Genomic DNA, 66,896 nt, shown 5'->3' with positions numbered 1-66,896 from the left:
ACTAACCAAACTAACAAGCTCTCACAACTAGCTACACTAAAGAGCTTGACAACTAGTTTGCGGTAATGTAAAGAGAGTAAGCAAGATAGTTATACTACCGTATCGAGAAAGGAGTCAATCAATCACAAGAATGAATACCAATGAAGACCAATCAACTCCGAATCAAATGATGACCTAATGATTTTTTACCGAGGTTCACTTGCTTATCGGCAAGCTAGTCCTCGTTGTGGCGATTCACTCACTTAGAGGTTCACGCGCTAATTGTCATCACATGCCAAACCCTTAATAGGGTGCCGCACAAGCACAACCAACACAAGATGAGGATCACACAAGCCACGAGCAATCCACTAGAGTACCTTTTGGCTCTCCACCGGGGAAAGGTCAAGAACCCCTCACAATCACCACGATCGAAGCCAGAGACAATCACCACCCTCCGCTTATAGATGATCCTCACTGCTCCAAGTCGTCTAGGTGGCGGCAACCACCAAAAGTAACAAGTGAATCCCATAGCGAAACACGAACACCAAGTCCCTCTAGATGCAAACACTCAGCAATGCACTTGGATTCACTCCCAATCTCACAAAGATGATGAATCAATGATGAAGATCAATGGGAGGGCTTTGGCTAAGCTCACAAGGTTGCTATGTCAATACAAATGGCCAAAAGAGTGAGCTTGAGCTAGCCATGGGGCTTAAATAGAGAGCCCCCATGAATAGAGCCATTGGGCTCCTCTCTGCACTGAACACTGGCCGACTAGATGCATCGGTCATATTGACCAGATGCTGGACCTCAGTGTCCGATTATGTGATGCATGCCATGTGTCTCCTCTCTTCAAATATTGAGCGCTCGATCCCAACGGTCAAGTGATGACCGGACGCGCTTCTTCGAAGTGATCGGACACTGGACCTTAGTGTCCGGTCATTTCTAGTAAGCATCTAGAAGTGAGAAATTGTGACCAGATGCGTCTGGTCATGCTCGACCAGACTCACCCAGCATCTGATCACTCAGTGTCTTCCTTGTGCACTACCACGTTAGCAGGACCAGACGCAACCCTCTAGCATCTGATCACTAAGTGACCCAGCGTCCGGTCAGAGACCGATGCCAGCGTCTTTGCAGCTTCGACTGACTAGACGCGCTAGTCCAACCGAGACCAGCATCCGATCACTTACAGTGACCTCCGTCTTTTCTATATAGGGCGCCAGTGGTACCATTGGACTGTCCACACTCTATGGGCGGACACTCTACCGGTGAAGTTCCTAACCCTTGCTCAAATGTGCCAACTACCAAGTGTATCACCTTGTGCACATGTGTTAGCATATTTTCACAAACATTTTCAAAGGTGTTAGCACTCTACTAGATCCTAAATGCATATACAATGAGTTAGAGCATCTAGTGGCACTTTGATAACCGCATTTCGATACGAGTTTCACCCTTCTTAATAGTACGGCTATCGATACTAAATGTGATCACACTCACTAAGTGTCTTGATCACTAAAACAAAATGGCTCCTACCATTTATATCTTTGCGTTGAGCCTTTTATTTTTCTCTTTCTTCTTTTCAAGCCCAAGCACTTGATCATCACCATAGCATCACCATCATCATGTCATGATCTTCATTTGCTTCACCACTTGGAATGTGCTACCTATATTATGATCACTTGATAAACTAGGTTAGCACTTAGGGTTTCATCAATTCACCAAAACCAAACTAGCGCTTTCAATGGGCCATCTTTCTCAACACCAAACCTAGAGTAGGTAGGAGCAACCACCAAGGCTAGCAAACCCTGAGGTGCGACGGCAGGCAACGCATAGCTATCGATACATCTATGCTAGGACTACGCTGCCCCAGCTATACATCACTATGTTCTCCCATGACTGGCATAGTATGTGTTGGTATTTATTAACACAAATAGAATATGAAGGATTCCGCAAGCGCACAGAATACCATTATAGCATTTTACCGAGAGTATTCTAGGTATTGTTATTTATATTTTAGCACAGGGAAACAATAGAGTAAAGATTTTTTGGATAACAAAGGAATGTATACTAATCAACATACCAGCATAGCGAAAGCAAGGGGTAAAGGTAATGATAAGAATTAAGTATAATGACACTTAGGGGATAGGTCACTAAGATGATGTAAACTAGTCAACTTGGGAGAACAACGGGTGAGGTAGATTCATATAATATTATTATTACAGGATCGAAGTATATATACACCCAACTATAGCTAAAACTAACTCTACTCTTGTGCACTTCGTGATGCCGCTTAGACGGTAGAGCATCTGAAAGCTCTAGTTTGGATTTGGTGAATTGATGAAACCCTAAGTGCTAACCTAGTTTATCAAATGATCATGAGATAGGTAGCACACTTCAAGAAGAGAGGCTAATGAAGATCATAGCATGACAATGGTGATGGCATGGCGATGATCAAGGGCTTAAACTTGAAAAGAAGAAAGAGAAAAACAAAAAGCTCAAGGCAACGGTATAACTTGTAGGAGCTATTTTGTTTTAGTGATCAAGATACTTAGAGAGTGTGATCATATTTAGGTTTGATAGCCATACTATTAAGAGGGGTGAAACTTATGTCAAAATACAGTTATCAAAGTGCCACTAGATGCTCTAACTCATTGCATATGCATTTAGGATCTAGTGGAGAACTAACACCCTTGAAAATGTTTGTGAAAATATGCTAACACGTGTGCACAAGGTGATACACTTGGTGGTTAGCACATTTGAGCAAGGGTGAAGAGAATCGAGGAGATGCCAGCGTCGGTCAAGTGACCGGACGCTGGATCCAAAAGCATCGGACGCTGACTGCCTATGTCCGGTCGCGCTGACTGGCGGTACAGTGGCTAGGGTTTACCACCGGACGCTGGGCTATGTCCGGTCAAGGTGGACCGGACGCGTCCGGTCAAGGAAAACCGGTTTTTGACCCTTACTGTACTCGACCGGATGCTGAGGCTCCAGCGTCCGGTCAGTTTTGCCGGAGCGTCCGGTCAGCTTCATAGCTGTTGAAAACTGACGAACAGCATTTGAAGCTGGTGACATGTGGCATCCGTTAGTGGACCGAACGCTGAGTCCAGGGTCCGGTCAGTTGGACCAGAGCGTCCGGTCAGAGCGCAGTGTGCCCAGTGAAAGGGTACAACGGCTCTATTTTGTGGGGGCTTCTATTTAAGCCCATGGCCGGCTGTGGCTCACATTTTTTGCCATTTTCATTGACATAGCAACCTTGTGAGCCTAGCCAAAGTCCTCCCACTCATCTCCATTATTGATTCATCATCATAGTGAGATTGGGAGTGATCCAAGTGCATTGCTTGAGTGTTTGCATCTAGAGGAACTTGGTGTTCGCGTTTCGCTACGGATTTCACTTGTTACTCTTGGTGGTTGCCGCCACCTAGATGGCTTGGAGCAGCGAGGATCGTTGAGCGAGGGGTGGTGATTGTCTCCGGCTCCGATCGTGGTGATTGTGAGGGGTTCTTGACCTTGTCCCCGGCGGAGAGCCAAAAGGTACTCTAGTGAATTGCTCGTGGCTTATGTGATCCTCATCTTATGTTGGTTGTGCGGCACCCTATTGAGGGTTTGGTGTGTGAAGCCAATTAGCGCGTGAACCTCCAAGTGAGTGAATCGCCACAACGAGTAGTTGCTTGCCGACAAGCAAGTGAACCTCGGTAAAAATCATTGTGTTCATCCTTTGATTCTGAGGTGATTGGTCTCCATTGTTATTCATCCTTGTGATTGATTGGTTCACTTCTCTACACGGCAGTATAACTATCTTGATCACTCTCTTTACATTATCGCAAACTAGTTGACAAGCTCTTTAGTGTAACTAGTTGTGAGAGCTTGCTTGCTTGGTTGGTGTGGCTCTTTAGTTAGTCTTTGAGAGCACACTAACATAGAGTAGTGTCATACCTCTTGTGTGAATCGACTCTATCTAAACTAGAATTGTGGTAGGTGGCTTGCATTTTGAGTAGGCTAGCGCAACACTTACTTCGCCTCATAATTGTCTAACCTTTTGTTAAGTGTTGTTGTAGAAATTTTTATTAGGCTATTCACCCCCCTCTAGCCATTAGGACCTTTCAAGTGGTATCATAGCCAAGGTCACCGTTATTTGAGGCTTAACAACCTTCGGTGTTAAAATGGCTCAAATCAACAACACCAAGAAGCCACCCCAATTTGATGGCTCCAACCATTCCTATTGGAAGGCTAAGATGACAACTTATATCAAGTCAATCAATAGGAAGGTTTGGAAGATGGTAGAAATAAAAATTGAGATTGGAGATCTGAAGAATCCCACCGTGGCCAAAGAAGTACTTCTACAAAACAATGACATTGCTGTAAGTGCTATTCATGATGCAATAGATGAAAGAACATTTGAGCAAATCAAGAATATTGAGATGGCTCATGAAGCTTGGAAGAAATTGAAAGAATCATTTGAGGGCACTCAAGCCATGAAGGGTGCAAAGGCTTACATTCTCAAAGAAAAGTTTGCAAGCTTCAAGATGAAGGAAGATGAGAGTGTGCCGGACATGTTCCATCGGATGGAAGTGATTGTCAATGATCTTAAGGCACTTGGTGAGAAGATAGAAGACAAGGACTTCTCCAATAAGTTCTTGAGATGTTTGCCCGCAAGATTTGGCATGTTAGTCACCTTACTAGTGAGGACCGGTTTGAACACAATGACACCAAATCAAATCTTGGGAGATATCATGACCGATGATGCTTATAGAGATGATGATGAGAAGGAAGAAAAGAGGGAGAAGAAAGATGACAAGAAGGATGACAAGAAGAAAAGCATGGTGTTCAAAGCCGCATCATCCAAGGGCAAAGCAAAGCAAAAAACATCAAGTGAAGAAGATGAATCTTGGGATGATGATGATAATGATGAGAGGATGGCTCTATTTGTCAAGAGATTTGACAAGTTCATGGCGAAGAAGGGCTATCGTGATAGAAGAAAGAAGTCTTCATTCAAGAACAAAGAAGAGTCAAGAAGGTGCTTTAAGTGTGGAAGCAAAGATCATCTTGTTGCTCAATGCCCATACAATAGTGACAATGATGATGACAATAAGAAGAACAAGAAGAAGGACAAGAAGGAAAAGAAAGAGAAGAAGGATAAGATGGCCTTCAAAAAGAAGAAGGGTGGTTCATATGTAGTCACTTGGGATGGTGATGCTTCCTCAAGTGATGATGATGATGATAGTGATGATAACAAGACCACCAAGAAGAAGGTTCTTGCAAGCATTGCCATTAATGAGAAGCCTTCTCTCTTTGAATCTTCATCATGCTTCATGGCTAAGGCCACTAAGGTATAATCTTGTGATGATGAAAGTGATGAAGAACATGATGATGAAAATGAAAATGATAGTGATAGTGATAATGATGAACCTACTAAAGATGAATTATTTGACATGCTAGAAGATGCTAAATAACACTTTAACATTAAGAGAAGGAAATGCAAGAGCTTGAATAAGGAGGTAAAAGCCCTTAAGTAAGCCCTTGATGAGCTCAAAGCAACTCATGAGAAGCTAGAGGAAGCCCATGGGAAGCTTGGCAAGGCTCACAAAAAGCTTGAAAAGGCTCATTCCACTTTGCTTAATGAACAAGATAAAAAGAAGCATGTTGAAACTTATGATGTAGGTGTAACTTGTGATTTAATTGATACATCACTATCTATGCCTATCATTGTTGCTACTACTAACTCTTCTTGTAGCACTTCCACTTCTACCTCATCTAGTAGTGATGGTCTCTCTCATGATGCCTCACTAGTGGTTGACAATGAGAACCTTAAGAAGGAGGTCACTAAGCTCATTCACAGCCTAGCTAAGGCTTATAGTGGTGAGAACCGCTTGCTTATGTGCTTGGGTAGCCAAAGAGCTCTCTACAAAGAGGGATTAGGCTATACCCCCAAGAAAGTCAAAGCGGCCTTTGCTCCTCACAAGACTAGTTTTATGAAGAACAATGGTCGGTTTTGCACTAGTTGCAAGCAAGTTGGTCATAAAGAGCAAGAATGTAAAAACAAGAGCAAAAATGCTAATGTATCCTCTATTAAGTTTAATTCATGCTATATGCTTACTAAGGGTACAAATGGTGTGAAGGCTAAGTTCATTGGTAAACCATGGATGGGCTCAAAGAAGAAAGCTATTTGGGTACCAAAGAGCCTAGTGACTAACCTTTAAGGACCTAAGTAAGTTTGGGTACCTAAAAAGAATTGATCTCCTTTTGTAGATAAATTACAAAGCCGGAGGAAGGCATTGGGTTCTTGATAGTGGGTGCACTCAACACATGACTGGTGATGCAAGAATGTTCAACTCAATCAACACCAATGTCAATGATGGTTATGATAGTATCACATTTGGTGACAATGGTAAAGGCAAGGTCAAAGGGCTTGGTAAGATTGCAATATCCAATGACTTGAGCATATCCAATGTATTGATAGTAGAGAGCTTGGACTTCAATTTGCTATCCGTGGCTCAATTATGTGATCTTGGATTCAAATGCATATTTGGAATAGATGATGTAGAAATCATAAGTGTAGATGGCTCTAACTTGATCTTCAAAGGCTTTAGATATGAGAATCTATACTTGGTTGATTTCAATGCTAGTGAAGCTAGATTATCTACATGCTTGTTCACTAAGTCTAGCATGGGTTGGTTATGGCATAGAAGGCTTGGTCATATTGGAATGAAACAATTGAATAGATTGATTAAGCATGACTTAGTTAAAGGCTTAAAAGATATTGTGTTTGAAAAGGATAAGCTTTGTAGCTCTTGTCAAGCCGGCAAACAAGTTGGAAACACCCATCCTAAGAAAAGCATGATGAGCACTAGTAAAGTATTTGAGTTATTGCACATGGATTTGTTTGGGCCAACACAATACACTAGTATCGGTGGAAACAAATATGGATTTGTGATAGTGGATGACTACACTAGATACACATGGGTATTCTTTCTAGTGGACAAAAGTGATGTATTTGCAACATTCAAATCATTTGTCAAAGGCATTTACAATGAGTTTGAAACAACCATCAAGAGAGTTAGAAGTAACAATGGTAGTGAGTTCAAGAATACTAGAATTGATGAGTTATGTGATGAATTTGGAATTAGACATCAATTCTCGGCCAAATACACTCCTCAATCAAATGGCCTTGTTGAGAGGAAGAATAGAACACTCATTGATATGGCAAAGTCTATGCTTAGTGAGTACAATGTGAGTCAATCCTTTTGGGCCGAAGCTATCAACATAGCTTGTTATTGTAGCAACTGCCTCTATTGTCACCGATTGAAAGAGAAGACACTATATGAGCTCTTGAATGGTAGAAAGCCCAACATTGCATATTTTCGGGTCTTTGGTTGCAAATGCTATGTCTTGAAGAAAGGCACAAGATTGGATAAGTTTGACAAGAAAAGTGATGAAGGATTCCTACTTAGTTATTCCACTACAAGCAAAGCATATAGAGTTTGGAATTTGGATAGTGGTACTCTTGAGGAAGTTTATGATGTTGAATTTGATGAAACCAAGGGTTCACAAGTAGAGAATGATAACTTGGAAGATGTTAGAGGCATTCAACTTTCAAATGCCATAAAGAACATGGATATTGGTGAATTGAGGCCTAGGCAAGTGAATGATGATGAAGATGATCAAGTGCAAGTGCTCTCTAACTCAAATGTGCAAGATGATACAAATCAAGTTGGTGCAAGTGAATCTCATGATATTGATCAAGATCAAGTGGCTAGTACATCATCTCAACCCAATGATCAAGCAAATGCAAGCAATCAAGTTCTAATACTCCAACCAACAAATATTGTAAAAGATCATCCTTTGGACACTATAATTGGAGATATTTCAAGAGGTGTACAAATAAGATCAAGATTGGTATCATTTTGCGAACACTTCTCATTTGTGTCATCTATTGAACCAAAGAAGATAGATGAAGCTTTGATGGATGTTGATTGGGTGAATGCTATGCATGAAGAATTGAATAACTTCATAAGAAATCAAGTATGGGAATTGGTAGAAAGACCAAAGGGACACAATGTGATTGGAATCAAATGGGTCTTTAGAAACAAGCAAGATCAAGATGGGATAGTAGTATGGAACAAAGCAAGATTGGTAGCACAAGACTATACTTAAGTTGAAGGTCTTGACTTTGGAGAAACATATGCCCCAGTTGCTAGATTGGAAACAATAAGAATCTTGCTAGCCTATGCTTGTGCTCACAACATCAAGCTCTATCAAATGGATGTTAAGAGTGCATTTCTCAATAATTATATCAATGAAGAAGTATATGTTGAGCAACCTCCTAGCTTTGAAGATGACAAGAAGCCCAACCATGTGTACAAGTTGAAGAAGGCATTATATGGCTTGAAGCAAGCACCTAGAGCATGGTATGAGAGATTAGGGGACTTCCTCCTCTCTAAAGGATTCACAATGGGCAAAGTTGACACCACTCTTTTCATCAAGAAGATTGGAAAAGATCTATTTGTATTGCAAACCTATGTTGATGATATCATATTTGGATCAATAAATCAAGAATTTTGTGATGAATTTGGAAAGATGATGGCTAATGAGTTTGAAATGTCCATGATTAGAGAATTGAGTTACTTCCTTGGTCTTCAAATCAAGCAATTGAAGAATGGTACATTTGTAAGTCAAGAGAAGTACATCAAGGACATGATCAAGAAGTTTGGAATAATTGATAGCAAAGTCATTAGTACACCAATGGGAACTAATGGCAATTTGGATAGTAATGCAAGTGGAAATATGGTGGATCAAAAGTTGTATCAATCTATGATTGGAAGCCTACTCTATGTGACCACATCAAGGACGGATGTCATGTTTAGTGTATGCATGTGTGCAAGATTTCAAGCCTCACCAAGAGAAAGTCATTTGAAGGCTACAAAGAGAATATTGAGGTACTTGAAGCATACAGCAAATGTTGGTTTGTGGTATCCCAAAGGAGCAAAGTTTGAGCTAGTTGGTTACTCCGACTCGAATTATGCGGGATGCAAGGTTGAAAGGAAGAGCACCTCGGGCATATGTCAATTATTGGGAAGATCACTTGTTTCATGGTCATCAAAGAAGCAAAATAGTGTTGCATTATCAACCACCGAAGCCGAATACATATCCGCCGGTAGTTGTTGTGCACAAGTACTTTGGATGAAGGCCACTTTGAGTGACTTTGGAATCAAGTTCAAGAAAGTGCCATTGCTATGTGACAATAAGAGCGCAATCAAGCTAACCAACAATCCGGCGCAACATGCAAGAACAAAGCACATTGATGTCCGCCACCATTTCATAAGAGACCACCAACAAAAAGGGGACATTTGCATTGAGAGTGTAGGCACCGAAGATCAACTTGCCGACATATTCACCAAGCCATTGGATGAGAAAAGGTTTTGCAAGCTAAGGAATGAGTTAGACATATTGGATTTCTCAAATATGTGTTGATGCACCCCCACTCATATGACATGCCTCTCCTTCGAGCAATCCAAGGTAAAAGTTGATTGGCATGGCATACATCCTTTCTAAGGACATGTTTAGTGCATCTAGTCATATTTTCAATCTTATTAGGACCTTTCAAATGGTTCTATTTTATTAGGCTCATTCATGAAAATCAAATGAATTTGATGTTTATATGGTATCACTATTGCTTCTATGCTTGATTTGATCTAGTGATAGCATATGACTTGTTTATGGGCTTGTAAACCTAGTGTTTAATCTAGAAAATGAACTATAAGTGTTTAACTCAACATGGTACAAGATAATCCTTATTTGGAGGTGTAAAGAAGCTTGTCCTTGGATCAAACTGAATTAAATATCTTTGGCAAATAATCTATATTGGACCAAATTTGGGAAAATGATCCTCACCCCATTGATTGACATTGATAACAAGTAATACCATCTATATTTAAAACCTTTGTGGTCATTGATGACAAAGGGAGAGAGAAACAAAGATAAGGGGAAGAAATATCTTAAAAGGAAAGAAACATATGATATCTTGATATATAACATAGGGGGAGAGATATGACAAAGAAAAGGGATCAACATAGGGGGAGAGATATGACAAAGAAAAGGGATCAACCAAAATTTTGAGCATACAAGTAGGGGGAGCAAGCTCATGAACTTGTATGGTGCATTTAAAGGTGCATTTCATATGTTTGCTTGCATGGCACAAGTATTAAATTTCAAACATCCATGCTTGTGTGATGTATGTTAGTTGTAAGATTGAATGATGAAATGAAATCACTAGATAACTTTCATTTCCAAGAAAATCTTTACAAGTGGTATCTTTTCGAAGTATGTTTCCAAGTGATATTGAGCTAACCATGGTACTAAGGATGGTATATTGGTGCACTCCGATTGGTATCATGCTTTAAAGGTCTATTTTTTATACCTCAGCATCATTTGGTAGACATTGACTCCTATATTTCCTATCTAAGCATATGTGCAAGCTTCAATCCAAACTCTTAGCACATATGTAGGGGGAGCAATTGCTACCATTTGGGGTTCATGAAACTTGTCCATATCCTTTTACAATTGGTAAATATGCTTGGGCAAGCAACATGGATTTAATTGAATTCTAATTCATATCTTTGTATAAGGGTTGTCATCAATTACCAAAAAGAGGAGATTGAAAGCTCTAGTTTGGTTTTGGTGAATTGATGAAACCCTAAGTGCTAACCTAGTTTATCAAATGATCATGAGATAGGTAGCACACTTCAAGAAGAGAGGCTAATGAAGATCATAGCATAACAATGGTGATGGCATGGTGATGATCAGGGGCTTAAACTTGAAAAAAGAGAAAAACAAAAAGCTCAAGGCAACGGTATAACTTGTAGGAGCTATTTTGTTTTGGTGATCAAGACACTTAGAGAGTGTGATCATATTTAGGTTTGATAGCCGTACTATTAAGAGGGGTGAAACTCGTGTCAGAATGCGGTTATCAAAGTGCCACTAGATGCTCTAACTCATTGCATATGCATTTAGGATCTAGTGGAGAACTAACACCCTTGAAAATGTTTGTGAAAATATGCTAACACATGTGCACAAGGTGATACACTTGGTGGTTAGCACATTTAAGCAAGGGTGAAGAGAATGGAGGAGATGCCAGCATTGGTCAAGTGACCGGACGCTGGATCCAAAAGCACCGGACATTGACTGCCTACGTCCGGTCACGCTGACTGGCGGTACAGTGGCTAGGGTTTACCACCAGACACTAGGCTGTGTCCGGTCAAGGTGGACCAGACGCGTTTGGTCGAGGAAAACTGGTTTTTGACCCTTACTGTACTCGACCGGACACTGAGGCTCCAGCGTCCGATCAATTTTGCTGGAGTGTCCAGTCAGCTTCATAGCCGTTGAAAACTGACAAACAGCATTTGAAGCTGGTGATATGTGGCATCCGTCAGTGGACCAGACGCTGAGTCTAGGGTCTGGTTAGTTGGACCAGAGCGTCCAGTCAGAGCGCAGTGTGCCCAGTGAAGGGGTACAACGGCTTTATTTCATGGGGGCTTCTATTTAAGCCCCATGGCCGGCTGTGGCTCACATTTTTTGCCATTTTCATTGACATAGCAACCTTGTGAGCCTAGCCAAAGTCCTCCCACTCATCTCCATCATTGATTCATCATCATAGTGAGATTGGGAGTGATCCAAGTGCATTGCTTGAGTGTTTACATCTAGAGGCACTTGGTGTTTGTGTTTCGCTGCGGATTTCGCTTGTTACTCTTGGTGGTTGCCGCCACCTAGATGGCTTGGAGCAGCAAGGATCATTGAGCGGAGGGTGGTGATTGTCTCCAGCTCCGATCATGGTGATTGTGAGGGGTTCTTGACCTTGTCCCCGATGGAGAGCCAAAAGGTACTCTAGTGAATTGCTCGTGGCTTGTGTGATCCTCATCTTATGTTGGTTGTGCGGCACCCTATTGAGGGTTTAGCGTGTGAAGCCAATTAGCGCGTGAACCTCCAAGTGAGTGAATCGCCACAATGAGGAGTAGATTGCCGGTAAGCAAGTGAACCTCGGTAAAAATCATTGTGTTCATCCTTTGATTCTGAGGTGATTGGTCTCCATTGTTATTCATCCTTGTGATTGATTGGTTCACTTCTCTACACGACGATATAACTATCTTGATCACTCTTTTTACATTATCGCAAACTAGTTGACAAGCTCTTTAGTGTAACTAGTTGTGAGAGCTTGCTTGCTTGGTTGGTGTGGCTCTTTAGTTAGTCTTTGAGAGCACACTAACATAGAGTAGTGTCATACCTCTTGTGTGAATCGACTCTATCTAAATTAGAATTGTGGTAGGTGGCTTGCATTTTGAGTAGGCTAGCGCAACACTTGCTTTGCCTCATAATTGTCTAACCTTTTGTTAAGTGTTGTTGTAGAAATTTTTATTAGGCTATTCACCCCCTCTAGCCATTAGGACCTTTTAGCACCTACAATAGATAACTCTACTGAAGCGACTACGGTCCTACAATTTAAGAATCTACTCAATTCAAAGTGGACTACAGAGGATAGACGGGGTTGTTACCTCCCACTGCTACTACCCAACCAGAGAACACGGTGTACTCATAGGTAGAGCATCGTATAAGCACCATGCTTACACGAGACTCAGCTACTTGGCGCAATCGATAAACTATAGTAAGCTAAGCGCTCTATGAACCCGCATACAAAAGCAATGATAATCTTAACTAAGCAAGATATATATTCAAAGTAAGCATAGCCATATAGATAAGAATATGATGAATTAATAATAAGTCTTACAAGATGTAGAAGTGAAGATACAAGGCTTCGCCAAGCCTCTAAGACTAGATCCAGAACTTGAGCATGAGCCCAACTTGACCCTCACTCCTGAGCTACTAATCTACTACATTAGAGATCACTAGACATAATCCCTCTAGTGTATGCTGATCTGAAGGAGAGATATGAATTAGGGTTTTAGAGAGATGGCTTGAGGGAGGGGGTAGGGGCTAGTATATATAGACTTAAGCGTCCATCGTGAGCCCTTGGATCAAACCAACTTAAAGGACATCGTAGATGCATCCTAGGAGGCGATGGAGAACCGACATTGTAACATGGAGGCTAACAGTGGACCCTAGGGGGTGGGTGGCCTGTAGGTGGGGCTGACCGGCCCACATGGCAGCCACCTACCCCTACGCTTTGGTGGTTTGCCTTCTAGAGTCTTCCCACGTCGGTTTCGCTGTGGATAAACGTGATTTGATATGACAAATAGGCCATCCTTGATGGTTTTCTGAGTAAATCCTCTTGCAAACACAAATTCATCAAAACCTATGAAATTTATTAGTTTAAACCCCTAGACCTATGTTGGTGATCCTTTTATACATTTATATAAGTTATATTGATGGTTTATGATGAATGTTAACTACCGTCAACAAGCTCCCCCACAGTTAACCTTTGCTAGTCCCTGAGCAAAGCCAAACTCAGCAATGGATCAGGAGTTGCTACAATGCTTCCACTCCTTAAAAGTACATATGTGTTCAATCAAAAATTCTCCTTTGGATAAGAATAAACTGATGTGACTTTCAAACTTACTCATATTACCTTCAACCATGGGGCTTCTTAGCCTTTACTTGGGTCTTGAGCAATTGAAAGACAGAACGATCAAGTCAAGCACTATGTCTCAAGGTCTTTGCACCACCATTATTTCGGAGTTTTTATAAGTTTTCAAAATAAAACTCAGAGATTCCATTGTATGACACTCTCAAGTCTCTCAATATATATGGTAAATGTGGATTCTCACCATGGCAATAAAGATGTTATGCCTTTTCTCTTCCTACTACTAAGGCTTATGTGGAGTTCATAGGTAGGAAGAAAGCTAGATCATACTTGCAATACATATATTGCAAAGTCAAAACTTGGATCCAAAGAGAGTTAAGTTATACAATTAAATCAAGATATGCATGTGTGGATGTATATGGTGGATATATATGGTGGCTAACCTAATTCTACTTTGCTCCTTGAAAACATATCTCTATTTTGAAACTTAGAAATATCTTTGCGAGAGAACAAATGCTATCTTATTCATCTCTCTTTTTTTATGCGAGCATCTGAGTACCCATTGTTTTAGATATCTTGGACACTTATCCATTATTTTTCAACTTTTTTTCTTTTTTTTATGAATAACTTTTGTATAGCCCCATGTCTCTTTTCTACAACAAAACTTTTGGAGAGATATAAACAAGAACTTAGAGCATTTATTTTGAGTGAAAACCTAGCAAACATGTTTTTGTGTTTACTCCTAGTGTAGGAGTAGAACATTTTTTGACGGATCTAGATGGAAAGCATGTTTTTGTGTACTCCGAGTGTAGGAGTAGCAGGTATATGTGGTGTGTACATGATCTTGATTTTAAGACCATGACAAACCTCTCATAAGGGTCAGTAAAACTTGACAAAACTCAATGCAAAACAAGCAGCATATATGTGGAAGGTTTCCTAGCCTAAATAACATGTATAGCTCTGGTAGGAATTCAAGCTTTGTTATATAGGAACTCATCATGTTGCATTTTCATGTTTTTCAAAAGATAAATCTCCAGAACTTTAATATCACATGGAACAAGATAAATAACAGCTCAGACCTTCTTATATTATATCCATCAATTACCTAGACTTAGATCAAGCATATGCTACCCACGAGTTTTAAGTTCGGAGTAAATCCTTATATCAAAACAATTTTATCCAAAAATCAGAAGAATTCAAGGCTGAAAACTAGATACTTGAAAGGAATTACAACAGAGTAACTATTCATCATTTCCATTTTAAGAGATTATCTTAAGAGTCCCTTTATTTTATTCAACTCTTAAAAATAGAAAACTAGACATATACCTTTTATTTTGTTTTCATAATTTAAAATCACACCTTATTAATATATATAACTAAGATAAATTTTTATTTTGTGTTTAGTTTGTTATGCATCTTTTTATTTCTTTTGAAAATATGAAGCAAACTTAAAAACAGTAGAACCAAAAAGAGAAAGAAATACTTAGCTAGATACACGGAGGATGCTCCTCCCTAAGCTAGATGTTGTCGTGGTTTTTCTTATTCGTCCAGAAGTTGTGTTCCTCGCATAGCGAGTGTAGTAGCGGTTTGGAAGAATGTACTTCAAATGGATGGCGTAGCTCTTGATCATCCTACAAAATACTGCAACAAGAACACCAAAACTCGTGGCACATATTAGGATAAGGGGTTAGCGGTCAGCCATTCAGAGATTTGTTGTCCTTAGAGGTTTAGAAAGATTTCCTAATTGACCAAGTTCTACAGGATGTCTATTTAAAATTTTTGGATTTTCTTATTTATATAATGTAGACAGAAATGAGTATGTATGGTATTTTTATATTTTTATGCCATCATGGTAAATATTACTACGGGCTTTTACACACCATAAATTTATTCACATGGGGCTTTACGCTTTAATGATGCAATGATGTAATGTAGTAATAAAAAACTTTTATTATTTTTGTTTTCTAAATGCAATGCTAATGTAGAAAAATAAATATGCTAAAAGTGAAAATAATTCATGTAATGCTAAAAAGGAAATATGGATAACTACCGATGTTACCTCACAGCCAAGGTTTAGATTTTTAAGTCCTCCGGACAGGACTCGACTAGAGAAGAGTCCTTTACCTTTTTGGTGCATTATCCGGTCTCAGCGATGGAGACATAGATGGCTGCATATCTTGTGACAATGTCTTTGATGATGCTGTTACCTTCTTCCGCCAAACCCATCTTGGTTTTAGGTTTTGATTTTTGGCTTAGCAGGTTTAGAACCTTCACTTGTAGAAATTAGGGAATTAATGACTCTCCCACACTTTGCTTGAAGTGTGTCCTGCTCATACAGACAAGGTAGAGATCAAGTGTATGGGCTCTGTTGGTGGGAAAACACCAACAGAACCAAAAATTTACTTATTCTTTTCTAACCTTAGGCATATTGAACAAGATAAAGTTGATGTTGTGTGCTTTGTTCAATTATAACATGGGTAATAAGATCAGAAGGATGAGTATGAATGTAGCATTTTGACCGTGACAAAAAGAGTGAAGTTGCTTAACCTATGGAAGGATTGCCCATCTTTATAATGTATCAAACTTTACATGATTATGACTATTATCTTCCAAGGGTAAGATATATAAAATTTTAGCTCATTTGGTTAAGACTATAAGATCAAAAAAGTGGTACTATGAACAAGCTTAAGGAACAAAACATGTCGAGTTAATCAGGTTGGATTATGCAAAATTGTAACTCAAACGTGTTTGTTTCTTCATTTATGTGCATACCAAGATAAAGAGGAAAATGAAGACCACTTACCTTAAGATATTACCTTCATTATTAGAGCGTGGTGACACCATATGATGAAGGGTAGATACTTGTGGTAGTCTTCTCTTCCTGCTTGAAGGTTTCCTGGCTTGAGCTATTCATGAACATCTTGTCTCCTATGTTGCACTCCTTCTTTCTTATTCTTTTGTCATGCCCTCTTTTTGTCCTTTCTTTTGTGGATCTTAGCATTGTGTTAGACCTTCTGCTCTACTCATTGTTTTTTCTCTGCAAAGGATTAGTGGACAACACATACTTGAAAGAATATAAAAATGATTCAAAGTAAGGATAGTGTTGTTATAGAGCTGAAGGTCATCCTCTATGCTATAACAGAGTTGGTTTTAACATTTTAATTAGCATAGAATCTTTATCGCATGTTTTAAATAATGTGCCTTTATTATTCACCACTACTTCAATCTTTCAACAAGGCTAAGGCAAAAGTGTGCAAAATTATTTTAAAGAATTCCTCTAACCTTAATTTGTTTCTACAAATGATCTCCAAACATTCTAAACAAAATTTGAATATTTTCCTGCAAGGGTTAGTCCACATATACAACCGAATTCTATACAAGTATTTTTGATTTAAAGATTATGTTCGAATAGTATTCCAAAGCATACTTATAATAGAACAAGGAAGCTTATAGATTCATTCAAGTAGAAACAAGAATATGTGTGGTGACCCAAAGAGCATGATTATTTAAATTTTTACTTGTTAGAGATTTAGCAAGTTTAGCTCATCATAAAGGAAATAATGACCAAGACAAATTAGCAATATGGCATGAGATGATTTTAAGAACTCCATCCCCCATACATGAATTTTGTAAAATGCATAATCAAGTTTGGACGATAGAATTCTCCTGTGAATGAGATTTTATATTGCATAATGCTTGGTTAGATATACCTTATGTTTTCCTTCTTTTTATTGAAATGATTAGTGACAAACATACATGAAGAAGGCTTATCTGATTTACCTATTGGCGAGAGCTTGTAGTCCATTGAGCAGGACCTTTCCTTACATTAAGCTTTGTCTTTGCACCATCCAATGAGGATACACACAATTGCATGCTCTTCTTTCATCAACCTTTTTTGTTTTTTGTTAATTCTTGGTTGACGAGTTGGGGTCCATTGGAGATGTAAACTCAAGTTTCTCCTTGGTTGTCTTTGTCCTCTAATGGGGTGGTGGAGAGTTCTTTGTTTGTTAGCGATACGCCAGCTGTCTTGATGATCAAGGAAGGAACTTCATTGGAATTTGCATGAAAGCTTCATCTCCAATGGCTTAGGGGTGTCTTTTCTGTGTTCATGGTCGTTCATAGCCTTACAAGACACCATAGGTAGACCATTGATCGAGAATGTACGCCATGATGTGGTGGCGTCCATCATCTTGGTCCTTATTGCCGATGTGCGAGTTGGTCTTTTTGAAGATGATGAAAGTAGGTGTACTCTGGCTAATACGAGGTGGGTTGCACCTTGCTTCTCATCAGCCTCCTAGCTTGAGTCCTTGAAAAGCTCAATGCTAGGTCGCTTTTGACATTACTTGAGGCATATTGATTTGTTCGTCCACTTCCTATGAGTGAGTGCTTCTATTATAGATCCTTTTTGTGGCACTTGTCTCATTTCTCTTTGTTCCATAGCTGAAGTGGTGGTTTGGTTTCGCATGTCCATACCAAACCATGGACAGGCACAACTTATATTTATTTTTTCCTACAAAATGTTAGTGGACACATACCCGAGGGTATACAACAAATTTAAAATGCGGGTTGTTGTCCATATCTTTTGTAATTTTTCTCTATGCTAATGAAAAGATGGTTTAAGATTACTTTAGCATAGATTTCATTTATCATGTTTTATAACAAATTTTATTTGTTTGTTGCATTCTAGCATGGTTCAAGACAAAGGTAACTTACAGCAAAAGACAAAGTGAATGAATTTTGATACTCACAGTCCTTCCTTCAATGAAGTATGAGCTATGTCTTTTTTTGCGCAGAGTTGTTGGAGTTTATCGCATGCCTTGATTTATCTTTGATGTGAATTCATCTCTTGACTTACCTAGATTGAATTTGAGAGTTTTCTGTAGGGGTTAGTCCAACAAAATATCCAGTGTCTACACAAGCAATTTTTAGTTTAATAACCAAACTAAACTCCATGTCTAATTTGATTAAGGAAGACTATTTAACCTAAGCACCACGTTTAATTTAAAAAGCCTTTGTAAGTATGTCCAGTACTTCCAAACCAAAGCATACTATGGCAGACAAAGGAAACATAGAAGCATTATAGATATTTATTCAAATAGAGATGAAAGAGCATGATCAAGGTGAGAGAGATTTTTTTAATAAAAGATGCAAGTGGCATGAATGTATGCAAGGAACTAAATGTGATGTGAATTTGATATGAGAGAATTTAAACTAAACGGGGTGAATGCATGGATCTTTCAAAGTAAACATACAGTGGTATGCAAAAATTAAAAATAACTACTCATTAAGTTTAAAGTCCATGAGCAAGACTATCTCACATTTCTTGATCATACTTACCATGACTCACATTATGGAATTTGTGAATAGTGCAGCATCTGTTTCCATTACTTGATATGTGATTTGAATTCTTGTGATGTCAACCCTTTTCTCCAATCTACACATGGTTAGAGAATATATATATATATGTGTGTGTGTGTGTGTGTGTGTGTGTGTACACCAACCTATGAGATGATCGGATTCCAATGTTGATGGATCTTGAATGTTCATGTATCCTAGGTTCTTCAATGTTCTTCTTTTCTTGTGGATGTTTGCCGAAAGGTCAAAACAGCATCTGTTGTCCTGTCTTATTCCACAATTCAACAAGAACAAGGGTAATCCTACTAAAGCTAGTGGTATGTTAATGATCTAAATTTTTATGCCAATTGTTTTCTCGGCAACGGTGCCAAAAATGCTTGTCGGTATTTATTAACGCAAATAGAATATGAAGGATTCCACAAGCGCACAGAATACCATTGTAGCATTTTACCAGGAGTATTCTAGTTATCGTGATTCATATTTTACCATAGAGAAATAATGGAGTAAAGATTTATTGGATAACAATGGAATGTATACTAATCATCATACCAGCATAGCTAAAGCAAGGGATAAAGGTAATGATAAGAATTAAGTATAATGACACCATCAGCTCTATGAACCCCCACACAAAAGCAATGATAATCTTAACTAAGCAAGATATATATTCAAAGTAAGCATTGCCATGTAGATCAGAATATGATGAATTAATAATAAGTCTTACAAGATGTAGAAGTGAAGATACAAGGCTTCGCCGAGCCTCCAAGACTAGATCTGGAACTTGAGCATGAGCCCAACTCGACCCTCACTCCCAAACTACTAATCTACTACATTGGAGAGCTCTAGACCTAATCCCTCTGGTGTATGCTGATCTAAAGGAGAGATATGAATTAGGGTTTAAGAGAGATGGCCTGAGGAAGGGGGTAGGGGCTAGTATATATAGGCCAGAGCATCCATTATGAGCCCTTGGATCAAACTAACTTAGAGGACGACGTAGATGCATCCTAGGAGGTGTTGGAGAACCGATATTGTGACGTGGAGGCTGACAGTGGACCCTAGGGGCTGGGCGGCCTATAGGAGGGGCCGGTCAGCCCCACATGGCAGCCACATGCCCTCTGCTTTGGTGGTTTGCCTTCTAGAGTCTTCCCACATCGGTTTCGCCGTGGATAAACATGATTTGCTTTGACGAATAGGCCCTCCTTGATGATTTTCTGTGTAAATCCTCCTACAAACATAGATTCACCAAAACTTATGGAATTTATTAGTTTAAACCCCTAGACCTATGTTGATGATCTTTTTTATGCATTTATATAAGTTATATTGATAGTTTATGATGAACGTTAACTACCGTCAATAGTATGTCAAGGAAAATCCAGCTGATGGTGTTGCCCGACGCGTCGGGGAATAGGAAAGCACCAAGAAAGTGCTAGAGCCACACTCTAGCTAACCTATCGATCTCAGCATCATTAGCTTGTGGGTGCAAGTTCTTGAAGTGCTCTATAATCCACAACAATGAAACACCAGAAGTTTTCCTACAATTCACCAAAGATAATGAGACGCGATGGATTCAGGAAAGCAATGCAAGTATTAAATAGATTTCAATTACTGACTTATTATTATTTTTTTGCATCCTCATCGTCCGGTGGAAGAAAGCCATAGAACTGAGCCACCAGCTCTCTCCAGTGATCATTGTCAACTATACCTATCATTGGAAGTCCCCCCAACCGAAGGCCAAAGATAGCCTTCACGTCTTGCGTGGTGATGGTCATCTCGCTGCAAGGCAGGTGGAACATGTGGGTCATAGGCCTCCACCTATGAGGTTGCATTATGAAAATATAATGACTGTTAGTTACCTCAATTTCATTATAAGAATGTTTATGGAGAATAAAGGGACTCACACCTATCTACAACTGTAGTGAGAAGTGCAGGGCCATGGGTCAGAAGACCGTAGTTGACAATGTGAACAAGCTCGAGGAAGTCGACACGCCGTATATACGGCGCGTAACGCTCGTCCCATTGGTGTGTCCTGCTATGCATGCGTGGCCTCAAAGTTGGCAAGGCCACCCCTGCATCGGTGTTGGTCAACACATGAGCTTAGTGCTTGTCGTCGTACTCCACCTCAAGAATGGGGTACAATGGGTGCCATGTGGGAGGGCCATCCCAGTATAAATTCATAAACAAAGGGTTAGAACAAACATGATGAATAATACAATATTGAAATTAACATTAAGTAGCATTGAAAAATTTAAACTACATGTTACGCAACATGAACACAATATGAAAGCACATGTACATATTGAAAGTAACATTAACAAACATATTAAACAACTTCACTAGGAAAATAAGCAAGTTCTATGTATGGACCTACTGCCCTTGTCCTCTATACCTGCTAGCCTTATGACCAGATTCTTTGCAACCAGAGCAAAGATTCCTACCACGGGTCTTGTTGAAGTCTCCCCCTCCGTATATGTCTTCGTCGCATCCTATCATAGTGTCCATGTCCCCCTTGCGTCGCTTCTTCTTCCTCCTACCCTTCCCTACCTTTATTAGGTCTGGATGTGACATGTAGTCATAACCATGATAAGGGGCCACTGTATCGGGTCAAGGTATGGCTCGAAGCTCTTCTCCCATATACTAAGGGTGTTCGAACGGAGATACAAGGGTGACATTTATGGTAGACCCTCAACTCGGTAGTGATCATGTGAGAGCAAGGGGCATGCATGATCTGAGGGATGTTGCATCTACACACTACTTTGTCAAGATCAACTCGGTAGTTCCGTCCACCATAACGTTCGCCGCCCAAGCTTGTGCCACCCTTCCCCTGTACACTAAAGACATGTCGGCAAGGTCCATATGGCTCGATAGTCTGCTGCTTGGCCAATTCCTTAGCCTCCTTCAAATGTTCTGCTCCGGTCTTTCTAGATCGCCCAAACTCAGCTATATTCCTCCGTGCAAGTTCTCACCTCTTGACAAAATATTCGTTGCACTTGTGAAAGAACTCAATAATTCCAGACATAGGCAACGATCAAACTCTAGTGAATACACGGTTGAAAGACTCTGACGAGTTGATGGTCATGATGCCATACCTAAAACCACCCTTATCATACGCTAACACCCACATAGCTTTCTATTCCATCTACGCCTCTAACCAGGCCTTGCCGGCTTCGTTTAGCATCTTGTCTAGTTCTCTCTTTGTCTCCTTGAACCGGTGCTTTGTACGTACACAACATAGAGCTTTTAACTTATCACAAACCTCCTTCTTCCTCTGATGCCGCCAAAAATTAGCGGCAAAATGTCGCATGCACCACCTACAGCATTAAGAATCCCTGGGTGACGGTTCGAGATCAAACATATAGTGCGAGATGGCCCAAGCAGATATACATGTAGAAGCCACATGAACCATGACCTAGATTCATTGTTCTCCCCCTATGCCAAGGCAAAAGCCATGGGTACTATCGGGTCTTCCGAATCAACAACAGCGCCCATCATCAAGGTGCCCCTGTACTTTTCAGTCAGGAAAGTGCCATCAACAAGTATGACTGGACGACAATACCAGAATGCACGTTTCGTTTGCATGAACGACCAGAACACACGATGTTGGACATGCCTCAATGGGTCCTCTGTGGCAGAACCGCTCGAAATAACACGCTTTTGGAGGCGCTCGTCTTCCACTAGACACTAAACACCCCAAAAGTTAGCTACATCAGACAATTCTGTCTAGCACACCCTACTAAAGAACTCGAATTAATCCACATTTTACCTCTAGAATCCAATAATGAGTACGAGCTTACAATACTTAGTCTATTTCATACAACAAGGGTTCTTGAAAATTATTTACTATAATACTAGGGTTAAGAGTGCGATAATTAAATAGCGTCCAAGGGGTATGATAGGCAATATAGGTTTGTTGTTTTCTTTTTATTTGTGAAAAGCATTACTAGAAGTACATCCTTAAAATCAAGTTCAATTAGCAGTCTTGATTACTTTATTATCTAACCATTCTAGGTAAGCACCTATTCTACTTTCAAGCAAGGGTTGAGCAATTAGAACCATTTTACCATCTTTTATATTCTAGTTCTTACTATAGAGCTAGACCATAGCCAAGTCATACCGTCTCACAGAAACGACGATTCATGAACCAATGTATCCTACCTAGATACCTCGAAACACATGCCTAGTTTGTACCCCAAGCACAAATAAGACCAATCCATTCCACTCCTGTCACGGGGTCTAGGTCCCCATTCAAACTTGGACTCCAAGCCCCCACACTTGAGACTCGGTCTCAATATAGTACTTAGACCTCAACCTTTCTCCGTCTCCAATCAGTCGGTCTGGAAAGAGCCAGAATCCATAATAAGAGTGTAACGAGTCTTCACGCTCCTATAAGCAAGTATGTGCTTAGGATAATAAGTCTGTGACCTAACTACCATCCATAGCAATGGACGGTCCTCAATCAACATGGATAGGGAAAATAGTGTAACCAAGCTAAGCCCTATGGCTACGGGACACAACTTGTTACACCCACCACTAACCCATGCCATGTCCCTGTCCGGTCTCTATTTTCTCTTCATTATTTTATTATGAGAGTAATAGTAATCACCTATTATGAGCAACAGTAGGTTACTCACGCTATCGATAACCTAAGCATAGCAGCTACTCGAACCTACACTAGTAGGACTCATAGGGTAGATATATATATGCATGTGGTTTCCATAAAATTCCTACAACATAAATGCACAACACACATATATATACGGTGGATATGTAAAATAGAGGTTATGCACTGGGGCTTGCCTTAGGCAGGCGCGATGTCAGCTGAGTCAGTCAGTGCGGCTCTGGGACCTCCTCCTACACGAGAATCTCTTCTTCATACTCCTCGACGATCTCCTCAAACTTGCGATCGTCAGTGGTCACGATCTCCGCCAACTCGTTCTCTATATGCATGCTATGATGATGATGCAACAATTCAGTATTTAAGCAACAACAACTCTTAAAATAAGAATACATATGTTCAGCTACTAAGCTAGCTCTAATGACTAATATACTAAGCTAACTATCAGCTCTATCAAATCAAGTGTCAAGCTCACCCTAACAAGTGCTTAATTTCCTAAGTCAATGTTATGCTCTTATTCATATTAAAGGTTTAATGGATATGTAGCTACCTTAATAAACAAGCTATATTAGGGCTACAAAAATTACAATAAGCACATAATAATACAATGAAGTTACTGTAAAAATTTTAGGATCAAAGCTATCACTAATTTACCACAAAAAAATCCTACAATAATTACCCTAATAATATTAAGCACTTTCAAACGATTTAATAGCCCTTAGTATCAACACAGATATGCATGATCTATCTATACTACCAGATAGATCACAATTTTAGGAACCTAACAAAATTTGTTTCGCAATTTTTGGACACATACATGAATTTATATCAATTATACAAATCTAGCTCATAAATTGAAATGGAAAACTATTACTAATTCCTAAGAAAAAGAAACGGCGGATTAAACCGCGCTGGCGCTTTTGCAAAAGAGTCGTCGAACTTCTCTAGAACTACACCTAAGTCCTAACACTATTTCATCCTCTCTCTGATGAATTCACTAACCCCCTGAGTTTTTCCTAATTTCCCCACACACACCCTTGGGCAACTCTGTGCACGGCGAGTAGCGACATAGGGTGGCTACGCCAGCCACCTAGGACCTACGTGGACCCATCAAGCAGGTCGATCGCTATCCCCGACCTAAACTATTATGCTGGGTGGTGGTGAGGGGTGGCAGGGCTCACTAGTGAGGGCTATAATGACATGCGGCCGTCCACGACGGCAGTGCGACTGTTCTGATGAACTAGGGCAGCTATAGACCTAACCAGCTAGTGGGTGAGCATCAAGAGCTTACCGTGGACTCAACCAAATTGACAGTTGGAGTAGAGGATGGTGGAGGAGGGCTAGCCCCATGCGATCGAGCGATGAGGTGGTGCACCACGTTAGACATGGCCACGTCAGCGGTGCCGAGGTAGTGGTAGTGGTTCAGCTAATGAGCGCAGGGTAAAGAGGGAGTCAAAGTGGAGCTAATGGTGCAGCTGGACCGCCCTCTCATGGCTCCGTTGGGGAGTTGCAACCCACGCCGGACGAGCGTGGCCTTAATGGCCCGGCAGCGGGGAAGTGGCCAAATTAAGGCTTGGCTAGGCTCAACTCAAGGCAGGATGGGGTCGGGTGGCAAGGTGGCTTAATGGCGAGGCCACGGAGGAGTTAAATCAAGTTGAGGTGATCTCTCTCTAGTGGATTTCGTGGGCGTGGCTCAGATGGCAGAGACGGCAGGGAGGAGGGTAGGTCCGAGCTCTGGCTATCCTCACCTTGGCGGCAAGTGGCAGGTCGGACCCAAGACACCACCAGCGCGCCCGCTACTAGAAAATGCAGCCAGAAAACATGCGCTCGCGTAGGCAGTTGGGGAGCACAGCATGTGCGGCCACAACGCCATTAAGGTGAGGCGACGACGTGGCGACGAGGCAAGCAACAACAACATAGCATGGTGCCATAGCGCAGCACCACACGGTAGCAGCTAGATGCAGCCAATGGCCCACGACCGACTAGCCAGGCGGCCAGCAACGCGGCAGCGAAATGGGGCAGTAGCATGGCGGCTAGCAGTAGCTAGGCCGTAGCCAGGCTGTGGCCAAGCTGAGGATGGCCTTGGTCGGCCAACACGCTGCAGTACACGTGCGCATGGGCAGTCAAACATGGCGACATCACGCTCTCAAGCGTGGTGATCACGCCCATCCGGCTAACTAGCCCGAGATGATGTTCGTGCATGGATTTTAAAGTGTTTGCCAAAACTAAATCGATTTGATTGAGGCTCGACCACCTAAACCATGCTAAAGAGGGTACATCAAACTACTATATGGAACAAAAACATAGCACTGACCTTTAGCTAAATTTTTCAAAATTAATTCACCAACATAGCCTTGTCACACTGTTTTCAAACTTAAGGAATTTTCTAAGTCTTGAGCTGGATTTGATTTCAAGTTCTATTTCTAAGCTATTAGAAATACTAGCTCATAATATTATTTTCCTAAGACAAAAGTTGCATTGTCATCTACAAAGTTTATACTTCAAACTTTATTTAAATGTCACATACATGTTTTATAACATCTTTGCTTAATAAAAATTGGTTTTCAACCCTAGTTGACATAACCTGAGCTATTGAATCAATTTTTATTTAACATTTTTATTGGTCATTTTAGGTTACAAGTAATTTATGTACACATTCTATCATATGCATTATCACATAAACATGATACTCATGATAGGGTTTAGTAGTTTGTTTAGGGAGTAACACCAAGGGTGTTATATCCTCAAAATACATCCCTCCGGTGTCTATAAACTATTTCAAGCCTGGGTTATAGTAATGCATTACACATAATATTCAGGGTACCCTATTGTACGCTTTCTCCCAGCTATCCCAACGAATCATCAGGGCAATTTGCTTAGCATGCCAAGCCTTTTCATACTTGACATCATACTTAACGAATCTAGATATGGACTCTTACAAGGAAGATACCAAAATGTCATTATTGTTATTAACGAGCCCCAATATACGACGAGTAAGGTAATGTGTAGTGAGCTACTGATGATTTTTCTTCCCCTTATTTGATAGGCAAGTGTGGGGTTGGACCACTTTAGTTATCCTTCATTTGCCATCACTCTATCTCTTTCGTGCATTTAACCTCCACATGCAACTATATTTGCATGTCACATGGTACCTCAACTCCTTGTCAGAATGAGTGACGTTGTAGGGCCTATGGTGATAGACAGCATAGTCCTAAAGGAATAGCTTTATCTTTGACATTGTATTGAATATCATCCCATTCCCAAGGATTACATTCTCATGGTCATACAATGATTTTCTACACATCTGCAGACCCGTGTCATAAACTGCCATATCCATCATGCTGACATCCCTATAGTTCGGAACACCACTAAAAGGTACGTTCATCGATCTCAGTTGCATAAGCTCTATCGCTGTGTAAGGTGGTGGTGGAACGTACTGCTATGCTTCACTAATCCTACCCCATGAATCATAAATGTATCATCCTCTGGCAAATCTATGACTAGTCTACCCTAAGCCGATATAGCATGAAGTACCTCAGTTGGTACTTATAATGGCATAGCATGAACCGGTACTGGTATGGCATCAACCGGTGTTGGCATAGTATCTCTACCTCCTTGGTCATCATTCGAATCGTCTGAATCACTGCTAACTACATCATTGATCCTGTCCTCTTGCTCCTGCTCCTCCTTTTCCCGTTCGAACTTATTCACATCAAAGTCATTGTTTATACAGCCTACTAGAGTTGAATGAAACTACTCCCGCGTCAATTAACCATCCAAATCCATGTTACCCTAAGTTGGTTCCCCTTCGACCCCTAATTCTTATTCATTGCCTCCAACATCATCAATGGACGACCCATCATGGAGATCCTGCATCCTATACCCATTCTCCACCACCACCTCAACTATGGGCACATTGAAACCTTGGAGCACCCTATTATAGCGGGATCAGTGAGCAGGGTCACGCAAGGGCATCAGGACATAGTATGCCCTAGTCTTCCCACTATCAAACCTCCCCTTCACTGTAAAATCACCACTAAACTTTGTATTCAAACAGACACAAAAATCGTTGAAGCTAGGAGGTTCATCAAACCATTTCAATTCTTCTTCCATATCCTCAAACATACCATCTTCTTCCCTAACAATTCCTCTGTAAAAAAACTCGAACACAACAATCCATCTACAAAAATAATTAAAAAAACTTCATCGAGTCATCTTAATCGTCGTACGTACTGTCTATATTAATATTAATACATATACTAACTATAACTATACTAACTAATCTAATATTAATACCTATACAAGACTAACTACAATAACTAATTATACTAAATATAATAGCTAACTAGACTCACTAACTGTACTAACTAAACTAACTAACTTTACTAACTATACCAACTTACTATACTAACTAAACTAACTAACTTTACTAACTATACTTTACTAACTATACTAATTTTACTAACTATACTAACTTACTATACGAACTATACTAACTAATCATTTAAACTAATTTTGCATCTTAACCATAAGTAACAACAATTTTGATTCAATCAACAAATACACCGGAGGAGTACCTTGACAATGAGGGAAAGATTGGGGCTTAGCCAAATTCACCAATGGCGATGAGGTGGCCGTCGGCGGCAATGGTCATTGCCGATGGGCTTCTTCTAGGAGCAGGAGAGAGGGAGAGGGGTGCGGCACACCGCCGACCAGCTAAGGAAAGGACAGGGGGCGCAGGTGAAGAACGATGGGGAGAGAGGCCGACCGACGGTGGGGAAGGGGCCACTACGTCGACGATGGGCACGGCTCTTGGAGCGGCCTAGAGAGGGAGGAATGGGGAGAGAGGGAGAGAGGGAGGGAGGTGGTCACAGGGAGGGGGGAGGCGTGGGTGGTGGCCTCGACGGCGGTGATGGCGGCGACGGGTGGACGCGGGCGGTGGCAGCGGCGGGTGCGTCTCCCCCTCCACCGCCCGCGTCTCCCCCTCGATCCGTTTCACTAGAGTGAAAGAGAGACAGTGAGGGGAGGGAGGCCAGTCCACGGTCCTGTATTGGGCTTCGTCGCGCCGTGGGCCGTGGCGTGGCACTGTCGCGTCAAAATCTATGGCGCGGCAGCGCCTGCCACGTCAGCCCCCAGGGCCCGGGGAAGTGTCATGTCATTGCCGCTGCCGCGCCGCCATGCATGACGCGACAGCGTTGTTTGGCCATGCCGTGATAATAGACGCGGCCAAAAGTGTTAGATTTAAAAATAAAAAAATTCGGTGTCAAATTTAAAAATAGTTTTAAAAAAGTGTTTGAAATAAAAAAAAACCACGACGACCCATAACCCACAGGCGCGTCTGGTCCATCAAGGCCTACATTCATCCAGCCGCCTACACGTAGGGATGGCAACGGGAATGTACCTGTCGGGTATCGCCGGAACGTTCTCTTCCCCGCTACAGAGAATTCATTCCGTCCCCGTCCCCGTTAACTGTCTCGGGTATAGATTCTTGTCCATCCCCGTACCCGTCGGGCATCGGTCGGGTAACAGTTACCTGACGAATACTGCATACCCGATAAATAAGGACACTTAGGGTCATAGCTTTGTAATCGGAGACGTTTCTTCTTCATCCGGGTATAAGTGTCGGAGTCTCGGAGATGCCGAGGAGAAGGAGCGAGGTTGTGAGGAGGACGAGCAAAGGTGACAGAGAGACCGAACTATGGAAGCGAGGGGCACGAGCGCTCGTGAGCCAGGTGTGCTTGTGCTACTGGCGGAGATAATAAAGAAAAATTGAACTAGGGTTTCTAGAACACATAAACTATATATATGATTGTTCAGATTTAGGCCAAAATATCTATGTTGAGTTTTTTTTTGGCCTAATACTCGCATGATAGCTTAAATAGTCGGGTTCTTCAACGGGTAACGGAGACGGATAATCAGGGAACGTTCCCGTACCCGCTATATCCGTCAGAATAGATTCTTACCCATTTAAATGTCCACGAATAAAGATATAATTCTATCCCGCTCTCTAATGGATCAAGTACCTGTCGGGTATCGGGGCCGTTGCCATCTTTATCTACACGGCCCAATAACCTGTTCGGTTAACTGGTTCATATCGTCGCTGGTTTATAAAGAAGTACTACTGATTGATTTGTGCGAGAAAAAAAATACTGTTCCTACTAAAAAAAATTTACGTAGCCACACCCAAACTAACAGGCTGCAGGCCATCCGGAGCGACGGTCCGCGAGACCGCCACCCAGCAAGCCGAGCGGCGCCAATTCCACGCTGCCATCGTCTTCCTCCGTCACACCCGGCCTCGCAAACCCTAGCTCGCCCCGGCCCCACCTCCGGCCCCGATCGTCGACGCCATGTCGAAGCGCTCGAAGCTCGAGGGTTTCAGCATCCCGCGGCCCACCTCCTACAACTTCGAGCGCTCGCAGCCCGTGCAGCGGCTCTACCGTCCGACCGATGACCCGGACCTCGACGACAACGCCTTCTCCGACGACGCCCCCTCAGATGTCCCCGCCAGCACCGCGGTGGAAGGAAAGGCGGAGGATGAGGAGGAGATCGACCCGCTCGACGCCTTCATGGCCGAGATCCAGGAGGAGATCCGCGCGCCTCCCCCGCCGCTCAAGCCCGAGGCGCTTCGCCGCGCGGACTCCGACGATGACGAGGATGACCCCGTCGAGAGCTTCCTGCGGGCTAAGAAGGACGCCGGGCTCACGCTGGCCGCCGACGCCATGCGCGCTGGTTACGACTCCGACGAGGAGGTCTATGCCGCTGCCAAGGCCGTCGACGCCGGCATGATGGAATACGACTCCGATGACAACCCCATAGTCGTCGACAAGAAGAAAATAGAGCCCATACCAGCACTCGATCACTCGACCATTGAGTATGACGCCTTCACCAAAGATTTCTACGAGGAGAAGCCGTCGATTTCAGGTGAAGCACTTGGTACCTAGCATTCTTTTCTGAACCTATGATTCTACTATCTAATTCTGTACATATAATGTTGGTTTTTAACTAGGTGTCCCTTGTAGCTTACACGGTTGAGCTGCTTTAGTTCTACTTTGCGAGGATATTTAGCTAGTTCTTTTACTTTGTAATTAGCTTAGTAAATTATGTGATGAACGTAGCATAAGTTGGATTGGATGCTCTGTTCCATGGCGCAATATGAACTTCTGTTGTGTTGGCATGGAAGTGAAGCCATGTTGTTCCAAGTCCACTCTCGTTTTAATTGCATTCTTCTAGTTCGGTGCTAGAGATTAAATATATATAGTTCTTTTTATTGGGAAAAATTCTACTACTTCCTTTTGCTTCTCATCCTTATGCAATCGATAATGTTTCATATGCCCTTCTGTATGACTCTTATGGCCAAAAGCTCAAATGTTTCAAATCACTTGGGTGTTGGTTCACTTAAGAATCAAAGACCCCATAACACCTGATTGTAACTGTGTTGTACGTGAAGTATTTCCCTTGCAGTACACAGTCGCCCCATAACACCTGATTGTAACTGTGTTGTACGTGAAGTATTTCCCTTGCAGTACACAGTCGTTCTTCAGTATTTGTGCAGATGCAATGCATTATGTTTCTTAAGAACTACTCCCTCCATTCCAAATTGTAAGTAGATACGATTTTGCTATGCACTTAGATATTCATTTTGTCTAGATACATAGTTAAAGCAATGTATCTATAAAATCCAAAACGTCTTATAATTTGGAAAGGAGGGAGTAGATGCCATGTTGGTGGTTGTACTGCCTTGGACAGCAAACCTCCACTCTGGTTAGCCAAGGGCCAAGGCACTTACTAGTGTTCCAAGTATATAAGGCTTGTAATTGAAGAAATGGTAGATGTTCTTATTGACCATAAAATTCTGATATTTATCTCAAAACTAGATTAAAGTCGATGGGTTACTGGTCCATTTTCCCAGCATCGGGTCATGTAGAAAATCTGCAGAACATTGCATTGTGTTTCGGCCTAAGTTTCTTCCCATTACTCATAATCAAACTTTGATCTCCATATATTCTACTCCAAAGGAAGAAGCAAATTTGAACTGCATCCCTGTTCTTTCTTCCTTCCTAAGGGCCTGTTTGGGATACAGGTATAGTATCCAATACCTCTGTAAAATTCAACCTAATGATTTTACCACCTGGCCTGGAAAAGATTTCTTTTGGATTTAGAAGGTGTGAGACGATTCATGCCAGAATGAGCGATGGAGACTCGAGAAGAATATGATTACCCAGACATCATTTTACAGGGGGGGGGGGGGGGGGGGGGGCAGGGGTCTTGTTGTGCACAAGAAATCACCACTGGAATATCTATACAGATGCTACTTTCAAAGAAATATCTATACAGATGCAAAAAAATACAATGTTGCCAAACATGCCCTTTGTTATGGTCCTTAGATCATTGGGGGGATAACCATTGCCAGGAAGATGGCCGGGCAAAGTCGGCGTGGAGGGAGAGTATTTGGGGGAATTGGATTGTTTGTTCTTTCTTCATTGCTTCCTTCTCCTTGGTACATCACCTCCCTTTAAATAGAGAGGACTCCTGGCCACCTAAGGAAGGCCCAATCAAATCATAACAAATCATATCCAATCCTATCTCTAATTGACCCCAATCTGATCCTATCTCTAACTGATCAAATCCCTTTAATTGATCTAATCTAATATCTTTCCTAATCCTTATTCCTTCCTTAGCAAGGGCGCTATAGGACGCACCACAGTATCGCGGGTACTGTTCACACAAGCTCAGGCTGGGCCATCCTGGGCCCAGCACCCATAACACTCTAAATTAGCATTTAGTTAAGTCTTAAGAAGTAAGGTAATGCTCCTGGATCCTTGCAAGTATTTTTCTTTATGATTGATGTTGTGACAACCAGCGTGCTATACGATTTGTTTACAGCACCCACAGATTGCTGCTTCTAGATCTTTATGATGAGTTATGATGTATTGAAATCTTTTTTTCTTATAGGTATGAGTGACCAAGAGGTAGCAGATTATATGAAAAGTTTGGCAATTCGGGTTTCTGGTTTTGATGTGCCAAGGCCAATAAATTTTTTTCAGGATTGTGGGTTTCCTGTACCGCTAATGAATGCTATTGCCAAGCAAGCTTATGAAAAACCAACTACAATTCAGTGCCAGGCTTTACCTATTGTACTTTCAGGCAGAGATATCATTGGTATTGCAAAAACTGGTTCTGGCAAAACTGCAGCTTTTGTGCTCCCTATGATTGTTCATATTATGGATCAGCCTGAGCTTGACAAAGAAGAAGGTCCAATAGGAGTCATTTGTGCTCCAACAAGAGAATTGGCACATCAGATATATCTCGAAGCTAAGAAGTTTGCAAAGCCTTACAACCTTCGAGTTGCTGCTGTATATGGTGGTGTTTCCAAATTTGACCAGTTTAAAGAACTGAAAGCAGGCTGTGAAGTAGTCATTGCAACTCCAGGGAGATTAATAGACTTGCTGAAGATGAAGGCATTGAAGATGTTCAGGGCAACTTATCTGGTTCTTGATGAAGCTGATCGCATGTTCGATCTTGGATTTGAGCCACAAATACGATCCATTGTTGGTCAAATTAGACCAGATCGACAAACCTTACTTTTTTCTGCAACAATGCCATACAAAGTAGAGCGTTTGGCAAGAGAAATATTGACTGATCCTATTAGAGTTACAGTTGGTCAAGTTGGCGGTGCTAATGAAGACATTAAACAAGTTGTTAATGTACTCCCTTCTGATGTTGAGAAAATGCCTTGGCTTTTGGAGAAATTGCCTGGAATGGTTGATGATGGAGATGTTCTTGTATTCGCATCTAAGAAGGCTAGAGTGGATGAGATGGAGAAAGAGTTGAATCAGAGAGGATTCAGAATTGCAGCACTTCATGGTGACAAGGATCAAGCTTCTCGCATGGAGACCCTGCAGAAGTTCAAATCTGGGACATATCATGTTCTGGTTGCAACTGATGTTGCTGCACGAGGTCTTGACATCAAATCGATTAAAACAGTTGTCAACTTTGATATCGCAAAAGAAATGGATATGCATATTCACCGAATTGGAAGAACTGGTCGTGCTGGTGATAAAGATGGCACTGCATACACTCTGATTACACAGAAGGAAGCACGCTTTGCTGGTGAACTGGTTCACAGTTTGATTGCTGCTGGCCAGGATGTACCCAATGAACTCATGGATCTGGCTATGAAGGTTAGTTAGCTTATTGATGAATTTTTGTTTCAGTGTTGCGTTACATAGTAAGCTCTAGACTTGCATGGAATTCTAGCTAAATACAATGTTATGCAAACTGGATGTTTGCAGCAATGTAGACACTATCTCATAATTTCAGTTCTTTTGCAATTTAAAATAATCCCGTTCTTTTTCTGAAACTATTGTGATTGCAGGATGGAAGATTCAGAGCAAAACGGGACTCCAGGAAAGGTAGGTCCTGCTTACTTATTTACAGAGCAGGAATCTGGTTATCTGGATGAGTCGTTTATGGAAACATGTACTAACAAATCATTACGTTGATCAGGTGGGAAGAAAGGTGGCAAAGGAAAAGGTGGTGGTGGAGGTGCTGGGCGCGGTCGTGGTGTGCGTGGAGTTGATTTTGGCCTCGGCATAGGTTACAATGCTGAATCTGGTTCGCAAGTGCCTGCTCCAAGATCTGCTGCTGTAAATTCGCTGAAGACAGGAATGATGCAGCAATTTAAGAGCAGCTTTGTCTCTGGATCTTCAAATACTCCAAGCAGCAATGCACCTTCCTTTGTAAGACCAGCACTCCGTGGCTTTGTGTCTGGCGGCACCATTGGAGGAGATGCGCGGCCTGCACAGTCGGCCCCCACTTTCGTCCCTGCATCCCGGCCAGCACAGCCTGCCCCCTCAGTCCCTGCATCCCGGCCTGAAGGAAACAACAATGAAAATGGGAACTCAAATCCAGAAAGGTAGGTAACTCAGGGGCATGTTGTGCCTGCCCTGTGGGTCATACGTTTATTATCTTGTGTCAATCATTGTTCTGTGTCCTGTTTTCTAAGTCAAAGTTTTGCATGAATTGCAGTTCACGGGATCGGTCCAGGGAGAGAAAACGACCATCAGGTTGGGATCGTTAGTCCCTGCTAACCGTTGTGCCGAATTGTGATTCCTTTCCCCCTTTGTTATATTGATATTGATGTAGTCTCTTGGGAGATCCTATAAAAAAGTCATATTGATGTACACTATAGATTACATGATGTCAGGTTGTGAATGTGAATGATAAGTGTTGTTTTTAGTTTAGTTTGGCCTCTATCCGTCATCCTCCAGCTACTGTTGTATCTGGCCGTTGGGTCACGTTTTTCACCACAGGAAAGTTCACTAGTTGTCCTCGAACTTGGCACTAAGGACTTCTTTGGTTTATAGGACAGGATTGAGAATTCTATAGGAATTGCACTGTTTCGTGCCTTTGATTCATAGAAATGGAGCATAGGAATAGTGTAGAAAGTTTTCCTTTGGCTGCTGTTTTGGAGGAATTGGAATGGAGCATAGGAATAGTGTAGAAGTTTTCCTATGGCTGCTGTTTTCGAGAAAAACTATAGGAAATTTAGCATCCACTCAAACCTCTTGGCAAAAATCTAATGTTTTTTCTATGGTCCATCTATCCAAATGATTATTCCTTTAAAATTCTTTCTTTCTTTCGATCCTCTGTTTTGCAACTATATCCATGTGTAATTTCTATGTTTTCCTATTCATGTGTTTTGCTTTCCTTATTAGTTCTAAAGGAGGCCCAAGTGTCATTCCTGTCATCCAACTTATGAAATACCATTTTTTGATATCAAAAGTTGGCCGTGTCATTTAGGTCCTTAATTTAGTAAATACTATTTTTGTTACCTAAACTTGGCTCGGTGTCATCCAAATTCAAATGAGTTATGAATTGCTCCATGCGTTGATGTGGCATAGGCTGCTAACCGTGCTAACATGGACTCATCATGTGAGGTCCACAATCGCTCCACTTCTCTTTCTCGTCCAAATGGGTCACGAAGGGCGTGTTTGGTTGGGTGGTTTTGGCCTGGCCTAGCCCATGGGATGCAGTTACATGGGTGTTTGGTCTCCTGGCCATCTTCCTGGGTTGGGCAGCTGCGAGGGACTGCGGGGAAGGGCTAGGGTTACCTCCCCATTTCGCACCATCCTGGGATGTGTCTCACCCCCGCAGCCACCTCTTCTCATTCGCGCTGTCCACTCCAAGCTCTCGGTTCTCGGCTCTCTTCTTCCTCGTCGACTCCTGCGCCGCAGGTGAGGCCCCGCCCCCTCCATGAACTAGATCCTGCTCTTATCTCCTCCCCGCGCTTCCGTCGCGGTAACTTGCGGTGACAGTTTTGCCCGACTTTGTTGTAGGATTCGGAGGGGTCAATCTTCGAAGGCTGCCTTCTATGGCACACATAGCAGAGAGGAGCTGAAAATGGATGACAAAAATACCATGAAGAGCCATGATGGTTGCTTAGCAAAACCAAAATATTTAATTATATTAATCCAGTCTCTTGTAATCCTTCTGTTAGTTTCAGTAGTTGTTAAGATGGTGTGGACTGTGATGTAGCTGAGAGCTGGTGAGGGATGGGTGGTATCTTGTAATCTTTCCGTTCGGCTTGCTGAAACTTTGTTATGACTAAATTGTTGTGAGAGAAAAATACTATTTCGGTTGGAAAAAAAAACGAACAAGCTGGTTGAAAAAAAACGAACAAGCCGGCTTCTGGGTAAACCGAACGGAGCCCATAGGAGGTATCCAAACCTTGAACTTGTGCAACCAACCAACCAAATAAAGTTGCAACTCGTATTCATTCAGGCTGGCTCCAACTTGTAACCAAACAACTGCTCGCGCTAGTCAGGCTCGTTGGCACCAACAAACCAAACACAAGCTACCTGCATGGATTCGGCCTGGCTAGCCAGGGCCTGGCTGGGAGATACGGGCCAGGCTACCCTCAACAGTGAACCAAACACGCTGAATTGCTCCATGTGTATTTCTCCTCTTTCTCGTCCAAATAGCCCCATGCGCATTTCTCATCTTCCTCGTCCAAATAGGTCATGCGTATTTCTCTTCTATCTCCTCCAAATAGGTCTTACATGTCGGTTCACGTCAACATAGAGTCAACACATGCTTATTGCAATGTCAACCCAAGTAGCGAGTCAGGACCTGTTTAGATTTGATCGACACCCAGAGCCAAGTTTAGGGATTTGAAATGAATTTTACTTGGGGGGTTGGGGGGGGGGGGGGGGGGGGGGGGGGGGGGGGGGGGGGGAGCGGGGGAGCGGGGGAGCTAGGCTTGAGCCAAGTTTAGAGATTCAAAAATGGTATTTTCTAAGATGGAGGACCAGGATAACATCCTAGGCTTGAGCCAAGTTTAGAGATTAAAAAATGGTATTTTCTAAGATGGAGGACCAGGATAAGTTTAGAGATTCAAAAATGGTATTTTCTAAGATGGAGGACCAGGATAACATCCTAGGCTTGAGCCAAGTTTAGAGATTCAAAAATGGTATTTTCTAAGATGGAGGACCAGGATAACATCCTCTGCCAAATTCGAGGATCTGTTACTCTTTCCACAGTTGTGATCATCAAACCACATTGTGCCAGCTTGTCATACTTGAGATATGGTATTATGGCCTTACGTGACAATGTGACATCTATATGTAATGAAACTTCATGTTGATTGATCAATTTTCTCAGAAATAGCTGTTGTGTTCAGGTGGAGTGGCATTTGAGTATTCGACCGAACATGCGCCCGTGCTAATTCATTATGGTCCTAAAACTACAATAATAAATCATTGGACTAGGCAGGGCAGTAGAAAGACTATGTCATGGCGAACTGTGGTCAGGTGATGAATTAGAAGGTTCTGGCTAGGGAGTCAAGAGCATCCCAAGAAATTAAGGTCTTCATTTATCAAGCTTGGTTGGTTGATTACCTCAAGAATTGCAAAGGTGAGCATCTAACTGCAATGTACTCCTATGCAGGTGACAAAGTTAATGAAATTTTTTAAGGTGCTCATAGAAAATGATTTGTTAGCTCGATGATTCAGTTTCTGGCCTGAAAAGTAAAATTGCAACCAAGAGCATAAAAAATTAGTTAAATTGGTTATTCCCTTGTGTTGCAGAGGCTAATGGCAGGACATTTCAGGGTAGTCCCATACGTGTGAAGGTGTTATGAACTGGAAGACCTCGATTTGCGGAGCAGTAATTTTGTTAGTGTCAGGTGCCTTTTCTTCCTTGTATTTTATTCCTTCATGACGAACCTCTGTGGAAGCCCCAGCTGCATCCAATATTCTGCTGTGACTTCGCGGAATATGTATATATAACCAGTAATCTGTAACGTAACTAGTACTTTAGGTTGGCTGCAAAAACTAGTACTTTTGTTTTGCTGCCAAATTGGTTCACTAGATAACAAACAGGATGTGTCAGAGAAAAATGCTTGACTACTGGAGTGGTATGAATCAAATGAGACATGCTGGATAGCTTGATCACCTGTGTTTGCTGGATAGCTTCGTCGCAAAGCTGAATGACAAACATGAAAAGAAACGTTGAATGTTGTACAATGAGCCCTTATCAAAATAGGATCGTACATAAACCCTTTAGTTATCACCATGTGGAATATGTCATTTCAGATCAAATGGATCTATCCCTGACCATCACTGAAGACAACACAACCAAGAATTTCAATTAATTCAAACACTCACAATATTCGGGTGACTAGAGCTACAACAATATGTTCAAGGCACAAAAAAGAAACTGGTCATATCCGTTTCACTGAAATTTAGCTTATGATGATTTGTTGCGAGAGGAAAACACTATTCGTTCGCTGAAAAGTAGTGCTGCAGAGCAGAACCAATATTTGATGTGTGCTGTAACCAAAAAAAAAAGTAGTCGCCTGCCCACATTCATTAGTGCAAAAGCCACTAAGTATTCTCCCAAGTCCCAGCATAAGAAAAACATGAGGGGTGGAGGGCATGGGTGGTCACTTAGGGATGAAAACGGATCGGATACGGACGGATATCGCTGATATTATACACCTTGTTCGCTTGATCGTTTCTGTGGCTTATAAGCCGGCTGATGCTGTTTTGTTGTGAGAGAAAAACACTGTATCATGGCTGATACGATCAAGCGAACATGGTGTATTTATTTTCATATTTCTGTCTAGATTCGGATTCGAATACGGATATTGTCAACCATGCCGGATAGGATACGATTGGATATTGACATCATAAATATGTGATTTGAGTATTCGGATACAGATACGGTATCGGATGTTGAATATCTGGACTCGAATACGAATAGATTTAACCCCCTCTGAAAACGGATTCGGTCTCGAATACGGTCGGAAAATATCGGCACCATTTTCGTCAGCAACACCAACCTTTAGGTAGGCAACCGGCAACCCAAGTTTGAATCCCCGTGTCAAGAGAACCTGATTCCTATGTGTTCTCATAAAGGCCCTGTTCGCTTCTCTTATAATTCGTCTTTTTCAGTTTGTTTTTTCAGCCGGAATAGTGTTTTTCTCTCACAACAAATCAGTCGGAACAATATTTCGGCTTATTTTTCAGTGAAGCGAACGGGGCCAAAGCGGGGGGGGGGGGGGGGGGGGGGTAACTGTGGCTTAAAGCTGGTCTCTGGCCCATCATGTAAGAAAAAATGCCCAAGTCCCAACATGGGAAAAATGATCTCATTTATTGCCAAAACATGAGACATTGCATGACCAGTACATACATGATCACCAAATTTACAATATAATTTGATTAAGTTCCTCACCGTCTTGGATGCCAAAAGTGAATCCAAATATCCAATAGGGTACTAGAGTTCTTGCTCTGTGTGTTGTCCATAATGACCAGAACTAGAGCCTGTTCTTCCAGGAAGTGCCTCAATTGGACCAGGGGATCTATCCGCAGGGACGTAGCTAGCGGTGGGGCTAGGGGGCTTCAGCCCCCCTACCCATCCTGAGCACGTGGAGTTTTTCTAAGTCATGTCTTAAAATTTTATGCATACATGTATTAGGTAGGAGGGGCTAAGGTTAAGAGAAGATAAAAAAACCTCTATTCTTTTGTTCAGCCCCTCCTAAATTTTTTTCTAGCTTCGTCACTATCTATCCGGAACATCCTGTATTATTGTTAGAGAAAATGAGAAAATTTAAGCCTCTAGGTTCCTACTTGTTTATTTCCTAATTGTAAAATTTCAATGTGGGAGCAACTGATTTTAGAAAAAAAGGAGCAGAAACATACTCACAATCAGTACCACGGCCGCCGCGCCGACAAGGGTGGGCAGAGTTGTTTTGGACGTGTTTGGTGGAAGAGACATGTTTGGTTGATCCAGGGGCGCGTTTAGTTGCCCCCAAAGTTGGCGTCACCGGAAATCCTGTAGACACTGTAGCATTTTGTTTGTATTTGGTAATAATTGTCCAATCGTTGACTAATTAGGCTCAAAACGTTCGTCTCGCAAAGTACAACCAAACTGTGCAATTAGTTTTTGATTTCGTCAACATTTAGTACTCCATGCATGTACCGCAAGTTTGATGTGACGGAAAATCTTCTTTTTACATAGTGCCAAAATTTACATTCGGCATGTTCGCTAGTTGGTTTGTGGGCTGGTTTGGGCTGGCTGGTGCTGGTTTATTGTGAGAGGAAAACACTGTTGGCTGACTGATTTGGGCTGACTGAAACCAACAAACGAACAGGGTGATTTTGGGTAACTAAACACCAAAAACATCATTTTAGTTTTTCTGCATCCGCACGTACAACCTCACGGAACACCTTTTCTAAGATACCGTTCCACTCAACCCAGTGCCTGTTTAGTTCTCAAAATTTTGCAAAATTTTTTAAGATTCTCTATCACATCGAATCTTTGGACGTATGCATGAAGTATTAAATATAAATAAAAAATAAAACTAATTACACAATTTAGACGAAATTCACGAGACGAATCTTTTAAGCCCAATTAAACTATGATTGGACACTAATTACTAAATAACAACAAAAATGTTACATAACCATTTCTTAAAAAATTTCGTCAACTAAACAAGGCCCTATATGCCCTCCGTCACGATATACGAATTACGATGCAAGCTCTATCCACCAATCAAACACACCCAATTCTTTCTCATATCTCCATCCTCTCATCTTTTACATGACATGACTATAGCGTATTTCTTCTTCTTTTTTGTTGAAACTTTTACTCCCCGTACGTATTTCGATCTTTGGCCACACACACCCAGGATAGGCGGGGCCACCTCCGATTCCCATTTGCGGCCGTGCCCGTGCACTCGCTCATGACCTTTTTTTTTTAATTGAGATTAGGAATCAGCATTTGGCATCGTAGTATTTTTTTTATTTAACAATTATTATCTAATCATGACCTAACTAGTCTTAAAAGATTTGTCTCGTAATTTACAATCAAACTGTATAATTAGTTATTTTTTATTTACATTTAATACTTTATATATGTGTGTGACGGAGAGAGAGCGAAAAAACTTCTTTTCGAGTTCCCGCCGTGCCCACGCGAATTCACCTGACAGCTGACGCGCAGAGCTCCCACGGTCGGCCACCTGGCCCACCTGTAAGCCCAGGAGGGCCAGAAAGGTTGTCGCTCACGCTCAGTTTAGCGCTCTCGGAGCATCCCACAAGGCCACGAGGCCACAACCCACATGATCGATCAGAACCCACCCACTTGCCGACTTGCGGTTGCGGTCTCGCGGAGGCGCACCAGTTCATCACGCAAGGGAGGAGGGAGCACGCGCTGGTGAATTGGTGATCAGCGATGCCGATGCTCCCGGCTGCTGAGCGGCCGCGGCTGACGCTCGAGGACTACATCGTCTTCTTCACCACCCGCAGCGGCGGGGGCCTCAACCTCCACCACCTCAACGACATCATCTACATGCACGGGTTCGCCAAGCTCCACCGCGCGCCCAAGGTACGTACACCTCTCCCCCTTCCACCCCGTCGCCGTCCTCGTCAATTAATTGAGTTTCTGATCGCTGGCGCCTGTTGCGTCCCCCCAACGGCAGCCGGCGATGGTGGACGCGCTCAGGTCGGTGGAGCTCATGCGCCCGCGCCGCTCCACCGTCCCCCTCAACGCTACCGCACCGCCGCCGGGAGCCGCCACGGCCGCGGCCGCCGTGCTCTCGGCTGAGGAGGTCACGCGCGGCATCGAGGACCTCGGCTGGCGCGAGTGCCCCGTCGGCTCCATCCTCTCCGTCCGCGCCGGGATGCTGTCGCCCGCCGCCGCGGCGGCCGAAGCCCCCATGCCCATCTGCGCCATCGCCCCCGGCTCCGCGGAGCGCATCTCCCCGCCGATCCTGGTCAGCGCCTCGCCCCTGCCGCCCGCTCTGCCCGCCGCGGCCAGGAGGAAGCGTTCCCGGACGGGCAAAGCGGAGGCCGCGAGGCGGAGGCGCGTGTTGGAGTTGCTCACGCTCCCGTCCCTCGAGACGGCTACCCCGGCCTAGCGACGGCGCCCCCACAAGCTCTCTCTGCTCACCGGTGGTCTACAGGCACGACAGCGGCGAGGTCGAGGTGGCACTGCTACACACAACGAGCAATACCACTCTTAAGTGTTAGGTTGGGTTCGGATGTCCTCAGATTAGCTGCAGTTTCTTATGAGATATTGTTCGTTTGTTTTGATACAAAAGAGTTGTGATCAGTAAATTATGATGTTCTTGGGGGAATCGGGGTGAAGGATCAAAGGTGATTAAGCTTATTCTGCCAATGATGTTTCAAGAAGCTTTTTGTGGAATTGCAGTGAGCTTCTGGTAACGATGTACCAATTTCCAGTGATCTGGTAGCTTTCAATCCTGCTGTTCCGCTGTACGCACTACAGAGAAAATCAGCAGCAGGATGCTACTGCTTCGTCCATGAATCAGCTCTGATCGTTCCTCGCAGTGTTGCATATGCACCGAGAAGGCAAAGACCAACGAAGGCACGCCGAGAGCCCGAGACAGGTAAATTTGCTGTTCATAGAGGCTGCTGCGATACACGACGCAGCTAGTGCCGGTTTGCAACTTTATTAGTACGGACCAAGGGACGTCGCCGCCGCGTCCATGAAGCTGAAGGCGGGCGCGCCCCGGAAACAGGCGAAGGTCCTCGTCAAGGAGGAGGAGAGGGTGCCGCAGCTGGTGTCACCGCCTCCTCCGCCACCGCTGTGGACGCGGTCTCCGACTCCGCCTCCGCCTCCTCCGCCACCGCTGTGGACGCGGTCTCCGACTCCGCCTGCCTCGCCGCCTCCGCCGCCTCCGCCTCCACCGTGCCAGCCTCGACCTACGTTGGCGCCGATCCCCGCGCCTCCAGGCTGGGGCACGCCGATGGTGCTGCCGCATCCTTCGCAGCAGCTGTTCTGGGGCTTGCCTCTGCTCACACGGCCAACCGCTCAGCCGTGCCCTGCAACGCCACACCGGGATGGAGCATACCTACGCCGCCGCCGTCTTTCCCAGCACCGTTCTGGGGCGCGCCCGTAATGCTGCCGCCATTGCCACCGCATGTGGCCTGGCGCTGGCCTCCCGGCACGGCGCCGCACTGGGGCAGCATGTTGTCGCCAGAGCACCCGCCCATGCACCTGCAGCGATCACCACCTCCCCTGCTGCTGCAACAGCCACCACCGCATTTTCAGGGTCAGCCGCTGCCTGCGCTGATTCAGACACCACCACCTCACCTGCTGCTGCAACAGCCGCCGCCGCATTTGCAGGGGCAGCCGCTGCCTGCGCTGCTTTCCATACCACCACCTCCCGCGCTGCAGCACTATCCACCGCCGCACTTCGGTGGGCAGCATCCACCTCCTGCTCTCCATCAGGCACTACCACCTCCCATGCAGCTGCAGCGGCCGCTGTCGCATTGACGCATTTGCAGGGTCAGTAGCCACCAACCGCCCTTCTTCAGACATCACCATCTCCACCTCCCTTGCAGCTGCGCCGGCTGCGGCTGCCGGCTGTTCTTTTGCCACGCTCGAGGGACCAGACAAATGGAACGTGGACTAAAGATGACCATGTTATTAGCTGCTAGTGACTGCCTTATGCCTTCTGTTTTCTGCTCCAGTTTTACTTTTACCACTGCTCCAGTCTCAAATTGGATTCAGAAGGTAGCATTTCCGCATCTAAGAAAAGAATCGGTATTTATTTTTTAGAGTAAATTACACGGCCGATCTTTAAAGTAGTGGGCCCGCCGATCTTTAAAGTAGTGGGCGGGTTTTGTGTAGGTCCCTAAACTACGAAATCACACGTTTGATTCTCTAATGTATTTTAAGTGATCCCATTCAGGTTTAAAATAGACACAAGGAGGGTTAGAAGCTGACGTGGTCTTTCACATGGACATGATTTAAGCGTGGACATGGCGTATGACGGCAGCAGAGGCGGCGGACGGCGGCAACGTGGTGGTGGCGCAATTGATGGACGACAGAGGCCCGCCCGCGCCTGCGCGTGTGAGCGACGGCGGCGCAGAGCATCCGCACGGCCAAGTGGAGGCGGTGGTACGGTAGCAATGGCCGTGCGCGACGGGGCAGCGATGTCTGAGTGCATGCCCACGGCGGCCTGGGCGCGAGGCAAAGCGACGGCTCTCGTCTGCGGCAGCGTGCACGCGGCTTGCCACCTCGCCCCACGCGGCAAGAATGAGGAGTAGCGCTGCGTTGCTCTTCCTCTCTGCCCTGTTCCAGAGCCCCACCATTGACGCCGACGAGCTTCACCCGCCAAATTCGCCACCATTGTCTCACCATTGTCCGGTTCCCCTTCACTCCAGTTGTGCCAAGGCCTTCTCTACGCTCTCCACCGGATTGCGCCGCTGCTCATCCAAGGTAGAGGCCCCTCAGGCCAAATCTCGGTGCGACAGCCGCCATGGCTGCCGGACGCATGCTCACGCGTGGTCGTCCTCCCTCGATCTCGCTCTGCCCTGCCTCTCTCTCTCGAACCCCGGTATATGGCTCGAAGACTTTCGGCTCGCCTGCCGAGCCGGAGGGGTGGATGATGATCACTTCATCATTCAGTACCTCCCCATCTGCGTGGGGGAACACATTTGAGCATGGCTCAAATTCCTCCCGCACGACAGCATCCGCGACTGGGCGAACCTCAAGAGGATCTTCATTAGAAATTTTCAGGGGACATATGTGCGCCCTAGAAACTCCTAGGACCTCAAGAGCTACCAGGAGGAGCCCAGTGAGTCCCTGCGGGATTACATCCATAGGTTCTCAAAGCGGTGCAACTCCCTACCTGATGTCGTCGTCGTGGACGTCATCATCACATTCCTCTTTGTGAGAACCTGCGAGTCCCTGATCCACAAGCTTGGCTGCCTGAAGCCCCGTACCACCCGTGACCTGCTCGATGTCGCCACGAACCACGCCTCTGGCGAGGAGGCAGTCTTCAACGGAGGCCGGGACAAAGGCAAGGCCAAGCGCGAGGACCAAGACAAGGGCCCCTCCACGCTGAGGGACAAGAAGAATAAAAAGGATTGGCACCAACCGACCAACTCTGTGTTGGTCGCCGTAGCTGATCGCACAGGCAAGCAGCCCCAACAGGGCCTGCCTGACCACTTCGGCAAGCTCATGGATAGCCCCTGCACCAACCACGCTTACCCCATCAAGCACCTCTACAAGGACTACGAGCTCCTCAAGCGCTTCCTACGACAGGTTGACGGGCCAAAAGAAGGAAAGGGCAAGGAGGCATCAGCCAAAAAAGGAGGCACGGCGGGCAAGGATGGGGACGGCTTCCCCGCCCCCGAGGAATGCATCATGATCTTTGGGGGATCTGATGCCGTTTACTCCAAGCGCCAGCATAAAGTGCGCTACCGAGAGGCGTGCGTCGTCAAAACAGCCGTCCCGTCCTTCCTTCGCTGGTTGGAATCTTCGATCACTTTCGATCAGAGAGACCATCCATCCCACGTTGCCAGACCAGGACGCTACCCCCTCGTCATCGACCCCATTGTCTGCAAGAAAGCACCTCACCAAGGTGTTGATGAACGGAGGCAGTGGTCTCAACATCCTCAACGTCGACACCCTCGATGCGATGCGCATCCCCTGGTCGGAGCTTTGACCGACGAGCTCTCCCTTCCATGGCGTGATACTAGGAGCGTAGGCGTACCCGCTCGGGCAGATCGATCTACCCATCATGTTTGGCGACCGAGCCAACTTCCGCTCGGAGGTGCTTACCTTCAAGGTGGTGGACTTTCTAGGGTCTTACCACACCATCTTGGGGCGGCCATGCTACACCAAGTTCATGACAGTCCCCAACTACACCTACCTGAAGCTAAAGATGCCAGGACCAAATGACATCATCACTGTGGGTAGCACCTTCTCGCACGCCTTCATGTGCGACCGCTAGCATTACGAGCTCGCCACTGCCGTCATCAACTCTTTCGAGCTCCCATGGCTCAGGGAGTTGTTGACCCCAGCAGTCCCAGACTGTAATAAACCAACCTCCTCGATGACCTTCTGCCCGCTCGAGGAAACTAAGGCGGTGGGGATCGACCTCACTGACCCAACCAAGACGGTGTGGATCGGGACCTAGCTCCCTGCCAAATAGGAATGCGAGCTCGTTGACTTCCTATGCGCCAACCGCGACGTCTTCGCATGAAAACCATCTGACATGCCAGGCATACCATGAGACATCACCAAGCATGCACTATGCCTCATCCTAGGCTCAAAGCCCACCAAGCAGTGCCTGTGTCGCTTCGACAACAAGAGACATAGGGCTATAGGCAAAGAGATCGCCAAACTCCTGGCAGCTGGATTTATCAGAGAGGTATTCCACTTCGACTGGCTTGCCAATTCTGTTCTTGTTAAAAATAAGATCGAGAAATGGAGAATGTGCATTGATTATACTGGCCTCAACAAAGCGTGTCCAAAGAATCACTTTCCTTTGCCACGCATAGACCAGATAGTCGACTCCACCTCAGGATGTGAGATCCTCTCCTTTCTGGATGCCTACTCAGGCTATCACTAGATTATGATGAAAGAGTCTGATCAACTCGCAACCTTGTTCATCACCTCGTATGGTTCGTACTGTTACGTAACCATGCATTTTGGTCTAAAGAACCCTGGCGCCACCTACCAAAGGTGCATGCAGCAATGCTTCGCCGACCAAATCGACCTGCTCGATTAGCCTGATCTAGCCGAGCGGCCAAAACTAACAATCACCATCTTTGTCGATGATATAGTGGTCAAAACGGCTCAAGCTTGTGATCTGATCGCAAACTTGGTCACAACATTCACGAACCTCCGAAGATTCAACATCAGATTGAATTCTGAGAAATGTGTTTTTAGGGTTCCAAAGGGGAAGCTGCTTGGATACATCATGTCCGAACATGGTATCGAGGCCAACCCTAAAAAGATCATGGCCATCTCCAACATGGGACCTATACACAACGTCAAGGGCATACAGAGGCTCACCGGCTGCTTGGTCGCCGTGAGCCGGTTCATCTCCTAGCTCGGCGAGCGAGGGATGCCTCTTTACAAGCTCCTCAAAAGGACAGACACCTTCGTCTGGATTGAAGAAGCGCAACAGACTTTGGAGAGCCTCGAAACATTGCTGACGTCGGCCCCAATCCTCGTCGCCCCCGAACGGGGAGAACCCCTCCTCCTCTATATTGCGGTGAGCAACCACGTGGTGAGTGCCGCCCTAGTCGTCGAAAGGGAGGAGCCAGGATACCACCTTAAGGTCTAGCGACCCATATACTTCATCAGGGAGGTACTCACCGACCCTAAGGTCTGGTACCCCTAGGTGCAAAAACTCCTATACGTCGTGCTGATGGTAGCCCGGAAGCTCCTGCACTACTTCACCGACCACGAAGTCATGGTCTTTACTTCATACTCGCTCGAGGACATCGTCCACAACCGTGACGCCGCAGGACAGATCTCAAAGTGGGCACTCGAACTCATGGGCCACGACATCAGGTATATCCCCTATACCACTATTAAGTCTCAGGCTTTCACGGATTTTGTCGCCGAATGGGTGGAAGTCCAACTACCGACACCAGATGTCACCCACGAGTATTGGACGATGTACTTCGATGGGTCCGTCATGGCACCCGGCTTGGGGGCTAGAGTGGTTCTGAACTCCCCAGATGGGAGTAGGCTTTGCTACGTCATCCACCTCCACTTTTTAGCCTCAAACAATGTCGCGGAGTACAAGGCCCTCATCAATGGACTACGCATTGCAATCGAGCTTGGCACTATACGACTCTATGTTCGCGGTGACTTAGAGCTGGTCGTCGACCAGGTCATGAAGGAGTCCTCCTACAAAAGCCCCCTCATGGCAGCATACTACCAAGAGGTGCGCAAGCTCAAGGACAAATTCCAGGGGATTGAGCTGCATCACGTCCCCCAAAAGGACAATGATGCCGCTGATTTTGTCACAAAGTTGGCCGTTAGACGGTAATCGTCTTCGAGCAGGGTCTTCATCAACGACCTCCATGAGTCATCCACCCACATCCTAGAAGGCCCAATCTAGACACACCATAACGCCAAACCAGTGCTTGGGGGCTCTGACCCTAGTGCCTCCATGACGACATCGCCCATCGACGTCGCCGTGTTGGCACTCGATCAAACCGACTGGCGAGCGCCGCTACTCGCCTACCTCCTCGAGGAGGTTCTCCCACTTGAAAAGACTGAAGCTCGACGGATCACTCAACATGTCAAGATGTTCATCACCATCGGTGATGAACTCTACAAGCGAAGCCCATTGGGGGTACTCATGAAGTGCATCCCTGCCAACCAAGGGAAACAACTCCTCCTCGAGGTCCATGCTAGAATCTACGGACATCACGCGGCCCTGAGGTCGCTAGTCAGAAAAGCCTTTCACTAAGGTTTTTACTGGCTCATCGCCCTACGAGATGCAGAGGTGGTCGTCCGTAGGTGTGAGGGATGCCAGTTCTACGCTCGTCAAACTCATCTACTGACATAGGAGCTCCAAACCATCCCCATCACTTGGTCGTTCATGGTCTGGCGCCTCAACATGGTAGGGCCCCTCCTAGGCAACTTCACTCACCTACTTGTAGCAGTGGACAAATTCACCAAGAGGATATAGGTGAAGCCCATCACCAACATCCGCTCAGAAGAGGTACTCAAATTCTTCCTCGACATCATCTATCGGTTCAGCATCCCTAACTGTATCATCACTGACCATGGAACTAACTTCACCGGGAAGAAGTTCCTGGACTTCAGTGATGGATACGGCATCAGGATTGACCGGGCCTCGGTCGAACACCCATGTACTAACGGTTAGGTCGAGCATGCCAATGGCATGGTCCTCTAAGGACTTAAGCCATGCATCTTTGACCGACTCAACAAGTACGCCGGACGATGGGTTGCAGAGGTCCTAGCGATCCTCTGGAGCCTAAGAACGACTCCAAACCGACCCATAGGGTTCACACCCTTCTTCCTGGCCTACGGAGCTAAAGTAGTGCTGCCCTCCGACATCGACCACGACGCCCCAAGAGTGAAGGCTTTTGACCGTGACCGAGCCACGAAGGCTCAACAAGACGCAGTCGACCTGCTTGAGGAGGCCTGCGAGACGACCGTCATCCACTCCGCTCGCTACCAACAAATGCTCTGTAGGTACCACGAGAGGAAAATCAGAGGAAGGATCCTCGAGGTCAGTGATCTCATGCTTCGAAGGACCTAATCGACCAAGGAGAAGCACAAACTCTCTCCACCTTGGGAAGGACCCTATACGGTGATCGAAGTTATCTGACCAGGCGCCTACCGACTAAAGGACGACAACAGCGACATTCTCACCAATACTTGAAACATTGAACAACTACGTCGTTTCTTCTCTTAAAAATTTAGTCTTTACTGTTTTCTTTCATTCAATGTTCGCTCCAGCAAAGCATCCCGGCCCGAACACTTTCGGCCTAGGTTACTTGGGGGCTCCACGAGGGTGTGATACCACCTCTTTTTTTTTACTATGATATGGTAAATACATTTTTACCCAAACAAAAGGGTAGTCCATTCCTTTAATTATCTTACGTAACTTTGCTTCAACATTCCGACCGATCACACCCCGCCTCTACCTACGGTTACGAGTAGCTGAGCCTCATGGGCCACGTCTGAGCTCTTAAGGTTGCAGCCTACGGGAGGAACGGGCAGGTGCAAAAAAAAGAATAAAAAACAAAGCTATGCTAAGGTAAAAATAAGGAATGGATGGGACAAGCTTCCTCGAACGAAGTAAATCATCACAAAACAAGAATTGATGTATTCATCAAAACAACTATTCACATGGGGGCTCCCCCATGAACTTAAACTATTACATCTGCTGGCTACTTCTACTGTGGCTGCCCGGCGGCATCGACTGACAACACGACCAATGAAGATAAAGGTTGTTCACCATCTGATGGGGCAACGCTCGGCTCAGACAGAGCTTCTGACCTGACTTCCACTCCATCCACAGGCTAGGTGACGTACGCCTTCAGTCACACTCACAATGGCCCCACCCGGTTCCGCTCCCTCAACTTCGACGAGCGCAACGGGTACCTCAAGGGCGTCACACCCATAGATGCTTAGTAGAAGACCATGGAGCTCTAGACTTTCCCATACAAATAGAGTAGCCACTAGATAGGGACGCTACTGAAAGCTCTAGTTTGGTTTTGGTTAATTGATGAAACCCTAAGTGCTAACCTAGTTTATCAAAGCGATTATGAGATAGGTAGCACTACTCCAAGTGATGAAGCAATGGCAAAGATCATGACTATGGTGATAGCATGGTGATGATCAAATGCTTTAACTTGGAAAAGAAGAAAGAGAAAAACAAAAGGCTCAAGGCAAAGGTATAAATAGTAGGAGCCATTTTGTTTCGGTGATCAAGACACTTAGCGAGTGTGATCACATTTAGGTTAAATAGCCGTACTATTAAGAGGGGTGAAACTCGTATTGAAATGCGGTTATCAAAGTGCCACTAGATGCTCTAACTCATTACATATGCATTTAGGATCTAGTGGAGTGCTAACACCCTTGAAAGTATTTGTGAAAGTATGCTAACACATGTGCACAAGGTGATACACTTGGTGGTTGGCACATTTGAGTAAGGGTTAGAAACTTCACCAGCGGAGTGTCCGCCTATAGAGTACGGACAGCCCAATGGTGCCACCGGCACCCTATACAAAAAAGATAGGGGTTCATAGAGTGATCGGACGCTGAGGTTCCGAGTTCGGTCAATAGCAGCAGTGAGCAAGCGTCTCGGTCTTGTGACCGGATGCTGGCACGAAGAGTGACCGGACACTGGTAGGGTGCGTCTGGTCAATGCTGACATACACTGACGTGGTGGCACATAGAGGAGACATTGAGTGACTGGACGTGTCCGGCCGTGAAATTTCGCGTTTGGAACCTTACTGGAAACGACCGGACGCTAGGGTCCTACGTCCGGTCACTTTCTAACTGACGTGTCTGGTCATCACTTGACCGTTGAGATTGGGCGATCGGTGTTTGAAGCCGATGACACGTGGCAAGCATCGGGCGACCGGACGTTGGGGTCCTACGTCTGGTCAAACTGACCGGAGCGTCCGGTCACCCCGAGTTGTGCCCAGTGAAGGGGTACAATGACTCTATTTTGTGGGGCTTCTATTTAAGCCCCATGGCTGGCTCAAGCTCACTCACTAGGACATTTGCATTGACATAGCAACCTTGTGAGCTTAGCTAAAGCCCTCCCACTTATCTCCATCATTATTTCATCATCATTGTGAGGTTGGGAGAGAATCCAAGTGCATTGCTTGAGTGATTGCATCTAGTGGCACTTGGCATTCGTGTTTTGCTGCGGGATTCACTTGTTACTCTTGGTGGTTGCTGCCACCTAGATGGCTTGGAGCAGCGAGGCTTGTTGAGTGGAGGTTGGTGATTGTCTCCGGCTCCGATCGTGGCGATTGTGAGGGGTCTTGTGCCTTCCCGGTGGAGAGCTAAAAGGTAACTCTAGTGGATTGCTCGTGTCATTGAGTTACCTCACTTGTGGGTAGGTTCTTGCAGTGTCCGATTGTGTGGATGAGGTTCGTGCAACACCTCTTAGCCATTGAACCACCAAGTGTTGGTCGACACAATGGGGACTAGCGTGCCGGCAAGCACGTGAACCTCAGGAGAAAAATTGGATGTCTCTTGCCCTTTGGTATTCTCCCAGTGATTGATTTAGTATTCATCTTGTGATTGGTTCAATCCTCTACACGACGGTATAATCACCCTACTCACTCATTTATATTCTTGCAAACTAGTTGTGGCAAGCTCTTTAGTGTAATTAGAATTGAGAGCTTGCTTTGTTATTTTAAGTTCATCTAGTGGAGCTCTTTAGAGTAGCAAGATTGAGAGCTCTTAGTGAGTAGTAACATTGCAAGTTGTGTGCCTAGTAATCATTGCAACTAGAATTGTTGGATATGGCTTGCAACCCTTGTAGAGCTAGAGCAAGTTTGCATTTCGCTATTTGTCATACTAATTAAATTGCTCTAGTTGATTTATAGATTTTCAAATAGGCTATTCACCCCCCCTCTAGCCATATTAGGACCTTTCAGCTGCCTACCGTAGTATGGCCGCCATGGCTAGAGGATGTCTCTAACATTGCATCAAACTTTATGAACTGACTGACCTGAGCAGCTGCAGGGGCGAAACCCCCCACCAGCACGGTCCTAGGCGGCTTCCCCTCCGACAAGGCTCGCTCAGGGAAGATCCATTAGAAAGAATCCACATATGGCTCCATCCCAAAGAAGGCCTTGTAGACGGTGATAAAGCCAGCGACACGCAGCACCCTAGCCAGATTGAGGTGCTACAGCTCTAGGCCCCACTCATCATGGAGCCCGCGCAAGATCCAGTGCGCCACTTTCTTCGGCGGAAGCAGCCCCTTCTCGGTGAAGGCAGCCAGCACCACCTCGGATGGCCTCTAGCTCAACATTGCGCTCTGGATTCATGAATGGATCTGTTAGTTCTCCCTCTCACTAACCCTCTCTCTCACTTAGGAACCGTCGCGGCACACAAGCACTCCTAGCAAGAAGGAAGAAGGAGGGGAGGTAGCAATTGGAGAATAGGCAAAGGATTGTGGCAAGAAGCCCTCTCCCTTCCCCTATTTAAAGAGGAGGCACAGTAGATTAAGGAAAGGTGACAGGATTAGGGCGAGAAACCTTCTCCCTTCCCCCATTCAATGCGAAAGGGATACGACAGGATGCGCCCTAACCGATGGGATGCACCTTGCCTGACGGAACAACGTCTGGTCAGACGGGATGTGGCCTGGGTATGGCCGACCACTACCACACATCGGGCGCAAGAAACAAGGCGCCACTATGCGCAGGTGTCCCTCTGCCTTCACAGGCGGGACTTGGAAAGGCCCAACTATGGGATCTTCGCCTAGGAGAGACCAACAGGCTTCCTAAGTTGATCGGACAGCTCAGGCAAACACCGAGAGATAGGTAAAGAGTAGAGGGACACCCCATGTGGGCCATGCCGACTTCGTCATGAACGACGAGCGTGGATCCTGATCGGACATATCTAGTAGGAGCTCTTCAAACCCCATCGCTCGAGTCATCAAGGCAAAAGCTGAGAGATAGGTCAAGAGCAGAGGGACGCCCCATGTGGGCCATGCCGACTTCGTCACGAACGACGAGCATGGATCTTGGTCGGACATATCTGATAGGAGCTCTTCAAACCCCATCACTCGAGTCATCAAGGTAACATTACCAGCCCCCACTATTTCTTTATATGATCATTCATTCATCTGATGTCATTCATACATTCATACAATGCATTCACACATTCATCTATGCATGCATTCATTCATTCCATACATCCAAGGCATCACATATGCAGTTAAATGCATCACAACGCTCTGTGTTGCGTCACGAAGCGGCAGTTACCTCATTCAACATGAGCAACGATCGACTGGGGTTCGAAGGTTGGCCCACGAAGGGCTTGAGGCCGCTTCGCGTGAAACAGAGCTAGGGGAGAAAATGCATATGTGCCCCGAATGGCCCTCACCCAGTCTGTCCCAAAGCAGACAGGGTCGTCTCAACCTTCTCATTTGATCCTAACCTCAAGCCATGCCCACAGAATCTCCATCGAGGGGAGGCCAGTGGGCCACCTGGGTCAATCTCCAAAATGACCCAGGCATCTACCAGGACATGGGTTAAGGAGCAGTGGAATGCCACATGAGGGCAATGTCAACCCCGTCACAAATGACGGACCTGGATTTCACTCAAACATGCCCGTTAGCGAGCTCACCGAGTGTGTCACTCGAGCCATCTAGGCAAGCGATGTTAGCTCAGCCCATCAGGTTGCGAGAAACTATAGATGGGGTAATGCATGAAACTCAACCTACCCCTACCAAGCCAAATGGGGCTCGGGGGCTCAGGACACCCCAACATCTTAGCACGACGTCAGTTGCGCCCAACGCCTAGATTCACGACTCTGACTCACCTGATCCCTCATTGTGCCCAGTGCCTAGATTCATGACTTCAACTTGCTCAATCCCTCATTGCGCCCAGCGCCTGGCCTAATCCCTCGTTGTGCCCAGCGCCTAGATCCATGACTCACTCTGACTCGCCCGATCCCTCGGCTATCCATCAGTTATGCCCAGCACCTAGATCTATGACTCCGACTTGCCCGATCCCTCATTACACCTAGCTCCTAGATCCGTGACTCCAACTCGCTTGATCCCTTGTTGCGCCAAGTGCATGGATCTGTGACTCCAACTCGCCTGATCCCTTGTTGCGACTAGCGCCTAGATCGGCGACTCCATCTTGCCCGATCCCTCGTTGCACCTAACGCTTGGATCCATGACTCCGACTCACTCGATCCCTCGTTGTGGCCAGTGCCTGGATCCATGACCCACTCTAACTCGCCTGATCCCTCGGCTATCCATCGGCTATGCCCAACACCTAGATCTATGACTCTGACTCGCCCGATCCCTTGTTGCGCCTAGCGCCTAGATCCACGACTCCGACTTGCCCGATCCCTCATTGCGCCCAGTGCCTAGATTCGTGACTCCGTCTCACCCGATCCCTCGTTGCGCCCAGTGCCTAGATCTATGACACTGACTTGCCCCATCCCTCGGTGCACCAAGCGCTTGGATCCATGACTTCAGCTCACCCGATCCCTCGGCACGCCCAACATCTAGATCTATGACTCCGCCTCGCCCGATCCCTCATTGCGCCCAATGTCTGGATCCATGACTCCATCTCGCCCGATCCCTCATTGCACCCAATGTCTGTCTCACCCAGTTCCTCGGCCACGACCAAACACCTAGGACCACGCTCCTAGAAACGATGGGTCAGAAACTGGAAAGAGGAGGCCAGGCCCACCAAAGTGAACACACACACGCCCGCTAACAAAAAAAACCCTAGGCGATTCTGCCCAAATCACCTAGGGGCTCGGGGGCTACACCCACGGGTGCGCTCGCACATACCCACTGTTGAAACAAAAAATTCCCCCGCTAGCAACACAGAAAAACACCCCGAACGATTCTACCCGAATCACCTGGGGGCTCGGGGGCTACACCCATGGGTGCTCACGCGCACCCGCCGTCAAAACAAAATCCCCCAAACGATTCTACCTGAATTACTCGGAGGCTCAAGGGCTCCTATCTGGTTCATAAACCTAGGATCCCTCATGGACCGGCTTCCCAACAAAGGCTCGGCCTAGCAGACGACATCGCGAATGACATGCAACTCCTGGGTTGGCCCAAAAACCTAAATGATAGGCCAAAAGGGTGATCCAACCTCTGACCGGAAGGCCTAGACAAGAAGGAATGGCGCCCGCTTCTGACTCTAGCCCGCCTCTCCGACCGGAAGGCTTCGCTTCCGACTTTGGCCCGCCTCTCCAACCAGAAGGTCTGCTGAGGAGGAACAACGCTCGCTTTCGACTGTGGCCTACCTCTCCAACCGGAAGGCCTAGCCAAGGAACATCGCTCGCTTCCAACTCTAACCTACTTCTCCAACCGAAAGACCTAGCCAACAACGCTTCCAACTCTGACCCACGTCTCTGACTAGGGATGCACCGAACCTCTGCTTACATCTCTTCTATGACTGGCGCAATCGGAGCCGACTGGGACCAACCGACAGGGGACGCCTGCTCGGTAAGGACCCAAGGAATGGGCAAAGCAAGTAAAACAGGACGTACAAAGTCAACCGCAATACCAAGGACCGTACCCTGTACACCTACAGGACATGTAAGAAGGGTGCCATGCAACCTTCCAAGCATGTTAGAACCCAAGCAGTGTTGTGGGCGCTAACATTTTCCCTACAGTGTTGTGGGTGCCCTCAAACTCACATGCCTCTAGGCATCAATAGTATGGCAGTCACTGACATCTGCCATACCAGAAGAAGACAATACAACCTCCCATATGAGTGGGCAACAAGACTTCACATATGTACACTCTCCCTCTCTCACTTGTAGGGCCACCCCCTTCATCTAGAAAAGGGGATGCGCTCTCTCCAACAGAGAGAGATCAGTTCACTCACATCGATTCACCCTCTGCTACCTTTAGACACTCTAAAGCTACACAAAGCACACGCTCGAATACTTAGCGCATGTAGGAGCTTCCATCACTCTTGGCCCTTCAGTCCAAAGTCCGATCGGACCTCTTGCACCCCCCATCTTACTCCCTTTCATTTGTAACCCCACAGCAAACTTCGAGCACCTAGGCTCAAGAATAAAGTCACCGACTGACTCAAACTAGATGTAGGGCACGTTGCCCGAACTACTATAAACCCTATGTCATTAGGTGCTAGGCCACATCCAATCACAACGTACAACAAAACTATAAATATTTACATGTTGGTCACTTTCTGCGTCGACATCATCCCTTTCTAAGCACCACTTTCTAAATCCAAAAAGGTTTTGTTTTCTTGAGGAGTTTAAGCCAAAATCCATTTGCTAGATACGTGTGATCACTTAGGACCTGTTATGGTAGAGACCCACTCCCTTATTCTCTGATGAAGTGATTCAAGTGGAGTAGGGTGAAGAGTAGTTGATGTTCTATTTGGCAGAGCTCCCCTCCTTGATTTTTAGTTCTAGCTTCCTGATCTGTGATGGAGTGGTTCAGGTGGGGCAGTAGGATGAGGAACATGTGGGAAGTGATTCTAGTGGGAATGAATAGAGAATGGTGAGAAGGCGGTTTTTGTAGCTCCTAGTGTAAATGTAGAAATGATTCTTGTCTAATCGTCACTACAATGTGATTTTTATTTTTGTTGTTTGGTTGAATAGGTGTGACTATCACTGCTCAAGGAGCACTGCCAAATTGACAAAGAAATGATTCTAGTAGGGATTTGAATAGGGAGCAACAGAGAGTGGTTTTTTACCTCACGATTCCTAGTGTAAATAGAGAAGCAATTCTTGTCTGATCCTCGCTAGAATTTTGTGTGATCTATTACTATTTAACTGAGCATGAGTTATTCTCACGAAGAACCTGCTCCAAGGAGCGCTACCAAATGGAATACAACTCTGAGGGTAGCTTTGACATTAATCAAAGGGCTACATATGAGGAGATATGAAGACTCTCTGTATGGAAGCCATAATTGGTTACCCAAATTGTTAAACCAAGTATAATCCCTAGCGGGGTTGTTTATTTCCATAATCGCATGTCCAATGCTAGAAACCACAATAGTTTCTATGCTTGTCAAATCATGTAGATACTACACATAGAAACCATAATTTGAGTGGGTAGTTTCTTTTTAGAATACTTTTTGTCCAATCTACCTATGGTGGGGTGCCTTTGGTGTCCCAGCATAGTAGGTCCCAAGCCCTAGTAAAGGAGATGAAACCCAAAAGAATCCTGTTGGGGCGTAACCCTCTTAGCGACGTGCCATGTCGGAACTTGGGTATGGTGTTAAATGAGCAAGGGCTGGGTCATCACCCTCATGATGCACCATGTCATGATCTGAACACGGTATCAAGTGAGCAAGGATCGGGTCATCGCATCCTTAGTGGTGCGCCACATCAGCGCCCGGGTGTGGTGCAAAATGAGCAAGGGTCTTCACACCTACCTTGGCGGGTGCAAAGGGTAAGGAAGCTAGTCGAGCCAACTAGGATTCATTTAGGTAGCTAAAATGTAGGGTCCCTTACAGGTAAGTTAAGAGAGTTAGTGGACACCATGGTTAGGAGGCGTGTAAATATCTTATGCGTCCAAGAGACTAAATGGAAGGGGCAGAAGGCGAAGGAGGTGGACAATATTGGCTTCAAGCTCTAGTACACAGGGACAACTTCAAATAAAAATGGAGTAGGAGTTTTGATTGATAAGAGACTCAAGGATGGTGTGGTGAAGGTGAGAAGGCAAGGGGATAGGATCATCTAGTTAAACTTGTCATTAGTGATATGGTCTTAAACATAATTAGTGCGTATGCCCCCAAGTAGGCCATAATGAGAGTGCTAAGTGGCTTTTCTAGGAAGACTTAGATCGCTTGTGTAACACCCTCAGTGTTACAAGCTTGTTTAGCACCGCGATTTAGGATGAAATAAAATTTCAAAAAAAAACGGGTTTCTTAGATTTTTGATTTAAAACGTACTTGATGCGATGAGTGAATCCGATGACTCAGTTTTGTGGACTCGAATCAACGCTCAAGTTAAATTACGTAGTGCATAGAAATATTTAGGAATGTCCAATAACGATTCTAGCAAGTAAATGACGGATGGTTTGTTCTGTTAGATTAAGCATGAAAAGTAACTTTTATAAATAAAATAAAATCCATTAATAAATAGAACAATATATATATACTCACGTGTTTATTTTGAAAAGCATGCTTAGTTGAAAAGCCTTGGTTTAGTTATTGACTAGCGAGCGAACGGATCCACAGCGATGACGGGACGTCTCCGTGCCCTGCTCTGTCGCTTGTCGTCAGTAGTGCGTTCCCCTTGTTCGAAATCAATCAACTCTGGTTTATTAGCGTCACGTCATGTCGTCGAGTTCTGTCATCGTGCCACTGCTCCCTTTCCATTGCGTCCTTTCTCTAAGAACGCCTTAAAGGAAGTTGGGCGGGTTGCTGCTGTCATGTACGACTTTGCTTGCTTTCCCTCCCGCACTGCTTGCCACGATGTCTCCTCACATTAACCCAGCCTTGTCTTTGCAAGCTGAGCACGCCATTCTATCCCTACCCGTGCTATGTCCCTTCACGTACTGTGCATGCGTAGGCATCGCTTCTAGCCATGTTGTGCCAGGCCGCACGTGCTGCTGCTCCCAATCTCTGCTTCTTGTGGACACCCGCTCGCTCTCACGCTCACCTCTACCTCTCTCTGCTTGCTTCTGCCACTAGAGGTCGCAGTCACCGTGCGTAGCTCCGCCTCACACGAGCACCTGCCCGACTATGCCTTTGTCGCTCGGCCACCACACGCACGTGCGTCCTTGGTTCCATGCTAGACCCGCTGCTCTGCCTCTCAATCATGCCATTCCATCCTGCTCGGCTACTACGGTTCATGGCTACCACTGTCCGCGCCCCCTTGCTCAGCACGCCCGCAGCCACCGCGCCCTAGAGCGCCACCGTTCCCCTCCCTCTCTTGAACCCATGCGCAGCTCCACCTTGCCTCGCCATTATCGCGCCCGTGGCTCTTCCCGTGCCCACAACGCCGTCCCTCTCTTCCCCGCTGCTCGGCCACGCGCGCGATCGCACGTACCCCCATGGCCGCGCTGGATCTCTGACCCCGCAGCACCGGCGCCCCTTGTCGCTCCTCCTCCCGCGCATCTTCCCGCCCTGCCTGTCGTCGGCCATCGTGCATAGGTGCACCTAGTTCCCATGTCGTGCGCCCCAGGCTCACGCTCACCTCGCGCCGAGCTCCGCACTGCCTCGCCTTTACGCCATGCCGCCTGCTGCCGAGGAGCTACCCTACCAGCGCCGCTGTAATCAACTCGCCGATGCCATGGCTCATGCGGGTAGGCTGTCAGGGCCCGACTCTAGTCTCGCCATGGCTAGCCTGTGGCCACACGGGTCCCTATGTAGCTCGTCGGTGGGTTTCCGCCCCTACTGTGCCTTTCCTGGCCCCACCGCGCCATTGCCGCTACCGCCAGTTGGTGGCTCTGCTCCATGCTCTGTTTTGAGAAGGTGAGAAGGTGAGGAAAACACAAATAGTATTCTTTACCGGGTTCATTTCGCAAAAGCGCTAGACTCATAAGTTTACAATTAAAGGCTTAGTTGATTTAGAGGAAGTTTAGGGGTTTTTCCTACAAGTTAGCCACTCACGTTTGCCCATGCGCTGGGCCAGCCTTGTGCCGCCCCACCTGGACTGACTTTGTGCCAGTGCCTGGGCCGCTCGAGCACCGCGCTAGGCAGACCGGTTGCCGCCTTGCTAGGTCGCTCGCGCCCTGTTTCTACGCTGGGCCACGCCCACCGTACTTGGGTCACTCATGCCCATGTGTACGCCCTGCCTGGTGGGCCGCCAGCCTTCGCTGGGATGGCCTATTGCCGTAGGCCATGATGGGGTTGCTAGGCTACGGTCGGCCCGCCTCATGGGCCGTCCACGCCACTGCCAGCGCCTAGGCTGGACTGGCACCGCCGCCACTAGGCCGCGTGTCCATGCTGTGCTAGGCTGCCCGCGCCGTTGCCATGGGTCGCTGGGCCATTTTGGGCGGCCGCTGGCCCCTCTAGTTTCTAAGTGATTACCAAATTAGTTTCAAAAATAAACTTGTAAAATTTGTACAAAATCATAGAAAAATCATAAAAATGCCAAACTAGTTTTGGTGAGTTTCTAAAATCATGATCTACCTAGCAGTGTATTTTATTCACATAGACTCGGTATGTTTTTAGGGTTTCTCTAATTATTTTAAAAGGCTTAATATTATTAAAAGGAGAACTTGTAGGAATTTCTGTGATAAATCGGTGATAGTGTTGACTCTAAAAATTTTACAGTAAATTACTGATAGTATTAGCTGCTCACTGTAATTTTTGTAGCGAGGAATAATTAGATTGCTAGATGGATAGATAATAATGCCCTATTTTGAATAATGATTAAATTTATATAATGGAATAAAGAAACAACTTGGGTTTATATAACTAAAATAATTATTGGGAAATAATGTCTTATTCGACAACATGGATACATGGTCTAAGTACGGTCATTGTTAGAACTAGCTCGTTAACTTGGGAGGCGTAAATCGTATTTTATGAATCACGGTTGCAGTTGATTAATTACGTCTTTGCAATGCATCGCATTGCATATCATAATATGGACGTCGGTGGATCACGAAGTCATCGGGAGTTGCTGGAGAAATGGTACTTTTGGAGATCATGTCACCATGATGGAAAACTAACTTCTGATTATATCTCGCCCAGGCAAGCCTCGATGCATAACCCCTACCTTTCTGTAGTTTAAATTATATTTGTGCATTAAGTTTTAAGGAGTTGAATGAAACCCACTTGCATATATATATATATATATATCTTTATCCTATAAGTCTTACTAGTATGACAGGATCGTGTAGATTGCTATGCTACAGGACTCCGGTAGAAGTCGAGTGATGACTGTCACTCGCGAGAGATAGGAAATATATTATTGGACTATTATCACTTGGAAAATATAAATGGTAGAAAGGAAAAATTGTGACCGGGCAGGGATATGGTTTGGATGTTGGTGGGTGTAAGAGGTTGTGTCGCCGTGGACACGGGGCATAGCTTAGTTACACTACTTTCCCTGTCTATGTCGATTAAGGATAGGTCGTTGCATAAGGCATCGTAGGCAAGTCACAGACTTATTATCCTGAGCACATGCTTGGGTATGGGCGCTTGGAAGACTTGTTACTATCTTGTCATGGGTTCCGGCTCTTTCTAGACCGACTGTCAGGGTGGTTTTTGGGTTAGGAGGTCCTTGCACCGCACTGAGTCTAGGACTAAGGGGCAGAGGCTTGGAGTCCTAGTTTGGACGGGGACCTAGACCCCATGATAGGAGGGTAGTGGGTTGGTCTTGCTTGTACCCAGGGTATAAGGGGGGCGTGTGTTTTTAGGGTACCCAGCTGGAGGCATTGATCCACGAATCACCAAACAATTCGGTATGGCTTGTTTCATGTCTAGCACCATAGTAAGAACTGAAAGATGGAATGGAAAAGGAAGTCTGATTGCTTACCACATGCTTGAAAGTAGCATAGGTGCTTACATAGAATGGTTGGTTAATGAACTAATGCAGTTGTTAATAAAAATTGAATATAAGGACGCAAGCTTAGTAATGCTTCTTGCAGATGTAATAAACCCACAAGCCAGATAGCCTTGCATATCCTTGGAGTTTTTTCTTTCCTTCTATCGGGTAAGTCTTGCTGAGTACAATTGAGTACTCAGAGTTTTATTTCCCCTATTGCAGGTGACAGGTGGAGGCTAGAGCTGACCCTTGTGTGTGGATTCCTCCTAGTGGACTCAGAGAGGATTTTCTTTACGCTACGCTATGATCATAGTCTTATTTATAACTCTCCCTAAATGTTTTTATAAATGAAAGTTTTATAATATGTTGTCCTAGTTTACATATCAATGATTCTTCATGATATGATTAGATAATTATTTTCGCTGTAATTCTGATCACATGTTTATATTCCTCCGTTCAATTAAATTGTTCATAAACTCTGATAAGATGATTATATTTTGCTGTTATACAATAACTATTATACTCTTATGTTGTATTAAAAGTGATGTAAGAAATGGTTAAGAATGATGTAAGCTTTATTCTCTTATTTGTGATCCTAATGTAAAAATGTGGACTTTCGGGTTCTTCCCTGTGGTGTGCCCGACGAAACGGTGTAATTTAGTGTTCTCCCTTGAGTGCTTAGTGTCTAATAGAAGACGAGCACTCCTGGGAGGCATTAGATTAGGTGGTTCTGCCATAGCTTGGTTAGAGTTGTCCCTAGTAGCGAGAAGCTCTTTATAAGAGGTGATCTTAATGGCCATGTAGATACATCAAGTGCATGTTTTGAGGCGGTTCATGGGGGTTTTGGATATGGTAGTAGGAACTAGGAGGGAGAGGAAGTGTTAAACTTCGCCATAGCTTTTGATCTGATGATAGCTAACATTTTCTTCCATAAAAGACAGTCCCATTTAGTGACCTTTAGTAGCGGCCAGTACTCTAGTCAAATCGACTTTGTCCTTACAAGAAGGAAGGATAAACGAACACGCGTGGACTGTAAGGTGATACCTGGAGAATGTGTGGTCGCTCAACATAGGGTGGTGATGGCTGACTTCCACTTTTTGTTGCAAGCTCATGGGAACAAACAAGCTAGGGTTGCTAGAATGAAGTGGTGGAAATTAGAAGGGGAGGCATCAAAGGTCTCTAAGAAAAAGGTCATTGAAGAGGGCCCTTGGAATGATGAAGACGATGCAAACAGCATGTGGCAGAAGATGACAACATGCGTTCGGAAGGTTGCTTCAGAGGTGTTGGAGTGACCAAAGGGAGCGGATGCGACTCAAAAGACACTTGGTGGTGGAATGGAGATGCGCAAAAGGCTATTAAGGAAAATAAGAGTGCTATAAGCGCTTGTATCATGACAGGTTTGTAAACAACATAGAGAAGTATAAGGTGGCAAAGAAGACTGCAAAACGAGCGGTGAGTGAGGCAAAGGGGCAGGCCTATGAGGATCTTTACCGACGTTCGAGTACGAAGAAAGGAGAGAAGGACATTTATAGGATGGCTAGGGCTCACGATAGGAAGACAAGGGACTTTAACCAAGTCAAGTGCATAAAGGATGAGAGGGAGCAGCTCTTGGTGAAGAAGGATGAGATCAGACATAGATGACAAGAGTATTTTGATAAATTGTTCAATGGTGAGAATGAGAACACCACCGTTTAGTTGGATGACTCGTTTGATGACACTAACATGCGCTTTGTGTGGAGGATTCAAGAATCGAAGGTCAAAGAAGCCTTGAAAAGGATGAAAGGGGGCAAAGCGATGGGCCCTAATGGTATCCCAATCAAGGTGTGGAGATGTCTAAGGGATATAGCTATAGTATGGCTAACCAAGATGTTCAACAATATCTTTCGATCGAACAAGATGCCTGAGGAGTGGAGAAGAAGCATATTGGTACCAATCTATAAGAACAAGGGAGAGATATCCAAAGTTGTACTAATTATCAAGGAATTAAGTTGATGAGCCACACTATGAAGTTATGGGAGAGTCATCGAGCAACGCTTGCGAGGAACGACGCAGATATCAACAAACCAATTTGGTTTCATGCCCGAAAGGTCAACCACAGAAGCAATCTTCTTAATAAGACATGTTATGGAGCGGTTTAGAGAGCAGAAGAAGGACCTCCACTTTGTTTTCATTGACTTGGAGAAGTCTTATGACAAGATATCAAGAAATGTTATGGGGTGGTCTTTGGACAAACATAAAGTCCCATCAAAGTACGTGACCCTCATCAAGGACATGTACAACAATGTTGTGACTAGTGTTCGAACAAACGATGGTAACACAGATTACTTTCCGATTAAAATTGGACTTCATCAAGGGTCAGCCTTAAGCCCGTATCTCTTTGTCTTGGTAATGGATGAGGTTACCAGGAACATACAAGGGGATATCCCTTGGTGTATGTTGTTTGCTGATGATATAGTGTTAGTGGACGAAAGTCAAGCGGTAGTAAATAGAAAACTAGAGTTATGGCAACAGACCCTTGAGTCTAAAGGTTTTAGATTGAGCAGAACTAAAACCGAATACATAAGATGCGACTTTGGCGGAGCTGCACAGGAGGAGGGAGATGTGAGTTTGGAAGGTCAAGTAGTGTCTAAGAAGGATACCTTTCGGCATCTGAGATCGATGCTACAGAGGGATGGAGATATTGATGCGGACGTTAGCCATAGAATCAAAGCAGGATGGATCAAGTTGCGACAAGTTTCTAGCATTCTCTGTGACAAGAGGGTACCACAAAAGCTAAAAGGCAAGTTTTATAGAACGACGATTAGACCGGCTATATTGTATGGAGCAGAATGTTGGGCTACAAAGATTCGACATGTTCAACAACTGAGTGTTGCAGAAATGCGTATGTTGCGATGGATTTGTGGTTACACAAGAATGGACCGAGTTCGGTTCAGAACGATGATATATGTGATCACCTAGGGATAGCATTAATTGAAGAAAAGCTTGTCCAACATCGGTTGAGGTGGTTTGATCATGTCCAAAGAAGACCTCCAGAGGCACCAGTGCATTGTGGAGTTCTAAGCTAAGCTAATAATATGAGGAGAGGTAGAGAAAGACCGAAATTGACATGGGAAGACAATAAAAAGAGATTTAAAAGCTTGGGATATACCTAGAGATCTATGTTTGAATACTTGGAAAGCAGCTATTGAAGTGCCTGCACTGTGACTTGGGGCTCTTGGTGGGTTTCAACTCTAGCCTACCCCAACTTGCTTGGGACTGAAAGGCTATGTTGTTGTTGTTGTTGTACATATCTTTTTTTTCTATTATCTACTTATCACATCTTTTCATATCTTGTTTTTCGTATAGACATATAGTTAATAATTTCCTCTCTTCTTTAATTCTAATATCACATCACCATTTTGATTAGTTTTTGTTTAGTAGACACCATTTTGATTAGTTGGCACCCTAATTAATGATCAAACCATCCTACAGTCTGTTCGGGAGGCCGTAAACGATCACGGATTATTTACTGCTGGATGATTTGGTGTAAGAAAAATACTGTTCCCGGCTAGAAATTTGCGATCGTTTACTAGCAAGCGATCAGTCTGCTAGTTTCTAGGTTGGGTGTCCGTAGCCCCAACTATCATTCCAATCATTAAAAGAAGCAATCCAGTGTAAATTAATGGCTCCATTTTCCTTGTCCTTACAGGACCTTACTAAAGCCTCATTTGACACGGCTCAACCAAAACGTCTTCATCGGTGAAGCCAAAGCCGGTGAAGCTAGAAAAACTGACTTTTTCCGGCTTCTAGCTTATTTTAACCCCGGCTTACAAAACGGCTTCACGCTACCGTGCCTCGATTTGCGCAAAATAGATGAAGCCGAAGCCTGCATAAGCCGTGTCAACCACGCCCTAAGTTAATGTCTCCTCCAAAGGCTCCAATTAAGATGAGTCCAGACCAAGATTGTAAAATGGTGTGGAGCTCATCAAAGGGCTCTTGCTTGCCTTCGTCTTAAGGACTGCCATAAACAGAAATAGATATCCAAATAAAAAGGGTTAGTATCTCTCTTTTCCCTCTTGAGATTTCTTAGCTTGTGCTATGCTGGCATTTCTAGCATTAGTATTAGGTGTTGAAGTAATGGCATTGGCATTTGTCAGAATATTTCTTGATAACTCGGGGAAATTATGTAGATAAAGAGTCTAATTTATGTACAGAGCTAGACTTACTACAAATGGTGGCAGAATTACATACACGTGGCTGGAATGACAATTAACAGGTGATTGCTATGGCAGCGGCAGGGGTCATCCTCTACTCACACATATCCACGTATTGCAATTCACGATACCTGCTACTGGCAGTGGATTTTACCGGTGGAGACAGACCGATCTGGAAAATTTACGGGGCAGGGAGACGAGGGAGTGGCTTCCTGGACAGCCGCTGTTTCCTCCTCCGAGAAACAACACCCCTCGGGTCAGAGCCCTCGAGCACGGCATCCAGCTCCGCCGGGTCGAGGGCCAGCCTCTTTTTGATGAAACCATCCAAATCGAAATCACTTGTTGGAGTCCCCGTTGCTTCGCTCCCGTTGTTAAAAGCATCATGGCTCTTAAGGCCAGAGGAATCTGAACCTACAGCCGCAGAAGTTTCTGAAGACTCCCCAGCTGCAGAACTCCTGGCAGTGCTTTTAACATCATCTTGCCTCGTCGGCCCAGAAGGCTGATCTAGGTTTAGCAGCTTCTTCACGCTGTCTAGGGCAGGGTCGATGATATCAAGGAAGCCCATGACCCATGAGGCATCATCCACAACTTCAGTACGCTGCCAGCATGGAAAACAATCCATGGCATTGTCAAGGATATCGCACAAAGATAAGCTGAACACTAACAATTATAGTTCATGCTCTGAACTACAGACACACACACCGCATGAACAGATAAAGATGTAGCTCTGCAGGCAACCTGAACTAACCTGCTGAAAGTAAAGGTTCCGAATTTCTTCAGCTCGAACTGGATCCCCCTGTTCCTCCTCAAGCGCTGCCCATGTCATCCATGTCACCTCACTTTGAGAGTTTATACTCAGAGAAGACCTCAACAATCTTCTGGCAGCCGTGTAGTTACCAGCACGCTGTTCTAGGACTCCCCAAGCCTACAAAAGCACGGCAGCCCGACAACTATTTATGGAATAGAAAATGGAACACTAGCCTAAACAGTACTGAAATCAGCACCGAAGCTTGGTAATTTTAGACCCATATACTAGATCACAGTAAAATAAATTTAATTCCGGTTACTTGTATACAGTTCTGGCAAACTAGATTCTTCAGTAATGCAAGCATTCATATTTGACAACCATGATACAGTAGTTCATCAAGCACTCAAATGGTCTTGTGAATATACAATGACATTAAAGATAAGTCATTTCTGACAGTTTGACAACTCCCAGGCTAACTGAATGATATGCTTTACCTGAAGACAACGAGCAGCACATTCATTTGTTGAA

At 45.0% G+C, this 66,896-nt stretch overlaps 4 protein-coding genes and 1 pseudogene across 4 annotated transcripts in view; 4 read left to right on the top strand and 1 right to left on the bottom strand.

The window, feature by feature from the left end:
• Positions 1-29,676: 29,676 nt before the first annotated feature.
• On the top strand, positions 29,677-34,807 carry LOC136500219 (DEAD-box ATP-dependent RNA helicase 24-like). The gene is made up of 5 exons (XM_066495591.1): positions 29,677-30,392; positions 32,424-33,652; positions 33,847-33,883; positions 33,978-34,386; positions 34,500-34,807. Exons 1-5 carry the CDS (start codon positions 29,819-29,821, stop codon positions 34,549-34,551), a joined length of 2,301 nt encoding a protein of 766 aa, XP_066351688.1. The 5' UTR covers positions 29,677-29,818; the 3' UTR covers positions 34,552-34,807.
• Positions 34,808-41,074: 6,267 nt separating this feature from the next.
• Positions 41,075-42,108, top strand: LOC136500213 (uncharacterized). The gene is made up of 2 exons (XM_066495582.1): positions 41,075-41,357; positions 41,452-42,108. The coding sequence occupies exons 1-2, from the start codon at positions 41,205-41,207 to the stop codon at positions 41,887-41,889; spliced, it is 591 nt and encodes a 196-aa protein (XP_066351679.1). The 5' UTR covers positions 41,075-41,204; the 3' UTR covers positions 41,890-42,108.
• Positions 42,109-42,198: 90 nt separating this feature from the next.
• On the top strand, positions 42,199-43,449 carry LOC136466498 (leucine-rich repeat extensin-like protein 3; annotated as a pseudogene).
• A 3,714-nt stretch (positions 43,450-47,163) lies between these two features.
• LOC136466491 (uncharacterized) lies at positions 47,164-47,793 on the top strand. The gene has a single exon (XM_066464926.1). The coding sequence runs from the start codon at positions 47,164-47,166 to the stop codon at positions 47,791-47,793; it is 630 nt and encodes a 209-aa protein (XP_066321023.1).
• Positions 47,794-65,549: 17,756 nt separating this feature from the next.
• Positions 65,550-66,896, bottom strand: part of LOC136546186 (protein high chlorophyll fluorescent 107-like) — a 5,881-nt gene continuing 4,534 nt past the window's right edge. The window contains exons 6-8 of the mRNA XM_066538155.1: positions 66,863-66,896; positions 66,369-66,545; positions 65,550-66,218 (exon numbers count right to left, since the gene is read on the bottom strand). The exon at positions 66,863-66,896 is cut by the window's right edge and continues 77 nt beyond it. Coding sequence (XP_066394252.1) covers positions 65,802-66,218; positions 66,369-66,545; positions 66,863-66,896 — 628 coding nt within the window. The 3' untranslated portion in view covers positions 65,550-65,801. The remainder of the gene's footprint in view (positions 66,219-66,368; positions 66,546-66,862) is intronic.

Source organism: Miscanthus floridulus, chromosome 1, assembly GCF_019320115.1.
Source record: "Miscanthus floridulus cultivar M001 chromosome 1, ASM1932011v1, whole genome shotgun sequence".
NCBI lineage: Eukaryota > Viridiplantae > Streptophyta > Magnoliopsida > Poales > Poaceae > Miscanthus > Miscanthus floridulus.
The sequence above is the reverse complement of the archived record's forward strand: the minus strand, read 5'-3'. Positions and strand labels throughout refer to the sequence as shown.

Coding starts and splice junctions, on each gene's coding strand:
- LOC136500213 (XM_066495582.1), top strand. CDS start 41,205: ATGCCGATGCTCCCGGCTGCTGAGCGGCCGCGGCTGACGCTCGAGGAC. Junction 41,358..41,451: donor AGCTCCACCGCGCGCCCAAG/GTACGTACACCT, acceptor CCCCAACGGCAG/CCGGCGATGGTGGACGCGCT.
- LOC136500219 (XM_066495591.1), top strand. CDS start 29,819: ATGTCGAAGCGCTCGAAGCTCGAGGGTTTCAGCATCCCGCGGCCCACC. Junction 30,393..32,423: donor GGAGAAGCCGTCGATTTCAG/GTGAAGCACTTG, acceptor TTTTTCTTATAG/GTATGAGTGACCAAGAGGTA. Junction 33,884..33,977: donor AAAACGGGACTCCAGGAAAG/GTAGGTCCTGCT, acceptor TACGTTGATCAG/GTGGGAAGAAAGGTGGCAAA.
- LOC136466491 (XM_066464926.1), top strand. CDS start 47,164: ATGGTAGCCCGGAAGCTCCTGCACTACTTCACCGACCACGAAGTCATG.